At 56.0% G+C, this 59130-nt stretch overlaps 1 protein-coding gene across 1 annotated transcript; it reads right to left on the bottom strand.

Annotated features, from left to right (window-relative positions):
* Nucleotides 1-17497: 17497 nt before the first annotated feature.
* Nucleotides 17498-47622, bottom strand: EPHA8 (EPH receptor A8). The gene is made up of 16 exons (XM_004741580.2): nt 47542-47622; nt 41136-41799; nt 33407-33562; nt 30909-31244; nt 26749-26873; nt 26509-26671; nt 25284-25377; nt 24036-24103; nt 23016-23180; nt 22639-22824; nt 22276-22337; nt 21523-21732; nt 20660-20809; nt 20363-20553; nt 19682-19855; nt 17498-19517 (listed from the first exon to the last, which is right to left on the bottom strand). The coding sequence occupies exons 2-16, from the start codon at nt 41731-41733 to the stop codon at nt 19403-19405; spliced, it is 2793 nt and encodes a 930-aa protein (XP_004741637.2). The 5' UTR covers nt 41734-41799; nt 47542-47622; the 3' UTR covers nt 17498-19402.
* Nucleotides 47623-59130: the final 11508 nt, after the last annotated feature.

Raw genomic sequence — 59130 nt, 5'->3', positions numbered from 1 at the left:
CATGCTTCCTGTCTCCCCCTCGGGAAGCAGCAGCCTCCTGGAGAAGGGGTCCCCTGAGACCCCAGGCTCAGGGGCCTTCTCTGACAGCCAGCACTTTCCTACCACCCCACCTCGAATGCAGCCTCTGCTCTATCCCTGCCTGGGTATCTGTGCCCTGGTGCCCCCTCACGCCCACCCCCCACCCGCCTCACTCACTCTTGCCTGTCCCCTCCTGTGTGCAGCCTAACCTGGTAGATTTTCTAGACTAAAACTTGGGCAGGATCTAGAAGAGTGGTTAGCTCTGGGGAAGATATGGCCTGGGAGACAGAACATTCTGGGATTCTGGGGATGCTGTACATTTTTATCTCTGGTGTTCTCAGGGGTGTATACATGTGTAATAAGCCCTTTTGCAGCACGCTTAAGATCAGCATCAGCTGTGACACACGAGCGTGCAGATACACACAAATGCTCCCTCCCATTCAGTAACAACAACTCGCTTTCATGTGCCAGTGTTAAGATAGGAGGATGATGAGGGACACAGGCAGCCGTGATGAACCCGCCGGCCCTGACACCATGGGTCTCTCCTAATCTTCCTCACAAGGCTAGGAGATAGGGAGTGTCATCGCCATGCTACAGATGGGGAAACAGAGGCACAGAGAGGGCTTGGAAGGAACTGAGAGAGGAGGAGCGAAGAGGTTGGAGGTTGGGAGGTGGGGGAGGGAAGGGCGTGGGGCCACCGGGGGCTCGTGTGCGCCAGTGTGGGCTTTACTTACCGCCGCTCTGTGCCAGCAGAGCCATGTGTCCCATGTCGCAGACAGAAAGCTGAGGCTGGGAGAGGCGGCGTCCCACGTCTGAGGTCGCAGGGCCTGGGAGTGATGGGCTGGGTCTGGAACCTGGGTGGTCTCTGAGGAGGGGGAGGGAGGACAGAGGGAAGTGAGGGGGACAGGAGCCCTGAAGCGGGGGGGGGGGAGCAAGCAAGATGTGACGGGAAGGATGTGGTGCTGAAGACCTCTGTGTGGGAGAGCATGAGTGCACCCGTAAACACACTCACACGCATGTGCACACACACGCACACACTTAACCCACACGCACGCTCAAGCACGCACCTGGGCACACACACATCCCAACCCTTCTAGCGGGGCTTCCTGCTGCCTGTCTGAGGCCGGTGAGCCCAGCTTCCCCTCATTTGCAAAGTGAGAGAAGAGTGGTGGGGTCTGGAGGTGGGCCGTGGCCAGCTGGCGGCCTGGCACCCGCGGTTAGGGGAGGCTTGGTCAGTGGGCTCATCCTCTCTGGCTCCTCCATCTCAGCCAGGCCGGGGCGTGCTGGGCTCCCAGCCGCCCACCCTCTGCCCGACACCCACAGCTCCGCACGTGAAGTTTGGCTCTGGGAGGGTCAGGTCCCCTTGTCCCAGACCCTGGGCCCCTGCTCTGCGCTCCCGCACCCCCCAGGCAGGCCCATCCACCCCCTGGAGCTCAGGGTTGACAAATATTGTAAGAGCATCCTCGCTGGTGGGGAGCGGTGTGCCTGTCCTTCTGTTGGCTGTTTCTCAGAGCCTCCCCGTCACGGCTGGTCGTCAGGGGAGGCCATCTCCTTGCTCCCACCTCCGCTGCCGCCTGTCATTGAGCCTTTGAAGTGGCGCCTGATTCTCCAGTCTGTCTGAAGTTGCTAGCTGCTTATGCAGCAGCTGGTCCAGAAAGTACCCCCGCCGGGCCTTTCCACGATGGTGCCGGCCGCCAGGGACTCCGGGAGACAGCCGCCGGGTCTCGGGGTGTGGGGGGGGGGCGCATGCAGAGGAAGCCCACATGCCATGTCTGTCTTCAGGGTCTCCTGGACTGAGTTTGCTTATTTTTTGTTTAAAAGGATGGGGGAGAAAAGAGTTTTCAAGAACCCCAATGTTTCATTCTCTTCAAAGAAAAAGGAATAAAGATTTTTAAAAAGAGAAAACTAAGAGCCAAAGGTAAAGCTTTTGATTTTCTTTGAACATTTTGACTGCTGTGGCGGCCGCGTGGGGGAAGGTGCTGGCTTGGGAATCCCATCCTGGATACTAATGGGCTGTGTGACCTTGGGCAAGTCACTCCTCTCTGGTCGTCAGATCCCTAATGAGGGTTTGACTGGTTCCGTTCCCCCCACCCCCACATTTGGGAACCTTCTCACAGGCTGTGCTGTTTGTTTTCCTTGAGACTCACTGTCACGGGTCCCCTCCTTCTTTTTGATATGAAAGTCTTCCTGAGCCCAGGAAATCAGAGAGACCGGTGGTGGGGCCTCTGGGGAACAGGTGAGCAAGAGGATCCCTCAGACGCAGGGCCATAAATCTCCATTTTGAGGATGTCACAGCTGGAGATTAGAAGGGTTAAGTGGCTTGCCCAAGGTCACACAGCAGGGGAGTCTGTGGCAGAAGCAGGAGGGAATCTGTGTTTTTTAACTCCCCAGTCTCATTAAGCTGCCGGAGGAGGTTTCCGGGTACGAGGGGCCATGTTCATGTGGCTTATGTTTTTCAGCTGAGGCTGTCGAGAGTGGAGTTTAAGGGCGAGAGCTTGGGGTCAAACAGAACTTGGTCTTACATCTGCTGCTCTGTTTGTGTGACCTTAGGCAATCCATTTCACATCCCTGAGTCTCGGTTTCCCTAACTGCAAAAGGGGGCTCTTCCTTAGGCCTCCTTTATCCATAGCTGTGAGAGCAAAGGAAAGGCTGCCCACGAAATGCTCGGTGCGGGGCCCGGCACACATGGACCCTAAGTGCCCACAACTATTCTTGCCAGCCTTTAGCGTGGGGCTGGAGATCTATCTGCTTTCTTTGTCAAGCACTTGGAGAAAGAGGGCGTACTGGGCCTGTCTCTGGGGCCTGGCTGTCTTGCCTGCCTTTCACGCCACACCCCCTCCCACTAGAGCCCTTTCCTGGGAGAGACAGGCAGTCCATGGCAGGCTGTGCAAGAAACGTCAACCGCATCTCACGGAGAGGCCTCTGCTGACACGGATGAGATCCCTGGCAGGCAGAGTGGGCAGGGAGCGGCCCAGGGTCTAGCCTCGCTCCCCTGGGGCCTGGCCTTTCGTGGTCTCCCTGTCACAGCTGTGGTTCCAGCCCCAGGAGGCCACCCCAAAGGTTGCCTGGGGCTGGGGAGCCGTCATTCCGGGGGTGAGCCGTAGCTGGAGCTGGTGGGTGGGCAGCTGGGCACGCTCAGCTTCAAGCAAGGGGTGCAGAGGGCAGGTGGCTCATGGGAATGGGCTCAGGGCTTGGATAGAGAATGCACTGGTTTGGAATCCTGATCCTGACTCTACCACTCACTGGCTGTGAGATCTGGGGCAAGCCAAGTCACCTCTCTAAACTCAGGTTCTTTGACGGAAAATTAGAACTGGATGGACACTGTCTCCACGGGACTGCTGGAAGACTGTAGAGCCGCCGGCACCTGACACATGCAGTAGGAGCAGCATGAGTGGGAGGTGCCAGGAAGGTTGTCATGCTCTTGCTGTCACAGTGGGCTTGGTGCTCTTTGTTCACTCAATAGGACTTTAGTGCACACTCCTGTAATATGCCTGCCCAGTCCCAGGCACCGGCGAGACATCAGTGAACACAGAAAAGACCCTGTCCTCACGGAGCTGTCATTCTAGTGGGAGAGGGCATGCGAAATCAGAGGCCCAGAGAGGACAAGGGATGGGGTTAGGGAACAGCAGGAAGCAGAGGAAAAAACACAGTACACCTGTGTTCAAATTCCAACTCAGCCACTGTCGTGCTGTGCGATTGGAAAAAGCACTTCCCCTCTCTGGGCTTTAGTTTCCATATTTGCAAAATGAGACTAACCACCCAGTCTTGCATCATCAAGAGATGAGTCTCCATCAAGATCAGTCTTGGGAAGGCACTGGAGAGACCAGTTTCCTCTCTCTGTGCAGCTTCCCCACCCTGAGAATCAGGGCTAGGCAACTATCAGAGAACAGGTGGGTACTCAGTCCAGATGCCCCAGCCCAGCAACCCCCAAAGCCATGAACCTGGAAATGGCTGTTCCATTTTCTCAAGTCTGGTCTTTAGGTGGGAACAGGAGCTCTGCATTTCTCCTCTAGCCCTGGGCTCTCCATACTGGGACCCCTCCTCAAACTCCCATTTCTTCTAGTCACCCTGAGGATGGGATTCTGGGGATCCAGACAATTATGCTACTGGAAAAGACCAGTGACATTCATTCATTCTTCATTCATTCATTCGTTATCAATCAGTTGGTCAGTCAACAAACACTCATCCAGCATTTACCATGTGACAAGCGTATATTAGGCACAGGAGATCAGGAATGTACCAATTCTTTAGCGAATATCAAACATCTCCTTTGTTTCAGGCTCTGGGCCTGGCACGGAGAACAACGTGATTAATTGATTGATGTAATGTTTAGAGATGACTGCCGTGTGCTCGAGGCTGAGTGCCAAACAAAGATTGAGGTCCTACTCTGTGCCAAGGACTCTGATGGGTACCGGGAACAAAGAGCCACTTGGTCCCTGAATACCAGCTCTGAACGGAGCACCACACGCCTGGGAGAACCGTGGCTGGCATTTTGTATGCGGACGTGAAACCCAGTATCTCCATGTGGCTAATGAATCGTCGGGCTCACAAGAGAAGCGCGAACAGACCCCCTTGTCCATGAATTTGCTAATTGAGCTCCTCAAACTCAGACATTAACCTGCATTACCATAAATACTGCAGAGAACAGCCATTCACAATTGATGCTCAGTGGTAATGGAGAAAATCAGTAGAGGAATAAAGCCGAAATGGAATCATAAAACCTTATTTTCACCATTAATTTGAACCTAGTCTTCCCCAAATACCTTCTGATAAATCTTTCTGTAAGACTTTAGGGCTGGAGAGAGGAGGGGGTTGCTGAACTAAGGGAGAGGCTGTGCCACGGAGGCTGAGGGGCTGAGCTGGGGCTGAACAGCTTGGGGGAGGGGGTCCTGGCTCACTGACCACCTGCTCTGCCTCACTGGGGGCAGCCAGTCCTAGTTCAGGGCCAAGCAAGGTGGCTTTTGGGGAAGAGTGAACCCAGCTCCATGCATGGAGACAAGGGGGGATGGAGAATAACAAGGTGGACAGACAAGCAGACAGACTGGGAGGCAGGACAGACGGACCACCAGGTAGACAGAGGAAAACACACAAACTCAAAGATAGATGGACAGCCAGGATGACCTGTAAAAGGGTAATTAACAAACAGACAGACTGACAGATAGTTGTGAAGACAGACAGCAGGTAGACTGAGAAATGGGAGGCCAGTCTGTCCATTGGGAGGACAGAGAGTCTTAATGGGAAAATGGAGAGGAAGACCAACAGAAAGACAGACTGACAACCAGTCTGACCCACAAGGAGCCTAACAACCGACAGACAGGTGGACAGAATCACAGGGAGATAGACATGTTTAGTGATAGTCCAGGAAGCAGATCAAAGGAGAGGCAGGCAGCCAGTCTACCCATTCAGCGGGTAAACAGATGGATGGACAGTGAACAGAGACTGGAATTGGGGCAGAGGCTGGGGTCACTGAGCTTCCCTGGGTGTGCTTAGGGGGAGGGGGAAAGAGTGAGGAAAAGGTCTGGTGGACACTTTCACATTGCATGTGAAGCCTTTTGCGTGAGGGAGTCTGGCAGGCGGGGTGCTCCCCTGGGCCCCAGTCTTCCCGGCTTCTTCCCCGCCTTCTCCTCATAGCCACAGGCATTGTCTAGCACGCAATGCAGGGAGGCTCAGAGCTGCTGCTGACGGCCGCTCCATGGTTGGGGGATGGGGGCAGCTGCTGGACCCCTCTGTGGGTCATCTGTGTCCAGGTATCTGTGGGGGGTTCAGACCCAGTGAAAGGTCTTGGCCCTGAGAACATGGGGACAGGAAGCCTAGGAGGCAGCCTCTGCCTGCCACTCCTCTGCCTCATTTGTACCCTGTAACCCCAGCCATGGCTCTATGTGGTGGGCTCTGTTCTAGTCCCCATTTCACAGAATAGCCTACAGAGGCTCAGAGAGGGACAGTCCTCAGGCCAAGGGCTCTCAGCTCGTGGGTGATGGGATCTTTCCTTCTGGGAGCCAGGCTGCCTACAGGAAGCCCACGTGTGCCCTGCTCCCCTGTGGTTGGCTGGTGGTCCCTGCACAGTGAGTCTGTCGGACCCTGGGACTCACCATGGGGACCCACTAGACCTTAGGTGCCAGCCCCATCATCCAGCATCAGCTTTTCCAGCGGCCGAGATGCCTGTGTCCTTCCGAGGGACTCCCACCTGTCTCGTTGGTGCAAAGTCAGGCCAGGCAAATTCCCAATAACTGGGGCCTGGTCCAGCAGAATCTCTTGTGTTTCTTGTGTGCCTCCCACCCCTGGGAAATGGCTGGTGGAGAGAAACTGGGGGCTTCCCTAAGGTGTGCCCTGCTTCTCCATGAAAGGGCCTCAACTCCAACCATCTTGATTTTCATCCATGTCTTTTTTTTTGGTCATTAGCACTCAGGATGGGAAATGCTTCCATTCATCAACACAATGATAGTAGTTACAGCACAGTAGGAATATCATTACTATGAGTACTACTAACAGCAGCAGTATTACTATGAGTACTACAAGCAGCAGTGTTACTATGACTAGAAGTAGCAGCAGTAGCATTACTACTAGCAATAGTATTGCTATGACTACTAGTAGCAAGCAGTAGCATTATTACCAGTACTACTATCAGCAACAATATTACTACTATTACTAGCAGCAGTATTGCTACTAACACTACTAGCAGCAGTGGTATAGCAGCAGTAGCATTGCCATGAGTACTACAAGCCGCAGTATTTCTATGACAGCAGCAGTATTACTACTAGTGCTACTAGCAAGAGCATTGCTACTAGTAGTATTAGCAGCAATAGTATTACTACAACTATTAGTAGTAGCAGCATTACTATTACTAGCAGCAGCATTACTACCAGCACTACTAGCAATAGTAGCATTACCAAGTACTATAAGCAGCAGTATTACTATGACAGCAGCAGTATTACTACTAGCACTACTAGCAGCGCAGTATTGCCACCAGTACTATTAGCAGCAGCAGTATTGCTACTAGTACTAGTAACATTGCTATGGCTAGCAGTAGTGGCGGGAGCAGTTACTACTATCGCCTCTCCAGCAGCAGTAATAACAGTAATGACCATTTGTTGGGTGTTAACCAAGAGAAGATAAACGATGCAGCAAGCCCTTGATACATGACCTCACCTCCCAATTGCTCTGGGAGGCAAGCATCTCCCTCATTGTGCTGGAGGAGAAACCAAAGCTTATGCAGCTTCTCTAAGGTCTCAGGGAAAGAGGCAGAGCCAGGATCTAGACTCTGGTCTGATCCAAAGTCTGGCCTTGTTTTGCTGCCCCAGGCTGTCTGGGAGATGCAGCTGGAGGTCGCTGGAGCTTCCGAGAGCTGTGGCTGGGCCGTGGGGAGCACAGGAGGAGGGGGAGGTGATGGCAGATGGTGGGGCAGGGCGGGTCGGAGAACCTGCAGAGCTGGGAGGCCTTGGTGACTTGCAGGCAGCTTCCTCCATGGCCCTGGTTTGCTGCGGGTGAGAAATACTGTCCCATCCCTCATGAAAGAAACATCAGTGTTAATCGGATCAGGCCCCACACTCTGGGCTGGGTGCCTCATCCATTTTTAATTTATTTCTTCCTTAAAACTCAACCCAAGGGGAGGAGGAGGGGAAGGAGCTGAGAGAAGACTGTGGGGAGATATGAGGGAGAAGGTAGGAACTCTGCGCCTTCTGGATTGGTCAGGTTAACAGCACATGGAATCACATGCCTGGATATCTTTTCAGTCCAATTACTTGCCAGCCACGTGACCATGAACAAGTTGCCTCCCCTCTTGAGGCCTCAGTTTCCTTATCTGTAACATGGGGCTAATGATATATATGCCCCTGCATTGTGGCAGGCGTGTGATAGAGATTCAATAAAGAGTAACCATTGTGGCTAAAAGCTGGTCTGTTGTCATGAAGTACCTAGAAAAATGGAATATTTCTCACTTTTGGGAAGCTCCTCTCTTCCTGAAGTCTCCAGTGTTTGGTTCCGGGAAGAGCTAGCCTGAGTCTCTTTCCCAGACAGTCCTTCCAGGATCTGAAGACAGTGACTGGTGACACTCCTCTTGCTCTGACTCCTAGATCACCTCCACCATGGTATACTCTCATGGACACACTCAAGGTCTTGTTTGTTTGTTTGTTTTCCTTCAGCTCAGTCCAGCAAATATTACTGAACCAGGGCCTGGGCTGCATCAGCTATACCCAGCCTTCGAGAAGCTCCAAGAGTAGCATTCAGGCAAGAAAAGAGGCAAGACTCTAGACAGGGCAGACCAGCATGGTGCATGGCAGGAAAATCACCTCCCCTGACCATGACTCTATGCTTCCAAAAATTCAGCTTCGGGCCCTCCCAAAGTTCAGAGGTGGTCCCATATCAGGCCTTGGAGGCAGATGCCCCCCTGTGAAGTTTCAGCACCAAGGACAGCGCCACACCAGGAGGGGGCAATACTTTCTCCCTGGATTTGAGGCTCAAGGAAGTCTGTACAACAGGACTACTTGTCCTTGAAGAGTTGGTTATACACTGACAGTGTCACAGTGTCACAGGGTGGAAGTGTTGAACGATTGTTGGATGAAAAATTGGTTGTCTTCATTTCAGACAGGACAAGGGGTGAAATAATGAAACAAAACCTCAGAACATTAGGGGACCTTGGGGGAAAGAAATTTGGACCTGAAGTTGAAGGCAAGAGTCTTGTCTGAACCTCAGTTTCTCCAGCTGTGAAAGGATGGGAAGAAGAATGAACACACACACACACACACACACACACACACACACACAAATCCTTCTGAGGCTGAGCCTTTTTATTTAAAATTTTATTTATTTATTTGACAGATAAAGAGAGAGAGAGAGTGAGCACACACATAAACAGCAGGCAAAGTGAGAGGGAGAAGCAGGTTCCCTGCTCCACGGAAGAGGGAGCCCGAAGTGGGGCTTGATCCCAGAACTCTGGGATCATGACCTCAACCAAAGGCAGATGCTTAACCCACTGAGCCACCCAGGCACCCCAAGTCTTGACCTTTCTTAAGGATAGAGCTAGAGTGTCTGCCTGGCCTGGGAGGGATGCTGGGTGGCTCTCAGGGTTAAGCAGGACTCTGGGGCTTTGCTCTGCACCTGCACCTGAATATTGAAAGTTCCATATTCAGAATGTCGCCTTGAGGATCCTTACACTGAGGCAAAATGACTCCTATTTTGAGCATCTTGACAGACATTCAGTTCTGTCACTGGGAGAGAGACGGGAGGAGGGAGGAAATCAGAGGTGACCATCTGGGCTTGGCACACACACACATACACACACATGCTCCTACCTGCCTCTACGCACAGGCGCACCATTCATATACTCAGTCACATTCTGGCTCATGTTGCAGTTATGGAAATGTTTATGCACTTAACCCACACAAGTACAATCGTAGATACAATAATATACCTACACCAATCACACATTTTTTAAAAATATTTTATTTATTTATTTGACAGAGGGAGAGATCACAAATAGGCAGAGAGACAGACAGAGAGAGAGATGAGGAGAAGCAGGCTCCCTGCTGAGCAGAGAGCCCTATGCGGGACTCGATCCCAGGCCCCTGGGAACATGACCTGCGCCGAAGGTAGAGGCTTAACCCACTGAGCCACCCAGGCGCCCCCCAATCACAACATTTTTGTGTTTTATGCATGTTAGTCACTGAACTCTACATAGAAAAACACATCCAGTAATGTCAGTCACCCTCACCTTCATGGCATAAGCTTACCCATCACACAGACACATGCACATAAAGATCAGACACCAACAGTCATGCACACACTTGGAGATAACGTCACATGTCCCCTTTTGTATAGTCTCAAGCCACCAAATGCAGAAAAATGTCCACACAACCGCTTGTGGTCATCCACTTACATTGAAGCCCAAATCTGCAATAACGGGCCCTACCCTACTACTCCATTACTTATCCCTTCTGGCAAGTGAGTCTTGGATGCTTTTCCCTAGAAGCAACTGTCCAGAAGACAGATACAGGTGTGAACTGCTGGGTGATTCTTGAATTTCGGAGAGAGCCAACGTCCTTAACCACTGCCTTCAGGACACCCTAACATTAGTCCTCCCCAGGGAGTCAGGCTGACTTGCATTCAAATCCTGATCCACCACTCACAAGCTGTGCAACATGGAACATGTACATAAGTGCCTCTGTTTCCTTACTAATGAAAAGGAGGTAGTAATAGTAACACTCTCATAAGGTTGCTGTGAGGACTGGAAATTGTAATGCATGGAGAGCACTTGTCACTGTGTCTGGTAAATGACAAAAGTGCAGCAAATAGTGATTTGTTATTATTAATAACAGCCACCTACATAGGTTCTCATTACATGCCACAGAGACAGAATTTTCTTCACAATCTCTTTTACAGGAGTATGTTTGTGTTGGGGGGAGTGGTAATTACATTCAGCATCCAAAAAGAATGTCAGCATAGGGAAAGAGGGGGCTGCATCTGGACTCCTCTCCCCTCACTGCCCTGTTCTCAGCCCTTGGGTCACCTTGGTCATACTTCCTCTTGATCTTTTTTCCTGATTGTTCCAGATGACTTCCCCCACGTCTTTACATTTACCCAAGGTCCCCATGCCCCCATCTCCTTCCCGTGGGTTCCTACCATATCAAAGCAGAAAGACAGCTTTCTGGTTTATTTTAGTTATTTTACATTTGATACTGGACCCCTCACTTTTGGTATTCAGAGAGAAGCTCTTGCACTAATCTCTCCACTCAAAATGCTCATCACATTTCTCTTAAAGCCACAGGAGCTCCCCCTGTTCCCATCTTTTATTCATCACCTTCCACCATCCCCAACACAGGAGACATGGAAATGCAAACTCTCCAAGGACTGCGAATTTCATACCAGTAGCTGACCCTTCCCCACCAGCCTAGGGCTGGAGAGATTGAGATGTTCCTAACGAGGCACCTGGGCAATGGGAATGGAATGTGAGAGGTGGTGACCCATGGACCCAGGTCATCATCCCCTGGGTGAAGTGAGAGATAGAGGAACCACACTGAGGGGACTGTCCTGGATTCTGGGGCTCTCCACTTCTAAAACCTCACCCATAGTCATCAACAACCTTGCCCTTACACCATCCCAGAAACACCTGGCAACCTTCCTTCTATCCCTCTGTCTTGTCTTCATATAATCCTCTATACCTCAGGACAAGCCTGCGCAGTGCGTGTAAGTACTGACCTCATGTTATAGGTGATGAGTGATGAAATGAGGTTCAAAGAAGCAACTGACATGCTGTGTTCAAAGTCACATGGAGGAGAAGGAGGAAGAAATGGACTCCACAACGGGGTAGATATCCAGGGACCCAGGAAGGATTATTTGCCTGTTCCTTTATTAGTCACTGAATCCTTACCACAAACCAGACCTGGGCTGGGCATTGAGGTTCTTGTGCTAAATAGGGACAGTTTTGACTTTAATCAGTGCACAGTGAAGGTAGGAGATCTATCACAGTGCAATATAAGTGCTTTAATGAGGAAACCTGGTCTGTGGGACCTCAAAGAAGGGAGAAACCCAAACCTAAATGAGCGAGAGGCCCCAGAGAAAGAGAGCTGAAGCATGAGTAGGAACTACACAGGTGGGAAGGGAGAGGAGGAACATTCCTTCAGTGAAAAAGGCCCATGACTCAGTCACAGGAGAGGGCCAAGAGTATTTATGGGTCTGTAGGTACTTCTTTCAGGCTGGAAGTTCCTCTGTGGGTTTGCTGAGGAGTAAGAGCAGGGGATGAGGTTAGAGACACAGGTGGCACCAGGTTAGAAAGTTTCACTTGGTATCTTGGACTACCCCTTTCCATGCTTCCTCCAACCCCCAACCATATTATCTATTCTCCTCTCCCAGGGAGCCTCCTCATAGGCGTGGGAAGGTTTGGCTGGTTTTGCCCACACCAGGGGCTCAGAGAATTGTTCTTCCAGGGGCTTTTGTATTTTCTCAGGGAAGTCCAAAGACAGGAAGTCTTGCTTCAAAGAGATGAGATCCTAATGGTGAAAATCTAGGCATTGTGTTTGATTGAAAGCTAAGGCATCCATCTGCCTGAGGATTTCCTGTTGCTCCTCAAATCACTCCTCTGGGAATTTGTTTTCTTTCTGCAGGTGGTGCCTAGAGGGGCATTCAAGAGCCAGGTGGTAGAAGAGCGTGGTGGAAGAGCTGCCTTGTGGGGTGGGGTAGGGTGGGTGCTTTCTTTAAATACTAACTATAGGAAATTAGGTGGAGAATTTCATACTCAGACTATGCCTCTGATGCTCTGTGAAACTGGGTGAGCCCTTTTTCCGTCTCTGGGTAAGGCCGGATTTCTTTATTTAAGAAAAATGAAGCATGTGGAGAACAACCAATCTGATTTCCCTTAAAGTCCTCTAATTCTTTAATAAAAGCAAAAGAGGTACTCCTGAGTGGCTCAGTCATTTGGACATTTGACTTTGATTTGGGCTCAGGTCACAGTCTCAGGGTTGTGGGAATGAGCCTGGTGTTGGGCTCCATGTGAGCACAGAGTCCACTCAGGATTCTCTCTCTCCGTCTCTCTGTGCCCCTCACACCTCTCTCTCTAATAAATTAACGAATTAATTAATTTAAAATTTCTTTAAAACAACAACAACAACAACAACAAGGGACTTATTCCAGCATTTTATGATCTTGTGATTTGGCTTTCTCTGTTTGTTTTTTTTTTCCTAGTCCATGAGCATCTTGAGGACAAGAATTATCTTTATTTACTCTAGAATTCATATCTCTAGCTAAGCACAGGTCCTGTCACAGAACAGGTGCTCAGAAGATATACATTCATTCATTCCACAAATATTTGTTGCACACGAGTGAGGGCCACCACTGCATTGTGTGCTGCAGGTAGAGCATTGAGTAATTAGATGCAGTACCTGCTTTTTCAGCCATACTGAATTACAGGAGCAGAAAATAAACAAACAAATAAATGATAGATAAATCTATCTGGTTGTAAATACTACAAATACAATAATATTGGGTAACATGGTAGAGAGTGACTCAGATGGGAGGTGGTCACATTTGGGCTGAACCTTTTGCAGACATGAAAGAGCATCGCAGGCAGAGGGAAGAACTACTGCCAAGGCCTGGCACATTCAAGAAATAAAAGGACAGGCATGAGTGAGGGAGAGGATGGTTGGAGGCAGGTCAGAGAGTCCAGCAGGAGCTGATCATGTGGGATGTTGTAGGCCAGGTGAGGATTTTAGATGTTATTACAAACTTGATAGGACACTGTTGGAGGGTTATAATTAGGAAAGTGGCATGCTCTGGTTTTAAAAAGATCCTTCAGCCTCTTGCAGAGAATGCACTGGTGGGGGAAGTGAGAGAGGAAGCAGGGAGACCAGTGAGGAGGCTCCTGCAGATGGGGGCAGAGCAGGTGGAGATAAATGGTTACATTTGGGACATAGTTTGAAGAGAGAGCTGACAAGACCAGCTAATTTGTTGCAACACACCCACCAGCTCCCGCCATTGGGATTCAGCACCACGGACAGCGCAAGCCTCACCCATAGCAAGGCTGACCCTAGTTCAAAGGAGACACTGAGCTTCCTCAGGGCAGCTCTTGGAACTCCTTCCTCCCTTGTGGTTTTTGTTTGTTTGTTTGTTTGTTTGTTTTCTTTCTTTCTTTCTTTTTTTTTAAGATTCCATCCATTTATTTGTCAGACAGAGATCACAAGTAGGCAGAGAGGCAGGCAGAGAGAGAGAGAGAGAAGCAGGCTCCCCGCTGAGCAGAGAGCCCAACTTGGGGCCCAATTCCAGGACCCTGAGACCATGACCTGAGCCGAAGGCAGAGGCCTCAATCCACTGAGCCACCCAGGCGCCCCCTTCCCTGTGGCTTTCACACATCTTTATTTTTAATTATAAGACATTTCAATATATAGAAAACTCATAAAGTAACAGGCACGGATGCACCCCCCAAGATTAAATGTGTGTTAACATTTTCCCGTATTTGCCTCACAACCCTCTTTTTAAAAAGGAAAACAAATTAAAGAGTCAACCCAGCTCAATACGCCTTGCCCTTCTTCCTCAGAACTCACTGAGCTGAAGCTGGTGTTTTTCTGTCTCAGGCATATTTTTTTATTGTCATTATCGAGTTACGCATCCAAATCCTGTAATTCTATTGTGACATATATTTTTAAAGTTTACATAAATGGTATAATACTGTACATATTCTTTTGTCATTTATTTTTCACTCCACAGTATGTCATGGAGACTTATCCTTATTGCTACATGTTGATCTAGTGTGTTCATTTTAGCTGTGATAGATGATTTCTTTGGACTTATAAAGCAGCTTATTTTCCTGTTCCCCTGCTGAGAGCAGTTAGGCTGCTCCTCATTTTTCTATTACATACTAAGGTGCAGTGAATATCCTTAGACATGTATCCTTTTGCATGTGAGCATGAGTTTCCCTAAGATGGGTAGAAAACACTGCAGGTGACCTGCACAGATTCCTTTGACCTCCAGATGCACTCATCCTACAGCTGCCATAAGGGTTGGCTGTTAAGAGCCCATAGTTGTTCCCTTCCTGGGAACCTCCTCACCCAAGAAGGTACCCTATACACCATCACCCACCCACCCCCAATGGGGCAGGCTGCCTGTGGGCAATCAATGACTGACAAGGGTACAAGTCTGGCCCCCTTGCTTCAAGGCAGATCAACTCTGTGGTGCTATTAATACTCCAGAACTCCCCGTGGCATCAGATTGAAGCTGATCTCCAACAAGAACATATCGTTGCCTAGCATTCCCTCCCACCCTATCTGCCTTCCCCTCTCTCTTTCACCTGGGAGCTCTTCCTCAAGAAATCACCTGCATGAGAATCTCAGCCAGTACTAAGGGAACTTAATCTAAGACAAATACACACTAAGGTGGGGCTGCTTGGTCTTAGATTTGCTCATCTTAAAATTTACTAAGTGTTTCCAAATTGCTCTCCAAGGTAGTACACCAATTTACATTTCCACTCGTGCTTTATAAACATTTCTATTCCCCCAACACCTTCATCAATGCTGGCATTACAGACTACGTTTCCCAATCAAATTGGTGTAATACCTATCTCGTTATTGTTTTAATTTGCATTTCCATGTTTACTAGTGATGTTAAGAATCTCTTTTATAACTTTATTGGGCATTCAAATTTCTTCTCCTGTTATTTGTCTGCTTGCCTCTTTTGCCCGCTTTCCTATGCTTTGAAATGTTTGGGTAAATGGATTCTTTGAAATTAAAAAAAAAATTTATTTTGGAAACTAAATCTCTCTTGGTTGGTTATACAGTTTGCAAACACTCCCCCAGCTATGGTTCTAACAAATCTATTTCTTTTCTTTTCTTTTTTGCCATCCATAAGTTTTTAATTTGATTGAAATGAGGTTTATCATTGTTTTCCTTTACCATTTGTGCTTTTTTGTGTCTTGCTTATTTTCTGCTCTAAGGTCATAAAGTTATCTTCCAGTTTTCTTTTTAAAGTTCTATAGTCTGCTTTTTACATTTAAATCTTAATCAACCGGGAATTTATTTTGTGAGTGGTATAAGCTGGGATCCAATTTTATCTTTATCTATGGGGGTATTTACTTGTCCTAACATCACCCATTAACTAGACCACCCTCTGCCCTTTGTCATGTTTCAAACTCCCATATATATTTAGATCCATACCTAGGCATTATTATTCTGTTCTTTTTATGTTTCTGTATTCCCAGAACCAAATAAAACTATCTTAATTATTAGAGCTGTAGAGTAATTATGGGCATCAGGTAGGGTGAGGTTCCCTTCCTTTTCTTTTTTCTTCTTAAAAATTATCTTGGAGGGGCACCTGGGTGGCTCAGTTGGTTAAAGCCTCTGGCCTTCAGCTCAGGTCATGATCTCAGGATCCTGGGATCGAGCCCCACATCAGGCTCTCTGCTCAGCGGGGAGCCTGCTTCCCCCCCCCTCTCTGCCTGCTTCTCTGCCTACTTGTGATCCCTCGCTCTCTGTCAAATAAATAAATAAAAGTTATCTTGGCTATTCTAGGTTATTATTCCATAAACATTTTGGGATGACCTTGTCAAGTTACAGAGAAAACCCCACTACAAATTTTATAGGAAATACAATGTATAGATTAAATTGAAGGGGACTAGCTGACTTTATGATGGTGAGAGTTTCTAGACAGAACACCCATCTGTTTCTTCTCTGGTTGTTACTCTCCCTCTTCTCTGCATCCATCCTCACTTAAAGGAAACGAACCTCCAAATCCTTCTCCTTGTTCAGTGCCCAACTGAATGCTTCCTCTTTCAGAAAGTCCTTGGTGACAGTCCTGACCCTCCAGGCTTTTTCTCCTCTAATTTCCTTTAATCTTTCTGGGTGACCCATTTCCTGGACACTTAGCACCAGCCCCTTGGGTGCACTCTATACCTCCACCCAGCCTTGGCCTCTGGAGGGTCTGCCTTCACCTTTCTATCCCCCAGTGTCACCCAGCACACAGCAAGTGCCCCATAGGCTCTGATGATTCCTTCCCTTGGGGAAGGAAATGTGCAGTAGCAGGTTCTATCTCATAGGAAATGGCTAGTCCCATGCAGGGAGGTCTGGAGCAGAGTTTAGTTTTAGGAGAAACAGCTTGAAATCAGACACTTCCAGGTTTACACGGTCATTCTGCCAGTTGGGACACTGGTCTCTCTGAGTGTGCTTGTGCCCAGCAGTAAACTGGAGACAATATTACCAATCTCCTTGGGCTGCTGGGATTATTAGTGAGACAATGGAGGAAACACAGTAAAATGTTTTCTCCCTGGTCTAGATCTCCAATCTGGGGGACGTGCAGGAATGAAGATTCTTGGGGGGGTGGTGGCTGGAGATCATTTGCTTTCTCATCAACAGGATCCTCAGGGGCATCTTCTCCAAATGGACATAGTCAGGCTCTGCTCTGCCTCCAACACCACTGCCCTGGCTCCTGCTGCTCTCCCCTCTCCCTTGAAACAGAGATGGGTCCTCAGCCCCTGATGCCACAATTGCAGGTGCTTGCATCCCCTCCCTGCCCTCAGCACCCAGGTCTCTCAATGGATCTATTGGCCCCAAGGAAGTTGTTCCAATAAATGCTCCTTCCTCATGTGTTCCTCCTCTGGAGGATGTCTTTCTTCCACAAGAGCACTTGAGGCAAAGGCAGTGCCCACTTGCAAGCAATTGCCCTCCCATGTTAAGCACCAACTGCATGTCTTGAAAGACAAAATGTGGGACCTGCGGGCGTGCTTCCTAGCACAGCATGGGCTTTGAAGTTGGAAAAACCAGGGTTCTGGCTCAGCACCCCGCAAACATGACTTTAGGGAAGTTGACCTCTGTGAGACTCAGCATCTCCATATATAAAATGGGTGCATGAATCCTACATCCCGAGATAGATGAGAAAACCAGAGCAGAAAAAATGTATGGGATACATACAGTAGGTGCATAGCAGAAGGCTGTTCTTTCTTACCAGGTGATGTTGAGGTTGAAAAGATGGGGAAAAAAATGGGGGACACAGGCAAAGATGAGGCAGAATTTATTCTCATTGTGGGCAAGTTCAAGACTCAGGATGAAGACCACAGAGAAGCAGATCCCTGGGGCCCCAAGGGCACCTCACGCCCGGGGCAGGGGCCACACTTTGGCAAGTGCTGGGCCCACCGTGTCCACCCTGACTGTGAGGATCAGAGCCCAGGAACTGGGTGAGAGTGGGGTGGGGGTGGGAGGAAGACAGGGTCCTCCCCGGATCGTGTCCTGACCATGTTTCCGACTTCCATAGGAAGGAAGAACAGCTCGGCTATATAGTAATATAATATATAGAGGTGTAGAGAGCTGGCCGCGGCACCTAGGCGGGGCTGAGACTCCCCAAATTATTGCAGGAGGAGGGGGGGCTCAGTGCTGGCGTCTCTGCGGGACAGCTGTGCTGGCTCAGGGGAGGGGTGGGCTGGGTTGGGGGGGAGCTGGGCTTGCCCCTCCCTCTGGGGCCGGCAGGGGGCGCAAGGCATCCTGCCCAATGGTTCCTTGGGGCCCTGCCTGCCAAGCTTTCCCTGGGATGGTTCTTTCTCACCCTGGGTGCTTTTTATGTGCTTTGAAGACCATTTTTGCATTGTCAGGAGTGAGGAAAAAATATTCTGGCATGGTAGAAAAAAGATATTTACATACCCTGGTGGGCCGTAAAGGGGAGGGTCAGTCTCGGGGTGGGGGAGCTTCCAAAGCCCCCTCTCACCCACAGCTGTCAGTGTGGGATTGTGTGGGGAGAAAGAGCCCTGGGCTGGGAGGCAGGCAGCCTCAGCTCTGATACTTGGTTGCTGTGTGATCTTGGACAGGGCACATGCCCTCTCTGGGCCTTGGTCTCCCCAGGTGGTACAGGAGGTGAACGTGGGGCTGAAAAGCTGTGATCTTATGGTCCCTGATCTTAGGATTGAGGAGGGAGGGGTGCAGGCCAGGGCTGGGCAGTGAGAGGTTGGCAGAGGGTTTCCAAGGGAGGAGCCCTGGGCCACGGAGGGGCATGGGAACCAGAGGGAAGTTCAATGGCCTGGCCCCTGACCAGGCAGCCAAGTCCAGCTGAGGGCATCTTGTGTACTCTACAGCGATGTCTACACAGTAGGAGGCCAGAGGGGCTGGCCGGGAACCCTGTTTTCCTGTGGAAGCAGCGGTGGGAGCCTGGTGGAGGCCGCAGGTGGCCCCCCACCTGCTGGAGGGAGGGCGCAGACCTGAGATAGAGCCGGGGGAGGGCTCACCCTGGCGGAGACAAGGGCGGGCCTGGTGCTGGTGTGGTTCCGAAGTGGCCCCTGATTCCAGCCTCCAGGTGTCAGGGGAGGTGGGTATGTGCCTCTCCCTAGTCCCTGCGGGCGCTGGGGCCCCGGGCCCATCTGCAGTGGGCAGCGTCACACCAAGTTCTGTGGGCACAGGCCTGTGACACACGTCCTCAGTCACGACACACCAGCCATGGTCACACACATAGGCCCCCGCGCCCTAATGGAAAAGCATGCACACCCATAAGCATACGTCCGTGCTCGGACCTGATGGCTGGACACACACACGTGATCACAAATGTTCACCAAGGCTCCCACAACCTCATGAAAACACATCCCTACAGCATAGCAGCACACACGCACACGCACGCACGCACACGCGGAGGCAGGTGGGTGATGTCTCTGTCGGGCTCCGTGTCACTGAGGCCCCAGCCTCAGGGGAAGAGCAGCCCCTCTGCCCCGGGCACAGATGTCCCAGCCATCTGGGCGCCGAACGCCCCTCCCCAGGCAGCCTGAGCCCCAGTATGCCCAGGTCCTGCGGGGCAGCTCTTGGCCTCACTGGCACCTGAGAGGAGGGACAGAGGCTTGGGGGCATGCCTGACCCCCCCAGCCAACCCTGCAAGTCCTCTGATGGCCAACACGACCCGGGTCTGCTTTCGTTGCTGCCCAGGTCCCACTGGCCTTGGGTCAGAGGTGCCGGCGGGGCCCCTGGGTGTTCGTCAGCTGGGCCCTCATGGTCTGGATGCTGCCCAGGATCTTCTTCTGGTGGCCCATGAGGGTGATGCCCAGGGCACGCACATCCCTGTGAAGGAAGGGTTGGGCTGCTCTGGTCGGCCTGGGAGGCCGAGAACCACAGAGCCAGGGGGAAGACCCATCCCCTAAAGCTTCCCCCAACCCTGCCCCACCGCCTCGGTGGCCCTGCCTCCGGTCCCCACCCACACGGTCACCGCCGGACCCTTCACTCACTGAGCATCCATACGTAGCACCATTCCCAGCGAGGAGTAGCCGCCGGCGGCAAAGTGGTCCCGGTAGCGGCCCATGCGGATGGAATCCAGCCAGTCCCCCACGGTGAGGCCACCGCCACCACTCCCGCCACCGCGGAGGTCAAAGCAGCTCTGGGCAAAGGCAGGGGGCGGGCACCTGAGGCACAGGGGCCTTTGGTAAGTGACCTGCCAGGGTCTCTGCCTTCCTTGGGGACCCTGGCACCAGCCACCCTCGGCCTCCATGCAGGCTCACTAGTGAGCAAAGGGTCTGACAAGGTAGCCCCCAGGCCTGAAAGGAGAGGGCGGAGGAAAGCTCAGGCAGGACCGGGGTCTGGGGTCCAGGCAGGACAGCTGTCAGGGGCCCAGGTAAGGCAGGGATGAGGGGCCCAGGAAGCTCAGGGCTCAGGGGCCCAGACAGGACACGGGTGGGGAGCCCAGGTAGGACAGCAGTCAGGGGCCCAGGTAAGCCAGAGGTTGGGGGTCCAGACTTGACAGGGGTCAGGGGCCCAGGAAGCTCAGGGGTCAGGGGCCTAGGCAGGTGAGGGGTTCAGGAGTCATTTCGGTGTGGTCTGGACATCAGGGCTGACCCTAAGTCTGGGCCTTATCTGGGGGAATACCGGGAGGGCAGCTGGGTTTGGGCAGAGCTGGGGTGGGCGCCAGGCACCTGTTGACAGTGGCAGTAGCCCTGAGACTCTCAGGGCTCCGGATGAGGGCATCGAGGACACTGACAATCTGGGAGAAGCGAGGCCGCTGGGCCCTGTCCTTGTGCCAGCAGTCTAGCATGAGCTGGTGCAGGGCGCGGGGGCAGCCCATGGGTGCGGGCAGGCGGTACCCCTCCTCCACGGAGCTGATGACCTGGGGTGGGGGGAGGGGACAAGCACAGTGCTGGGCTGGAGGCCGCCCCCCTCCCTTCCGCCCAACGCGCCCCGTGGCCTCTGCCCAGCCAGGGTCCTGGACTCACATCACGGTTTGTCATGTTCCAGTAGGGCCTCTCCCCATAGGCCAGCACCTCCCACATGACCACACCGAAGCTCCACACGTCGCTGGCCGAGGAGAAGGTCCGGAAAGCGATGGCCTCCGGGGCTGTCCAGCGGATCGGGATCTTGCCTCCCTGCAAGACATGCCCAAGTGCCGAGGCCTTCTCCCTGGCCCGAGGCAGGGAGCCGAGCGCTGGGGCAGGGCCAGGAACGTGGCAGTGCAGGCGCGGAGGCCCAGCCTCCCCCTGCCTGGAGCCCCCATTCCGCTCAGGGGACCTGCACTCCCAGCTGATTTGCAGACTGAGCGGAGGACCCTTGTGGTGTGGCTGGAACACAGCAGGTACTCAGCAAACACGCGTCAACAGGCTGACAAGGGACGCAGCCTGCGGGACTCATTATCTTGCTGCCCTGCCTTCCTTTCTTTCTCGTTTCTTTCTGTTTTTGTCACAAAATCCTTTCTCTAAGTGAAACCTTATCCGGATGCTCGGTAGGGGAGACCCCAAGGGAAGGTTCTCACTGAGGCAGGGTTGGGGGGCCCGAGCCCCAGCCCACCCAGCCTCATGCCTCGAAGGTGGACCCCAAGGCTTCTTCTCGAAATTCAGAGAGACACAGACCCTCCCAAAACCTCCCAGAGAGTGAGTGACCACGGGCCAAACCCTGGTGTCTCTCCAGGCCACCCGGTATATAGGAAAGGTGGGAACGGGAGCTCCCATTTCCCAGAGGGGGAACCTGAGGTGCGGAGAAGAAGTAGGACTTGCCCCGGCTGAAGGCAGCCCCAACATTTCCAACTTCACTGTGTGTGTGGGAGCCCTCCCTGGTCTCACTGGAAAGCGGGGGGCCCACGCACCGTGGTGGTGTAGGCCGCGCCAGGGTCATCCTCCAGCACCCGGGAGAGCCCGAAGTCGGACACCTTGCACACCAGGTTGCTGTCAACCAGGACGTTGCGGGCAGCCAGGTCTCGGTGGACGTAGCCCAGGTCCGAGAGGTAGCACATGCCGGCGCCCACGCCTCTGAGCATGCCCACCAGCTGCGCGATGGTGAACTGCCCGTCGTGAGTCTGTAGGGGGACACGGCTGGGCTTCAGCAAGGCTCCGCGCCGCGTGCCAAGTGTCTTCACTGCTTATGAAGCACGTTCCTGTCTCAGCTCCTTCTCATGGTCTCATTTACGCTCTTAGTGACCCTGAGAGGGAGGTGGGGCTGTGATGATGTCTCACCCATCCTGAGAAGGAGAAACGGAGGCCCAGAGAGGGGAAGCCTGGCGCGGGGGAGGCTCAGCAGATAAACGGCTCGGGGGAGGGGGCTGGAGGCTAGCTATTTCCGCACCATGCCTCCCGGCAGGCAGGACCCTGGTCTCTACGGAGGCACCCCTCCCAGCCTGCGTGCAGGGCAGAGGACCCTGTGCGGGGAGGGCCTTTCCCATTAAGGGGGGCTGCAAGGCAATTTGATCGGCTGACCCTTAAGGGTCCTCCCTGTACCCCACTCCCCTTCCCCAGGTCCACTGGGTCCAAGCTCCCGTGGGTGTCTGGAGGTCTGTCCTTATCTCCCAACACCCAGACTGAACTCCCCTCCCCCCACGGGGAAGGCAGCGAGGGACACGCACCCGCAGGAAGGCGTCCAGAGAGCCGTTCTCCATGTACTCGGTCACGATCATTGCCAGGCGGCCTGGGGAGGGGTAGAGGCACGGGGTAGCTCTTGATCGAGTCTATCGATCAGAGACCCCAGGAACACGGTCCCTCTGTGACCTGCCAAGAGCTGGGCCGGCACTGAGGGCTCCAGGGAGACTAGGGTTCCCACTGGGGTCCTGGACTCTGGGTCCCCTCCCCACCCAAGTTACCCAGGGACCTGAACTGGGGAGATGGGGGCAGGGTAGGGGCAGAGCACCGTGGTCCAGGGGTGGACCCAGACTTCCATGCTGGGGCAGGAGGGGCCCTGCAGGGTGAGGCTGCCCCCGCCCGGGACCTACCACGGGTGACGACACCTTCTAGGCGGATGATATTGGGGTGGTCAAACTGACCCATGATGGACGCCTCACTCAGAAAGTCCTGCCGCTGCCTCTCTGTGTAGCCAGCTTTGAGGGCCTTGATGGCCACGGGCACATCCCGCTGTCCCGGCACCCGCAGCCGCCCATAGCAGACCTCACCGGACTCCCCTGTGGACCCCGAGTGGGGCAGGGAGAGGAGGCTGTGGGACCCTCCCCTCCACACCTGGACCCCAGTACCCCCCTCCCCCACCCTGCCCCACAAAGTGTGTTCTCCAGGACTCCCCTCTTTCCCTGCCCTGGGTGCCCCTCCCCCGGGCACCCTCTGTGCTGTCCCCACCTTCACAACCCCCAAGGCTCACCAGAGCCGATAATTTTCTCGATGTGGATCCTGGAGGCTTCAATCTCTCGGGTGAAACTGCGGCCCGCCCGCCCAGGCTCCTCGTAATTGTGGGGTTCTGCATAGAACTGGGGCTCCGGGATCTTCCCTGGGGGGTGGTGCAGGGGCAGGAAGACAGGTGGGGGTGCTGAAGGGCCAGGAAAGAAATGCCATGAGTGGGGCACAGAAGGCTTGTTCTCGCAGCATCCCCTGGGCCTGGGGTAGATCTGGGATGGATGCAGAGGGTAAGGAGTGGCCCCGGGAAGCCCCGGGAAGCTCAGGTTGTGGCGGCAAACAGTAGGTGCCCAGTACACGCTTACCGAATGAAAATGGGGTCTCTATGGAGGAGCTATGGGATCTCTAGGGGACTTCGGGGGGGTTTCCAGTGGGTTCTGAGCACATATGCTGTTTTGGGGGGGGGTCACTTCTAGAAACTTTAAGGTCTATCTAAGTTGCTCTAGGGTAGAAATGTAGCAAAAAAATGTTCATCCCAAATGCCAATTTTGATTGAAAGTAGCTCCCTAGAAAACCGTGGTGAGAAGGACTCCGAGCTGTGCTCAGCTGAGAATCGGTACCAGAACTGATACTAACGTCTACCACCGGCACAGGTGTGAGGTACGGAGGTAGGCTTTCTCCTATGTGCCCCATCTTGTGGGGTCCCTGCAGGGTCCTGGGAAAGCTGTTTGCACCATGGGTTCTTATCCAACGGTATATGACACACCCCCTCCGAAACTACACAAAATTGTGTGTGAGTGCAGATGCGTGCATTTCCTGGGGAGGAGAGTTTCCAGCATCCCGGGTAGGGCCCGCCGACCTGATACAGGTGAACAGCGCGCCGCCTCTGAGGTCTGGGGTGTCTGACATCCTACTATCTCTGGGGCTCTCCTCTTTTCTGCGGGCTGCTCTGCTCCTCCCCACCTGTCCCCTCCCCAGACCAGCATTGTCCCCACCCCCCTGGCTGGACCTCCTCTCTGCCCCCATGAGCCTGGGCCCCTGCACTCACCCTGCCCATTCTGATACTGCATCTTCTCCTCGTCCGAGTCCTGGAAGGCCTTGCTGTAGCCACAGTGCCTGCGGAGGACAGCCCTAGTCTCAGCCCTGACCCGGTTCGGGGACAGAGCAGAACTCCTCCCTTCTAGCTCCTTCCCTTTCTGGTCAGTTCCTGCCCCTACAGAGCAGAGTCCCCACCCTCAGGCTCTCAACCCAGCTGGATGGTGACACCTTTGACAGTTACGATTTACAAAATCAAGTGCAGCTGGTCTGCACAGCAGTCTACACAGCCTAAGCCCCATTTTACACGAAACCACCCTTGGGGGTGGGGACAGGGGCTTCCGGTATATATAACACTGTGTAACCTTGGCCAGCCACCTCCCTTCCCTGGGCCCGTGTCTCCACGTGTAAGACGATGCTTCCAGGCCTCGCTGTCTGGGCTCCTAAGCCCACACAAGGCACAGTGTCCTATCTCCAACGCCCTCTGGGATGCCGTGGGAGACCACGGCAACTTCGGTTTTGACAGATCTTGGTTCCTGTCCCAGTTCTGACATCTACTTGGCAGAAGAGGCCTAACCTCTCTGATCCCCAACTAGTTCACCTGCAACGCGACGCCAGGATGTCTCCATTACAGCATTAACTGAGGCGGAGACGGTCCCCTGGAGGGAGGCCTGGTGGGCCTGGCAGGTGGGTGGGCGTGGTACGGAGACACGGAGGGAGAGTCCGGATGACAACGGGCTCTGGGGCTTGAGCGATCCCATGAACAGTGGTGCCGTGTTCTGGGAGTGGGGGGCTGCGTGCTGTGTGGCTAAAACACATCTGAGCGGGGGCAGGAGTGGGCACATGGTCCTCAGGGGAGAGGCCTGTGCTGGTGACAAAATGTCAGCATGACAGCGGGGTTCCTAGCCATGGGTCCTGATCCGGTCACTCAGGGAAGATGGCCCCGGGTGAAGAGGGAAGAGAGGAGGGTCCGGGACAAGCATGGGGTCCTCCAGCCTTCTGAGGCTGTTTCTAGAAGAGGGGCTGGCAGAGATGGAGGAGGGCAGGCCAGGCAGGTGGACAGGAAACGGCGGGGGTGGGGGTAGGAGGGACGTGGGGGCGAGACAGAAGCGTTCCCCAAGGGGGGAAAGAAGAGCACGTATGCAGGAAGCAAAGCCAGCCCCCAGCAGCTTGGTGGAGCCTGGACCAGGCTGGTGGGGGAAGGGTTTGGGTGGTGGTGCGGTGGCGGGGGGTCGGGGGTGGCACGGCCAGGACCACCCACCTCTTTTTGCAGATGAGCAAGAGCAGAAGCACGACCAGGCCCGTGATGAGGGTCAGGCAGATCCACACAATGGTCCGGGTGTCGTAGCGGGGCCCTGGGGGGTGGGGAACAGCAGGGTGAGGGAGTCTGCAGGCTCCCCGGGGCGGACACACGGGGTGAGCAGCATCCTGGCTGTGAGTCAGCCCTGGGTTGGGGTCACAGCGGCCACCTCCTCTGCCCAGACCCTCCCCTCTACTAAGCCGTCCCTTCCAAACCCTGCTAACCCAGGCTTCCCAGCTTCCCGGCTTCCCACTCTGGTGCCAGCCCTTTCTGACACAGTGTGAGCTCCGGAGAAGCACTAGACTTCTCTGAGCCCCTGTCTTCCCCCTGTAACCTGCCTGTCCCGCCTATTGTTCAAACAGTAGCAAAACCAAATGTGCTGAGACGTGCGGGTTCCCGTCCCAGTTACAGAAGAACCCACTATTCTCTTCAGCTTTCAGACCAGAACCCTGAGGCTCAGAGATGCAGGGAACTTCCTCCAGGCCACACAGTAAACGGGAGGGAGCGGGGCAGTCTCAGTGCCCTGTCAGACCTCAGAGCACCTGAGACACTCCATGGGCTGGGGCTCGAACCTTTCTCTGCCAACACCGCCCCCCAGAGGGCACCCCAGCATAGAGCACAGAGAGGACCCCAAGCAGTTGGAGAGGGGGGCAGGGCATCCGCAAGCTTGAATGTGCCTCAGGATCACCCTGACGGTCTGAATTGCTGGGGCGCCTGGGGGCTCAGTCGGTTGACTCTTGATTTTGGCTCAGGTCATGATCCCAGGGTCACGAGATCAAGCCCTGTGCCAGGCTTTGTGATTCGCAAGGAGTCTGCTTGAGATTCTCTCTCCCTCCTTTGCCCCTCCCCCTGCGCACATTCTCACTCTCTCTCTAAAATAAGTAAGTAGGTAAATAAAATAAAATCTTAAAAAAAAAAAAAAAAAACCCAAACCTGAATTGTTGGACAACTACCTAGAGGGTCTCTGGGGCAAGTATAAGGGGTCTTGTCCGCGATGCGCACCATGACACCGGCTAGACACCCTGGTGACTCGGTGACAGCCAGTGTTTGGTGGGATGTCACCGGCTCCGTCACCTTGGGCAAGTCGCTTCCATTCTCGGAGCCTCGCGTTCCCTTCCTCTGGCCACCGGGGCCCCAGCACCCAGCCTGGCCCAGCTCTCTTGGCCTCCCCGCTCCCCGCACTCACGGGGTTTCCCGGTCTCCACCTCCATGGCCTGGCTGAAGCGGCCGCAGCCTGCGGACGTGCGGGCTCGGACCTGGAACATGTAGCGGGTGCCCGGCTTGAGGCCCGAGACGGTGGCCCTGGTGGTGACAGCCTTGAGCGTAGAGTAGCTCTGCATCTCCTTGTCCTGGGCACAAGAGGGGTGGTGAGCCCAGGCTCCTCCCGCCGGCTTCCGCTGCCCCTCTCTCCCTTCCCGGCTGGTACCTTCTCGTAGTACTTGATCTCGTACTCCAGGATGATGCCGTTGGGCTGCTCTGGCTCCTGCCACAGCAGGGACACGCTCGTCTGCCCGGCCCGCTCCTGGCGGATCACCACCACCTGGGACGGGGCTAGGGGACGGAGGCCAGCCTCGGTCAGATGGCTGGATGGGGGATGACGGAGACTGGCCTCTGTCCCAGGGAGGCTGGCTTGGGGCGTGCTCACCCTGCGAACTATCCTGCCCCCCAGCACCCATCCCAGGAGAGCCAGCGGCCTCCAACACTCCCAGCAAATCACCCACTGCCACTCTAGCCGGCCCCCCGGGGTCAGCACAGCCTGGCTCTGGGCCTGGATGCTGGGGCTGGCTTGACCCAGACGTGGCCCAGCTTTCACTGCTTCCTCCTCATCTCTGGCCAGGCCCATCCTCTGGAAGCCTGCTGGACACCACGAACCCCATCCAGCAGACCCTTGATGCCCTGGGGCCCCACCACCGGATGTCTCTATCTCCAAGGGTCTGGGGTAGGACAGGCTCTCAGGAGTGCCTGAGGAGGAGGAAGGAGAGGGGAAAAGCAGACGGACCCCGTGTCCTCACTGCCTAGGTTTGGAGGGTAGGACCGCAGCAGCTCTGATACTCGGGGAAAGGTAATGAGCTGAATACCCCTGAGCCCCAAGATTCCCGTGTCACACCAGGTCACCTGTTCAACAGGTCACACAGTGACTGAGTCACCATTCCCTCCCTCCCTGTCTCCTGCTTTCAGGGCACCTACCCCCAAGGTGAGTCTGCTGGAAGGTGCCAGAGTCCGCCAGCCACAGCCAGGCTGACTCTCTGGCCCACAGCTCCCCCGTCCCACTATCAGGGTATCCTGTCCCCCACTCCCCCCGCACATCCGGAGCTCCTCGAAAGCAGGGGCTACACAGGGTAGGTACCCAACAAACATTGCTAGGCGACTTTGACATGAAAAATAAACTCCCAGAGTTAAGTGGGGGGGCGTGGCACAGGACCCCCCATCAGCCCCAGAATCGGGCCTGGGTCACAACCTGTCCTCTTCTTGGTGGCTGGGGCCATTATTCCCTGGGATGGCAGTTTTCCCATCCAGAAAGGGAAGCTAGCATTACCACCTGCCAGGACGAGGTGAGGATGGGGTAAGACCGTTGTTTGGGAGGAACACACACCAGTGCCAGCAATACGTAGGTGCCCCTTAAAAAGGGCTTCCAAGGCAAGAGGTGCTGTATGAGGGGAGCAGACACAGAGGGGGACCAGGAGCACAGAGGAGGAAGGGAAACAGGGTGGGGGCACCAGAGAGGCTCCTAGGAGGAGATTGCTGTAGAGAAGAGGGACAGAGAAGAGGAGAGGGGAGGGGAGGGAGAGAGGAGGGCCATTGGAAGCCAGACCTCCCCAATTTGCTCCGGGCTGTTACCTGCCCCAGGGCCACCCCCCACCGCCCCAGGATTTTCTGAATGCCTTCCACATGCCTTGTGGTCTACTAGGACCTGGAGATCTACAGTGACCCAAGCAGCTTTCAAGGAGCTCAGAATCCATACAGAGAAAGTAAATAAAAAAAACAAATCGATGTATAATCACAGGCTGGTTAAGTACCCCGAGGGACAGGAAGAAGGCTGGGTGTGTGATGGAGCCGACTTTGTATGCACAGGGGGCGGGAGTGGGGAGTGGAACCAGGCCATGTTAGCTGGCGCAGGGAGGTGGTCAGGGTGGGTCTCCCCAAGGCAGGGATGACAGAGGAACCAAGGACTGAAGGAATCAGCCACCCAGCATCACAGGGACGAGCCTGTCATTCCGAAGGACTTCCCAACGGTGAGGCCAGGGCACCCACTCGAGAGACTCTGATCCGACCAGCGCTCTCCGGAGAAGTAAGGCCGAGGCAGGAAGCGCTTGGTGTGCTCCAAGAGCTGGACAGATGCATGGGAGGCCAGTGTGGTTGCAAGGGAGGGAGCCAGGTGAGAGTAAGTGGGTGAGGCTGGAGGGGTGTGTGGGGTGGGTGGCTGGGAGTGCCCCCCATCCCGGCCCTGGGAGCGTCTCAGTGGGATCTGAGCTCAGGCTGAAGCTGGTAAAGGACTCAGGTGTGACCAGAACTCACTTATGCTTTTAAAAAATTCAATCAGGATGTGGAGTGAGAAGGTATCCTGGGGCGAGGGGGAGCGGGCTCCGGGGTCATCCAGACAACGCAGGGTGGGGATGGGAATATGCTATGGATTGAACTGGGTCCCCCTCCCCAAATTCATATATCAAAGCCCTAATTTGATAGTGTTTGTAGGCGGGGCCTGGGGACGCGGTTAGGTGTCCGTGGGGTCGTGCAGGTGAGGCCCTCAGGATGGGATTAGACTTCTCTCTTTCTCTGCCTTGCGAGAACACAGCGAGCAGGCAGCTATCCACGAGCCAGGAAGCAGGTTCTCACTAGAAACCAAACAGCCCAGCACCTTGATCTTGGACCTCCAGCCTCAAGGACGGTCATCAGTGCATTTCTGTGGTTTAAGCCCCCGACCTATGGTATTTTATCACGGTAGCCTGAGCTCAGGGAAATAGATCAGAAGGGGTCTGAGGTGGAGACGGTCCCCTGGAGGGAGGCCCGGTGGGCCTGGCAGGTGGGTGGACGTGATACGGAGACAGGGAGGGAGAGTCCGGATGACAACAGGCTCTGGGGCTTGAGCAACCCCATGAACAGTGGTGCCGTGTTCTGGGAGTGGGGGGCTGCGTGCTGTGTGGCTAAAACACATCCGAGCGGGGGGCAAGAGTGGGCACATGGTCCTCAGGGGAGAGGCCTGTGCTGGTGACAAAATGTCAGTGGGGTTCCTAGCCATGGGCCCTGATCCGGTCACTCAGGGAAGATGGACCCAGGTGAACAGGGAAGAGAGGAGGGTCTGGGACAAGCATGGGGTCCTCTAGCCTTCTGAGGCTGTTTCTAGAAGAGGGGCTGGCAGAGATGGAGGGCAGGGCAGACAGGTAGACAAGAAATGGGGGGCGTAGGAAGGGTTTGGGGGCGAGACAGAAGCGTTCCACGAGGGAAGAAAGAAGAGGGAGAGAAACCCCCACTGCGTGTGGCCAGGTGGGGAACCTGAACTTCAGTGGACAGCTGGGGAGACAGACCTGGCCAGGGCTGCCTGAAGAGGACGCAGACAGAGTCACACAGACTGCTCTTTCGGAAAGGTTCCCTGGGAAGAGAACTGGTCGGTGGCGGAAGGGAGTGTGCCTTCAAGGGAGGCTTTTTCTTTTCATGATGGAGCATACGGCTGGCGTCAGGAGCACTGTTGGGCTCTGAAGACCCATGGGCAAGGTCAGGGCCACAAGCACCAGACCCATAGGCCTATTCCCCACCATGTCACCAGCCCTGAGGACAGAGCCGGGCATTCTGGGGGTGCCTCGCATGTGCTGGTCTGATGAGAGTCTCTCGAGTGGATGTCTATCTCTGGCATCAGAGAGGGGGTGCTCTGGGCTCACAGTTGGGAGGTCCGTTTCCCTTGGGGGCAAAACAGACCTGGGTTCGAATTCCGACTCTGCCATTTCCTACGCGGTGACTCAGACCCTTGCTGTCCTCCCTGGTGACATGGTGAGAAGGCTCAGGGCCAGGGACGGGGTGGGAGCCACAGCAATCCTAGGCGTGTGCTGGGGTGGCTGTGGATGGCGAGGCTGCCGTGGTGGGCTCTTGGGTTGAGCTGTCACTGGACAGGCAGGACCCACCCGAATTTGGGAAGAGAGAGGCTCCAGGGGCAGAACCCAGCCCAACAGCTGGCTAGGACCCGAGATAAATGGCTGTTGTCCAAACCAGTGCAACTAAGTCCATCCCTGGAGCAGCAGTGGCAGGTGTTCTGGAAAATGATAATCAGAGTGATTTTACCTTTTAATGACATTTATGGGGCACGGACCTTGGGCCAGGTCGGGGGCTAAGCATTTTTATCTCTCTCACTTAAGCCTCATAGTACCCGAGGCAGACACCATTACTCCCATTGTACTAGGGAAGAAACAGAGGCAGAAAGAAGGTTCTGGAACCTATGAAATGCCGTGCCCACCTGTCTCTGCTTTGTTGGCTTCCTCCCACCTACAGGACAGGTTCTACTCTCCTAACAGCCCGGAGAGCCCAGAGCTCTGAGTCCTGGGGAGGAAGGCAGGGCCAGGGGCCAGGGAAGCTGCCAGCCCGAACCACTCCGCCTACCTGCCTGGTTCGTGGTGATATTGACGACAGCTGCCCGGCGGGGCTCAGGGCTCAGGTCAGACACGCCGTTGACGGCCTCGATCCAGAAGGAGTAGTTCATGTGGGCCAGCAGATTGGCCACCATCAGACTGGCCCGCACCAGGCTTGTCTGCTGAGGCACGAAGCGGGGGCCGCTCCCACAGGTCTCGCAGTGGCCCAGTGCCCAAGGGCAGCGGCGGCACACGGCGTTGTAGGTGATGTCATTGCGGCCGCCCAGATCCAGGGGAGGGGCCCATTCCAGGGTCACGGAGGTCCCGTTCACGCTGGAGATCAGATTCACGGGCGCCGAGGGTGGCCCTGGGGAGAGGAGAGTGACTGGTGGCAGCGGAGGGCATTTACCTGGGCTGGCCCAGCTGCCCTCCATCAGACCAGAGAAGGGCTGGGACTCCCCTATGATATTCGGGGGTCCCCGAGGAAAAGGACATGGCCTCGTCCAGCCTCTGGGAGCCCCCTAAGAGCAGACACAGCATCAGACTGGACCACAGTGTCAGGTCTGTGTCCAGAAAGCTAAGCCCCATCCCTTACCATCCCACTGCTAGACCACAGAGAGCCCAGGTTTGTGCTTCCTGAAGTTTCCATCGGGAGCAGGGTGAGAGACGGACAATCCTCAGGGGTGCCCACAGCAGCCACCCTGGGTGTAAAAGGCCCCTGCTGTCTGTGTCCCACACTCTGTTCCTACCCTCTGTGCTTGGTTTACTGCGCAGATCCCGGAGCCCTGCTGCGGGGTGCGGGGGAGGCGCCGGGAAGCCCAGTGGGGTCTCTGTGGCAGTGTAACCCCCCACTCCCACCCCCCACCCCCAAGGGAGCCCAATCTGGGCAGTGCAGAGATTCTGGAAAGCTGGGGATGGGGGGTGGGGGCTGGGGTAGGTTCCCAGGGTGGGTGGGGATTTGAGTCTGGAGGGCATGGGGGGGGGATGTGGGGACCCCTGGGGCTTAGAATTCCAGTTCTCAGCACCCCAGGCAGGGACTCTTAGATCTTAAGAAAATAGAAGAATCTCGGAATCATAGGGAATCATAGAATCCGAAGGGCACAGAATACTAAAAGCCTCGTCTTTTACAGTCTTAAGATTTCTAGAACCTGAGGGCCCTGAATTGTGGATCTGGAGGGAAACTGGAGTCTGGCTCACCGAATACAAGTGTCCCTGATCTAGAGCTGAGCTCCCCTTGCCTGCAAACCCTATGGTAGTTACCATGTCACTCAGCCATCCTTTTTGCCAGGGCCGGTCCCACATGGGGTAAACACACAGGTCTGGGCAGAAGGAGGGAGGGAGGGAAACAATGTGTGTGTGTGTGTGTGTGTGTGTGTGTGTGTGTACACTCTCAGCTGCCACATACAGGGACCGGGGGGCTTGGCGTGAAGGATGTGGGGGGAGAGGGAGATTGGGGACTGAGGCTGGGTTGGACTGGGGGGCACAACCAGACAGAACCTTAGGAAGCCCCTGCCACCCCACCACAAGAGACCAGGGTTGGGAAACGGGACGGGCTAAGCTGGCTGCTGCCTCTCCCAGCTGGGATGGGGGTGTGAGAGGTCCCTTCAGGCCAGGAGAGGAAGTAAGGAAGGAGAACCATCAGAACGCTGGGACAGTCGCGCAGCCCTGCAGGCACGGTGCCAGAGTCCCTTGGCATCCCCTCGGGTACACAGGGCATAAGCACACACAACCACACTTCTCCAGGCACACGCACGTCCTCTGCAAAGCGAGGTGTGCACACGCTGAACCCCCAAGGCACATTCATGCAATCTCTGCGGGGACTTGGGGGTCCCCTTTAGGGACCCGGATGTGCACACACAGCCGTAGCAATCCTTTACACACATGGCCATGAAACCCCGACGCTCACGCTCGAGCGTACACACACTACGCAGGCGTCTTCCATAGGAGCAGCTGCCGACACAGACGCACACGGTGTCACCATCGCGGCAGGTGTTCCAGAGCCACATGCAGAATCAGACCCGCACATGGCAGCATCTGCGCAGGCAGCCACACGCACTCCTGCACACACTCGTGCACTCACCGCACACACATGGAGGCAGCTCTGACCATCAGGGATGACAGGGATCGGGGGCTGCTCTGAGACTCCTCTGCTCCCTGGGAACCTGCTGGCTTGCCCACCCCAGCTCCCAGGACATCAGCCTCACTGCTGGGTCAGGAAATGACCAAAGCCACCTCTCATCGGTCCTCTGAAGCAGAGAGGAAAGATGGAGGGAAGGAAGGAAAGATTCCCCTGAGGGGAGGTGGCAGGTGACGTATGACAGGAAGTGGGGACCCCGAGAGAGGTCAAGGTAGGGACCCCCACCATGGAGGCAGAGTTAGAGTCACCCCCCAGCCCTAGACTGGCCCCTGATCCAAGAAAGCCACCTGTCCCTGTGTCACCTCCAGAGTCCTGGCTCCCTGGAGTCTGGGAACAGGAGGTCCTGGCCTGCTCTTGGTCTCCAGGATTCCGGGGTGCAGGGCGGTACTCACGGGTGCAGGCTGCAGACGGCGGGTCTAGGGATGCGCGGTAATAGCTGAGGTCACAGTGGCAGGCCTGGGCAGCGGGGGCTGCAGAGTGGCTGTGGAGGGGGCAGCGGGCGCAGAGCTGGTCCCCGGGGGCCGACTTGTAGAAGCCCAGCTCACAGGCTGCGGAGGATAAGGCGGCTTCAGAGGAGCCCACCAGGCTGCCCTGGCCGGCCCTGGGATCGCCCTCACTCTGACCCAGGGCTTCCGGCCAGATCTCCCAGGGGACACCGGTGCAGGCCTTCAGCATGCCCCAGTCCTACCCTCGCTGGCAGATGGAAAGACTGAAGCACAGAGAGGGCTTGTGACTTACACGGGGTTGCACAGCTAGGCGGGGGCAGAGCTGAGGCCGGGACCCTGACACCAGAGTCCCAGCCTGAAGTCGGCCCAGGAAAGAGCCTCCTCACACTGGAGAAACATCTCCTCCTGCGGCCCTTCCTGGCCAGGCCTGTCTCCAGCCCGAATCTGTCCCTCACAGGAACCCGGTCCCTGAGTGAGACGCTGCCTCGGAGTATCAGGAGGCTAGGCATCCAAGGGCTGTGACTTGGGGAGGAAAAAACACTGGAAGGGAATGGGGTGGGCGGCAGTGTGACCGTGATAAGAGACACAAGTGGTAAGACCCCACTCAGCACAGATTCCAGACGCCACCACAGCCACCTGGTGTGGAAGGGCCAGGCGTGGGGCCCGGGGCTCCGTTTCCCAAGCTCCCAAGCAACGACTCCCCAGGACATCGCCGGCTCCCACCCCTCCCAGAGCCTGCATCCCTGTCACCGTGCCCCGCCCCTGGCCTCCACCACACCTGCATCATCTCTGACGTGGAGGCCCCAGCCTCCAGCCTGGCCTCCCCCGCCCCGGCCGCCAGCCTGACTGCTGCTCGTTCCAGCAGAGTTCACGAGCGCCTACTCTGTGCCAGGCACGGATCCGGGCACCAGAGACCCAGCCATGAGCGAGACTCTCAAGGAGGGTCGCTGCCCTCACGGAGCCAGTCTCTTCGAGTGGGAGACATGCAGTAAACGAGGCTGAAACCGTTTCCAGGAAGGAAATCCAACGGGGTAGCTACGGCAAAGGGTGACTGGTGGGAGAAGCTAGCTTCCTGGAGAAGGAAATGATATTTGAACCTTGCCTAAAAAAATAAGAACCAATAGAGACATTCTAGGTTGAGGAACTCCCTAAAGCAATGCCCAGTGCAACAGTGCCCAGCGTTCAAAGCCCTGCTGCAGCCTCCTCCCTTCCCACCCGCAGGCTAAACTAAGGAGCTGGCAATTCCCCACATCTGGCAGTTTGCTTCCTGCCTCAGGGCCTTTGCATGGACTGTGCCTTCTTCCTGGGGTGTCTTTTGCACCCTTGGTCAACCTGTGAAACTCTTTCAAGATTCATTTTAACTGTCCCTTCGAATGAAGCCTTTCTCCATACCTACACACACACACACACACACACACGCAGGTGCACAGAAGCCATCACTCCCCGCCCCACTTCTGCAGCCCCTGCTCAGGACCACCACCTCTCACACACCCTACGGCTGTGCTGTTTAATCTGTAGGTCTGGCTCACCTCCTAAACCAGCAGGTGCTTGCAGCCAGCTCCTTGTGGATAAGGACATCTCAACCTTCCTAGTGTCTGGCTCCGAGCAGAAATTGTCAGCACCCGTAGAAGGTTTCAAAGTGAGCTAATCCTGCCATTGTCTGCTCTGGGCAGAAAGCGAACCCGGGAGTTCAAGAGCACCGAATGCCACCCAGCCAGGCGGCTCCCGGCTGCACCATGGACCTGACATCCTTTGCCACAGAGACCACCGGGAAGTTTATGGGATTTCTATCCACAAAGTCCCATTCTGGAAAACTCCGTGCTTGACAGAAGCTTCACTTGAAAAGACATCATGGGGGTGCCTGGGTGGCTCAGTGGGTTAAGCCTCTGCCTTCGGCTCAGGTCATGATCTCAGGGTCCTGGGATGGAGCCCTGCATCGGGCTCTCTGCTCTGTGGGGAGCCTGCTTCCTCCTCTCTCTCTGCCTGCCTCTTTGCCTACTTGTGATCTCTGTCTGTCAAATAAACAAATAAAATCTTTAAAAAAATAGAAAAGAAAAGAAATGCATTAAAAAAAAGAGAGAGAAAAGACATCATGTCATAAATAAATAAATAAAATGAAGTCGTATCTCTTTATTCTAATAGCTAAAATCAAGCTAATTTGTAAAATTCTCCCAGGTCAAGAGAAAAACTGAAGCTGGGAAGAATGACTCTGTCCTCACATTTGCTTTATGGATTCAGAGGCCGCAAAGCAGGATGGGGCCTACAGGCTGGAGAGTGGGGAAACATGCCTCCGCTCTGACACTTCTTCCCTCCTGCCTGGACAGACCCCAAGGGTTCTCAGGCCTGCCAGGGTGCTGGGCCTCAGCGTTGTGGGCCTCCTAGCTGACGCACTGTGATCTCACCTCCTCCTCCCAGAAGTCCCCCAGTTGACAAAGTCCTGGGGCAAGCCAAAGAGGCCTCCTCGGGGCCCAGGACTCAGGCAGAGGAAGATGGCTTTGCCCTTCGTCAGCAAATATGTGGTTCAACCCGTCATTGAGCTGAGTGACAGTCGTCCTCACTGCTGTGATCAGACCTGTGTCGGTTAGGGGTTCAGGGACCGCTTGCCCAAGCTGCCCTGCATTTGTTCCTTTATCCAAATTTATTGAGCTGCTACTATGGGGGCCAAGCTAAGCAAGAGCTGGCCCTGCTTTCCAGGAGCTGTCTGGGCTGTGACAGGCACGGGGAAGGTGTGGGCGACACCCTCGTGTGATTTGTGGCAGGAAGGACGCACGGAAAGACGGCCCACAGTTCCTGAGTCTCTGACTGCCCCAGAGATCATCTTGTTCTCATCCGTTAAGAGCAGAAACTCGTTGGTGCCTGGGTGACTCAGTTGGTTAAGCCACTGCCTCTGGCTCAGCTCATGATCCGGAGTCCTGGGATAGAGTCCCATATCGGGCTTCACCTGCTCTGCGGGGAGCCTGCTTCTGCCTCTCCTTCTGCTTGTGCGCGTGCTCTCTCTCTCTAATAAAGAAAGTCTTTAGGAAAAAAAAAAAAAAGAGCACAAACTCGGGAGTAGGCTGCCTGGGTTCCTCTTCTGCTCTAACCCCTTCACCTAGGCTAAGGGATGCTGGGCAGGTGACCAGGCCTCAGTTTCTTCATCTGTAAAATGGGACAGTAATAGGCTGCATCTCCTAGGGCTGTCGTGAGGGTGACATGAGTAAGTACACGTGAACTCACGCCAGGACCCTGCCTGGCACTTATCCCAGTGCTATGTGGTGGGGACAATGCGCTTGGCAGAGAGGAAACAGGCGGGGTACCTCGCCCCAGGCTCCCCGCCGGGCCAGAACACAAACCCAGCTTGGAGAACCTCTGGGGCCCAGGCCTGTCCCCCATCAGCCTCTCAACACGCGTCCGGGGCTTAGAGATGGCCCAGCCTTTCTGCCGCTCGCCAGTGGGCGGTTCTCACCCGCTCTGCTAATACCCATATGGCTCTAACGTGTCAAAGCCAGATTAATCCGCGCAATGAAAATAAAATAATCTTTAATAAGAATACTAATCACCAGGCCTCGGGGAGCCCGGAGACCTGGAGGCAGAGCCTGGGATGAATGGCTGAGACAGATGGAGCGGCTCTGGGCTGGGGCCCGGGCCCGGCCACCGACCCAGGGCGCTTCCGGAGCCCTTGTGCCTGGCGAGTCGGCCGAGCGCCAGGTGGGGCCGCTGCCCCTGCCGAGGGCACCTTGCCCAGGCCGCCCGCCCGGCCGGCAGCTGCCTGCGGCCCCGCCACCTCTCCCCGCTCCCCCACCAAGAGCCCGAGATTTGACAAATAAGGTGTCTGCCGGTGGATGACCAGAGGAAATTAATTCTAAATCAGATTTTAAACACAGTCAGGAAGGCAAAAGAGCTCGGCGCTCGTGCTGCCCCTCCGAAGCGAGACTCTCTGATATTTATAGAAAAATGATTAGGGCCTCCAAGGGTGGTTTGCATTCTGTGTCCAGGTGACGGGAAGGACAGCAACCAGGGCTTCAGCGTCAGGGCTGCTGCTCCCTTGGGTGGTGTTCCGAGAGGCCTCTCCCCTGCCTGGACTGAGGGGGGGGCACTGTAGCCAGCTGTGGGGACAGGTCACTGGGCCTGGCACTGTGTATTGAGAGGGGCGCTCTGGCTGGGAGATCTGGGGTCCAATCGACCGCCGCTAGCAGTGTGCCCTTGGACCAGTCACTTTGGCTCTCTGGACCCCCACCTGCCCACTGGGAAACTAGACCAGCTCCCACCTTGGCTCTGATGCTCTCCTGTGGGTGTCTGAGGCCTGAGGGCCTGAGGGCTTCTCAGGAAGCCTTCATGGAACCCGTGACCGGCCTGGTCCCTCCTCCTGGGCTCCACTGTCTTCTCTGTGGAATCAGGTGCTCCCTGGCCACCTCTGTGGAGAGCCATGAAGGTGAAAGCAGGGGGGAGGGGCCTGCAGGCTGGGAGGGTGGCCGTGGCCACCTGGGCTGGCCCCTGCCACAGGCCTCAGGCTCTGGATCCCCTTTTGCTAGAAGGAAGGCGGTGGCATCAGCCTGGACAAGGCAGGACCCCAGAGCCCAGCCTTCCTCCTCAATTGTTTGATCAGAGACAACTGCCTGAGGGAGGTGGCCAGGGGACCCACGGTCCTCAGGGTGTCCCTCTCAGGTTGGTTGGTGGCAGAGGTGAGCTACAGCTTTGAGAGGACAACTCAGGAAGCCCGGAAAGTCACCCCTACTCTGTTTCCGCCTCCTGCTTGGTCTCCAGCCTCCCCACTCTCAGGTTACCTGCCCAAGGAGGGCTGGGGACAGGGGCCCCCCCAGCAGGGCCGCATGCCAGGACCTCCCATGTGTGGAGGAGCTCTGTGTCAGAGCCATGCTGCTTCTTCCAAGGAGGTTTCCCAGATAATCCCGGAAACCCACTCACAGGAGTGAGAAAAGTCTCTCCTCGTGTGACTTGCCACTGGCATTTTGTCCCCAAACCTCTCTGCCTGCAGTGCATTAGGAATTAATATTTTTTTATAAAACCTATAATTATCTTGCAACTGGCATAATTATGTGGTATTGTGATTTAAATGTAAAATTCAAAATATGCTGCAATTTCCTAAGTCCGCTTTGGCATTTATTATTTTTTATTAATGAGCCAACAGTGCCAGGCAGTGGGCATGACTCCAGCCTCTCCCAGCCCTGGGAAGGTCCTGCTGCTCCAGACCTAGGAGCTTCTACCCAGAGTCCTGCCCTTGACTTGCTGTGGGGCCTGGGGCAAGACACATCCCTCACTGGGCTCCACTTCCCAACCCTGTCAAACATGGAGGCCAGTGCAGGACTCGAGACCTTGGACCCAAAAGTCCGGAAGATCAGTCTCCCTCCCAAGGGCAGAGGTGTCCTGTTGCATACTGGACAGACAAGTGGCTTACTTGTGCTTACAGACTAAACCCAGGGTTGGGGTCTGCAGCTGACCTTGACCAGGTGTCCACTGACCAGCTGGCCTCTTATTATGGCCTATGCTGTACCAGTTAGAGCTGTTGTGCTGTTCCCCCAGGGAGGAGGGAAGCCGGGTTTGACAGAGGGATCTGTGGAAAAGGGGCTCTGGAGGGAGCCAGCCTGAGATCAGAGACCTACTCTGCGGTTTACGTCAAAGGACTCAGTTTCTCGCATCTGTAAGATGGGGATATGCTACTCGCTTAGAGGACTTTTGTAAGCATGAGAACGTGTGTGAACTCCCTAAATCTCCATGCCTGAGACGCAACAGATGCTCAACAGAATGAGAAACTGCCCCGACGAGGAAGAAGTACTTACTAATGTGACCTGTTCATGGAAAACACTTGAAAATTGTTGCTAAGGGACTTTATTGTCCCCATCAGAAGAAAGGGATACTGGAAGCCAGCTCTGGCAGGGAGAGCAGTCAGGCTGGGCCAGGGGTAGGTTAAATACCTACACGTGGCTTCCAGCAAGACAGACCCGACTCAGGTCCCAGGTCCACCTCTCACCAGCTGTGAGGCCCGTGCAGGGACGCTCCCTCTCGAGCCTCAGTTTCCCCATTGGTAAAATGGATCTGTAACACCTGCCTTGCTGCAGTGAGCAAATGAGCTGATGTGTGAGCCTCCCTATGTAAGCTGCAAAGGCACGGGGATGCTGGTTATCACGCAGCGGGGCGTCGAGAAGCACAGGGATGACTGTGACAGGAACCAGGAGAGGCTGGAAGCCTGGGAACCTGATAATTGAGGCATGAACACTGGCAGAACCAGTCCACAAACAGGTGAATGTCACAGATGATGCTTCGGGGGTTAGGGTCCCTAAGAGGTGAAGACTCATAGCAGTTAAGAAGAACAGCTTAAGGAAACCAGAAAGCCCCAGAGAGGGTCTGGAAGGGGCCTGGTGGCTGGATACAGGATCTTGATCCCAGAGAACTGCCTTGAACACTACCTGAAATTCTTGGCCTGTGCCCTGCTCTCTCTTGTGAGCACCAAGGGGTCCTTCCTGCCTGCTTGGGGCCGAGGAGAAGGGCCCCAAATAGGGCCGAGGCCCCAGCCTCTCTGATCTCTGCATAGGAACAGCCTCCTCCCCCAGGAGCACCCGTGGTCCCAACAGCAGGCTTCATTCTGCTCTGAATGGGCGAGCAGCCATGTGTCCAGCCCCCCCAGGGGAGGCCAGGGAAGGGCAGAGGGCAAGCCGGCCGAGACCAGTACCAGCTGAGGCACCAGCTGTCTGTCCAACCAACTTGTGCAGTGTCCCCGGTGCCTGGGATGGCTGGCTACACCGCCTCCACACGGGCACAGTACAAGTGTCACACACACACACACGCACACACACACGCAGCTTGGGGTCCCGGCCCTGCTCCTGGGCTCTGGCGTGGGAACCCGAGCAGCACACTCATGGGAACAGATGCCATGCTGTCCCATCCTCCGCCTTCCCTTTCTCAAGGACCTTGGCTGTCCTCTCCCACAGGTCCCTGGGGAAGACGCCCCCCAGACACGGGCCACTTACACAGGACTCCCTGGGGGCCCCTGCCTGCACAGCTTCCCAGTAGCCCCTGCTGCACCCCTGCATCTGGGGTCTGCCGCCACTTCCCTCCTCTCCACATAAGTTTAGTGGGTTTGAGCATGAACACTGGAACCAGACCTCCGGGCTCCAATCGCAGCTCTGCTGCTTCCGAGCTGTGTACCCCTGGGCAAGTTGCTTTGCCGCTCTGTGCTTCAGTCTAATCTATAAAGTCAGGATAACCGTAGCTTCTATGTCATAGGGTAGCTCTGGAGACTAAACGAGTTAATACATGAAAAGTGCCTAAAACGATGCCTGACACAAGTGAGCTCATAGTATTGTCCCCTCCCACAGGCATATACGCAGCTGGATGCCCAGGCCTGCGGGTATCCTCAGAGGTGTATCTCCACACTGCCCACAGAGAGTAGCATCTGGTTGTAGTGTGTCTCCCTCTCTTCTCCCTTCCCCTTGCTCCATGTGCACGTACGCGCACGCACACACACACACACACACACACTCACACGAGCACATATGCATGCACCGCCTGCTGTATTTGCTGACCCAGAAATGCTGGAAGGTCACCCATCTTCCCAGATGCTGTTTGCGCCCCCATCCCGATGCCTGCCACCTGCGATTGCCCCCACCCAGACCCTGGCAGCCCCCTCCCGGACCCGAGCCTGCACGCCGGCCGCCCGCCCATCCACGCATGGCGCGCTCACCCACACAGGCATCCCGCCGCTCCTCGTAGCCAGCGCTGCACACGCACTTGCCGATGGGCACCAGCCACTCGCCCTCGGCGCTGCAGTACATCTTGGGCGTGTCCCGCTCCTCGGAGTGCCGCACGCACTGGCCCCGCACCTCCACCAGCGAGGACGAGTCGGCCCCCGTTACCGCCTCCGAGAAGGCGGCCAGGTTGCGCACCATGGTGGGGCACTTCTTGTAGTAGATGCGGAGAGACAGGATGGCAAGGCACGCGCCGATGTCCTGGAAGGCCAGGTAGAAGCCACGTTTGCTGAGGGGGCCCACGCCGCGCACCTCCGTGTTGAGCTTGAGGCGTCGCACGCCCAGGTCGGCTCCTGTGAAGCTCTCATCCGCTGCAATGGTGTCGATTTTGAGGAACTGGCTTTCTTGGGTGCTGGCACCCAGATCGCGGTCCGACTCCAGGTAGTAGAGGTTGAAGGTCTCCTTACAGGTGCCCAGCACACCGGGCATGCTGTTGCAGTCGCGCAGGGTGAACTTGATCTCGGCGTAGACGCGCCGGGCGCCGTCGCGGGGCACCCAGCTGGTGCGCAGCCAGTTGTTCTGGTTGGGGCTCATGACGTTGCACACCTGGTACGTGTGGATGGGCTGGAAGGACTCGTCCACCTCGTTGATGGAGTCCCACTGCGGGCACAGAGAGTACAGCACTGAAGTGAGCGTGAGCACCCCTCCCCGGCCAGTCACTTCTGCCCCGCGTGCACGGGGTCAGGACCTCCCCAGGAAGAAGACCAAATGTTCTCTGCCCTTGGGTTGCCGACCTTCCCTCTACTGGACCTCGAGATGTGAGCCCTCAGAGTGCCACATCATTCCGAGATAGTGCTATTTGCGGCACTTTACTGGTGACGAAATAGCTCTGAGCCCCGTGTCTGAAGTCACCCAGCTAGTAAGGGGTAGAACCGGGACTGGAATTGATGCCAAAGGTATAAAACCCGAACTCGTGTCTTCATGGCAGCTCCAAACACTCCCAGGGTGGGAGTCTGGGGCTGGGGGTGTGTTTGGCTAAGTCAGGGGGCCCACGGGCCCAGTTTCTGTATCAGTTGCCAGAGGGATCTTTTTAATGCAGAGACCTGACTATGCCCCAAATCCTTCAGCAAGGGAGTGCCAGGATGTGGGGAAGTTGAATGTGGTGGCTTCTGTGCCACCTGCTGGTGAGGCGTCAGTGATTCAGAAATAAATCAGACACGATTCACAGAGTGTAAGAAAACCCACCCACAGAATGGGAGGGACATACCTGCAAATCATGTGTCTAATATGGGATTAATAGCCAGAATATATAAAGAACTCCTATAACTCAACAACAAAAAACCAAACAGCCCAACTGAAGAGCAGGTAAAAGACTTGAATAGACCTTTCTCTAAAGATATACAGATGGTCAAATAATCCATAGGAAAATGGTCACAGTCACTCAGCATTAGCGAAATACAAATCAAAACCACCATGAGAGACGCTTCTCACTCACAAGGATAGCAATTATCTGAACGACAGGACATAACAAATGTTGGAGGATTTGGAGGACCTGGAACGCGTGTGACCTCTGGTGGGAGTGTAAGATGAGCAGCTGCTCTGGGAACCAGTGTGGAGCTTCCTCAGAAAGTTGAAAAGAGACCTAGCCTGTGACCCAGCAATTCTACTTCTGGGTATACACGCAGGACAACGGGAAGCAGGGTCTCCAACAGATAACACACACTCAAGTTCACAGCAGCATTATTCGCGGTAGCCTCAAGGTAGAAGACCAAAATGTGCCCATCATTGGATGACTAGATAAACAAAATGCAGCGTATCCAAACAATGGGACAGTTTTCAACCTTAAAAAGGAAGGACATTCAGATGCCTGCCACAACACGGCTGAGCCTTGAGGGCATGATGCTAAGTGAAATAAGCCAGCTGAGAAAGAACATTGTATGATCCCGCTTAAATGAGGTCCTGAGAGCCACAGAAACAGAGAACGGAATGGTGGTTGCCAGGCACTGCGGGACAGGGGAAGGGTGAGCTGGTGTCTCGCGGACACAGAGCTTCCGTTTGGGAAGATGAAAAGGGTTCTGGAGATGGATGGTGGTAACGGTCATACGACATGGGGAAGGTACTTAATGCCACTGAATTGTGGACTTAAAAGGCCCCGTGATGGTAAATGTTATGTGTATTTTACCACTACTAAGAAAGGAACATTCCAGAAACACTCCCTCCCCTTGGGCGTCTCACAGTCCATCAGACAAGGTGGTGGAGGGCTCCATGCCAAAGTGGGTGGGCATCCAGGGGGTGGTGAAAACTTCCTGCAGGCTGAAGCAGGAAGCTCTTGCAGGGATGGGAGGGAAGAGCCCACCGAGAGGCCGGGAAGAATAAGCACTGTTCAGCAAGCACCAGATAGCCCAGCTCGGCCACAGAAGATTCACATGCAAGACCCACTGCTAAGAAATGAGCCAGGAGTTGAGAGGTCAAGACCCCTCGGTCTCTAACTGCTGTGTGACCTTGGGCAAGTCCCGGCTCCTCTCTGGGCCCTGGCTTCCTCAACTGCAGAAAGCTGGCTGGCTGGGAGCAGTCACGAGGGGCTGAGTTCCGTGGACTCCTGAGAGCCCTGAGTAGGGGCTGGAGGCTGAGTGCAGATGGAGGGGATGGGCTCTGGGTCCCTGCCTTGGGTTGGCCAGCGGTACAATGCCTTGCTCTTTTCTCTTGGGCCTCTATGCGCAATTGTCCTTGAACTAAAGATCCTATTGCTTATGGGGGATGGGGGAGGTACAAATCAGTCCTCGTGATGTTCTGAGAATCTTGGGGGTTCTGAGTGACCTACGAGTGCAGGAGTGGGGACCACGGGGGCCTCGAGTCTTTCCTGACGAAAGCCCCTCCCTCTCACCTTATCTTGGCCAGCATGTGGTCTCAACCCTCGGTGCCCACATCTGTAAAATGGGGCTCAGACAGGCACACTGCGGCGAGGCTTGAGAGAATGAAAGAAGGCTGCCAAGCGCTTGGCTGGGGCCTGGCACAGCAGGGCACCAGAGGAACGGGCCTGCTATGGTGCCAGCCTGGCAACACCTTCCCAGCCCACCTGTGCCTGCCTCCAGGGGCCCCTGGGGGAAGAGGTCCAGGGTGTGCCGGCCTCACCTGAAAGCTTACGCCTCCTACATCCTGTATCCCAGAAGGACCCCCTTGGACCCCACACTGCAGCCAAGGCCTTTGGGCAGTGCTGTGTCACATCTGGGGTTAAAGTCATTGTCACAATTAATGGAGCCCTGAAGAGCCAGCCAGCTGCTCCCTGTCTGTTTCCTGCCAGGGACCTGGATAAATTAATCGGCCTCATCTGAGTCTGCTCCAGCCGCTCTACCAATGCCAATGCCCTGGCCTTGTCCTGTCAGCCCCAGGGGCCGCTGCAGACGCCCAGAATGGCGAGAATTCCCGGAGGCTGCTGCAAGGATGGAATGAGCCGTGCTCCCCACCTGGGCACCCCCGTCCCCGCTCCCCGAGGCCTGGGGCCCTCCTCCTCCACCCCCACCCCCTCCGACTGCTCTGCAGCTCTGTGCTCTGTCTGGAACAGAATGCACTGACCCAGCTGTGCAGCCCTGGGGGCCTCCCGTCCCCTCTCTGAAGCCTGTGCTTCTCGTATGTGAAGTGGGCTGGCGGAGGCCTGCCCCTTCCACCAACTCCAGGGGATGCTGAGGTTTGGTGGGGGACAACTGAATGTGTCTGTCATCTAAGGCAGCGCTGGTTTCTGCCTGCTAATTCACCAGATGTGCTGGAACCATGGAATGGGTCCCAGCCTGTGCAGGGAGGGGCATGGCCTGATGAAGAGCCTGGATCCTGGGGCCAGATATCCCCTGACCTCAGCAGAGGGGCTTAACCTCCCAGAGCTTCGGGTTTCTCACAGGGAAAATGTCCCTTTCGTGCATTCTCATTGATAACCACTGCACAGAGCAGGTTCTGTGATCATTCCCGTGTGATAAATGGGGAGGTGGCGGCCAGGTAAGTGACCTGCCTGGGTCACAGTGATTAGAGGCCGCAGAGTACAGGCTCGTCCAGACCCAGCAGCACCCTCGGCCTTTAGGCTGTGCAGCCGTGGCTGACAACCCAGTCACTCTGCTGATGCCGGAGACAGCCATGGATGGCCCTTGCTCCCAGGCTGTTTAATAGCCTTCAGAATCCGAGGAACCTCCTGGAGCCTTAAGGGCCATGACCACAGGCTCCCTAGCCAGCTAAGCAGGAGAATCACCTGGAAAGCTTATGAAACAAAAGACTGCCAGGCAACCTCCCGGGATCCCCTGCATGTAGGATCCTGTAGCCTCACTTGCTAGCCTGGAACAGGTTAAGGTCTAGAGTTTGGGGAGCAGGGATTTCACCCAGGCTTCTTTCCACTCCGGGCAAGCCCAGATGGTCCCTGCTCAGCATACAATGCTGGGGGCCTCTCACCTTCTCGCATAGGTGGACATAGGAGGACATAGACTAAAGAGAGGACAAGGGACTCAACCAAGGCTCTGGGCCCAAGCAACTGGAGTCTGAGTCCATCCTCTGGAAACTGATAGCAGGAAAGTTATTCCTGGCTGCTCTGACCTCAGCTTCCTCATCTGTGAAATGGGATGGCTGTACCTACTCACAGGATTGGCTATGCGGATTAAATGAGATCATGTCTCTGAACCATTCAGAGCTATGTGAATATACATTATTTGTTCTAATTCCCCAACAGGATAAGATAACTCTGAGCCACGCTTTGCGGCACTCTGCAAACAAAAGAATCTTAGATTTCTAGCACAATCAGCGAAAACACAAGTCTGGCCATACTCCACCTGCGTAAAACCCTTACAATTCCTCTAAACACCAAGTCCTGAGCTCTGAGAAGGACAGAGGGACAGAGACACCCAGAGCCAACCTGGGGCCGGGCTCAGTCCTTTCTAGCTGCTGGGTCTCAGGGGAAAAGATGACCCAATCATCGGCCCGGCGGTCACCTACTCAAGGGTCAGTTCCAGAGCTGGGTCACTTTCTCAAGCCCTTTCCTACCCTGCTCACCCCTGGAAGGCAGCCACCTGGGGCACACAAAGGGGCATTTCACCGGGAGAAACTGAGGCCCAGGGAGGTAAAGAGACACCTCAAGGACCCAGCCTTTGCCCGGAGTCAAGGCTGAGCTTCTCAGGCAGAAAGGAGTTCCCTCCTGGTTCTTGGGTCCATGGGGTCTGCTGTGAAACTCTCCGAAGCCTGGAGCACGGGACCTCATGGACGTGCACTTGGCCTCCCGCCGCCCAGAGATGAGAGCTCCAAAGGGAGAGGAGGGGGGCTCCAGCCTGCCCCCAGCCACAGGCCACAAACGGCCCAGATGAAAAGTGAAGAAACACTCCCACTCCCTTCACAAGTTGAAGTCACTGTCACCATCATTATTAACATTATTAGCCTTGTCTCCAGAACCATGGAAGCCAGCGTTCACGAAAGAAGTCACATGCACGTGACACGCCTGCATCTGGCGGGGATGGGGATGTATGTGTGTGTGTGTTTCTGAGCGTGCTGCAGGAGGAAATGTCTGTGACACAGAACCGTCACACACACTAATGACAATGACAGTGACAGCACATTCGGCGAGGGCTCCCCAGGTGCCAGGCATGGCGCCAGGACCAGGTGTCACCTCCTCTCAACCTGACAGCAAAGCCCACGAGGTTGTCACAAGCTTATCCCTTGCCACAGACGGGGAACTGAGCCTCGGGGAGTGAGGTGGTGACCCCCAGGGCCGCCCCGCTTGTCAGTGGCAGAATCGGGGCTCGCCAGGCTCACGGAGGGAGGGTCTGGATAGGAAAGGTGGAGGGTCGGGCCGAGGATGCCGTGGGGTTACCACACCCACTCCCCAGGAGGATGGCAGGGGTACCGCCTGAGAGTCCGGAACCCCCCGAAGACCTGACGGGCTCAGCCCAAGGGTCACCGTGGAGGTCAGAGGGGCCTGGCGGCTTTGGCTGCAGTGGGTGTTGGCAGGTGCCGTCCAGATGATTCTGATGGAAGAGAATAACAGGGGCCCGGTGGCTCCTGGTGAAGGCAGGGCAGGACGGAGGGGCCAATCCCGAAGGGGTGACATGCCTGGCTGGGGCCCATATGAATCTGGAGGCCCAGAACACAGATGTACGGATTCCACACCTAGTGGCCTTAGGCTTAAGAACTGGGAGCTCTGTAGCAGGGTTGGTTCTATAATCCCAAAGGTCTGCATAAAGAAAGGAAGGAAGGCACAACGGGAGGGAGGAAGGGAGAGAAGGAATCAGCAGCTCTATTTCTAACTGCTGTGTGGCCTTGGGTAAGTCACTACACCTCTCTGGGCATCTGCTTCCTTTTGATCTGATGATAAGACCCTGAGTCACAGCATTTCTCTGCTCACAGAGGGTGATGCGGGCCCCGCTGCGGGTCACCTACCCCGTGAGCTGGATATGTGAGCCAGCCCCAGTCTCCGTGGATGGTGGACGTGTCCAGCAAGTTCACTGTAAAACAGGAGAGGAGAGAACATCAGGCCCTAGGATACCATTCCCCAGTCCCACAGTGCAGCCCAACCTGGACATGCTGGTCTGCTCTCGCTCCTGAACACGCCAGCTTCACGCCTCACTTCCCTTCTCCTTCCGGGTCTGGTTCAAGTTGTCCCTCTTACCTGAAGCCATCTCCCACCACCTTGGCCCAAATGTGACTTTCCAAACCCCCACAACATAAGGTGCCCCAAGAGCCGGGCTTGCCTGGTTGGCGATGCAGTGGAATGGCTAAGAGATGGGCTCAGGAATCCGGGAGGCCTGGGCCAGATTCCCAGCCCTGCCACGTACAGCTGTGTGTCCCTGCACAAGTCCCCACCCTCCAGCCTCAGTTTCCTCCTGTGAAAAATGAGCGTGACGGTGGGTCCTGTCTCACAGGGTGTCTTTAAGACAGCCTCATGCTGGTCTCACTCATGGGACACGACGGCATTCAAAAGCACCCAGCAAGCTTCGCCTCTCAAGGTCATACCTCCCACAGGAGGACCAGCCCAGCTCTGCAATCACCAGTGTCCCTCGGGAGATGCCTGGCACCTACTCCATCCTCTGAGCACATCTGATGTGGGGGTGGGGGCACCTAGAGCGGGAAATGCTGCCTCTCAGCCTCTACTGTACACTGAGCTCTGCGAGGGGCGCTCTAGAAGCCTCCCATCCGTTCCCTGCACCACAACGGTTGCCGCGAGGTGGTGACTCCTGTCTCTGTTTCACCAGTGAAGACACTGGGCGTTGGGGACATTCAGGAACGTGCTCGGAGCCCCACCGGGGTAGCCAGACGGGCTGGCATCCACAACACCCGCAGAAGCCTCCGCAGATGCCAGTTCCAGCAGCCTGAGCCCAGGAAATAGCACCTGAGCGCAAACCGCTGCGGCCGCGAAGGAGCGCTGGCCTGAAAGGCAAGCCTACTTTAAGCCTGACCCCCAAAGGGGACCCCACGAAGTCTCAGTGACACAACAGAGAAGACCTTGCCTTTGGAGACAGACACTCCCGGGCTCAGATCACGGACCAGCTACATAGTAGCAGGTGACCTTGGCTTCTCTGCCCCTGTTGCTTCACGTGTAAAATGGGGATAACAACACCTAGAGAGTAAACCGGAAAGCCAGGAGTCACTGCCTTATTAAAGCTAATCCCCTTTCCCAAAGTCCTGTCCCTCCTGCCTCTCTCCTTGTCCCTCAGACCTACCCACTCACTGTACGGTGATGAAGGCGCGCTAAACTGTTAAGAAACTGGGGTTTGAATCTCCACTGCTGTGTGTCCTCTGGTGAGTCCCCTCACCTCTCTGAGCCCCTGCCCCGTTTGCTCTGTCTGGTGATGGGCGTACAAGAGGGCTCTTGGCTCCATGGTCCCGATGGTTGCCGTTTCACGCTCCCTTCCCCGGACCCCCTCTCCCTGCCTACAACCATGGGCTTCCGCTTAGGCCAGCTGGGGCATGTTCCAGAGGGTTAACCCCACGGGGGCCCTCTTGGAACTTTTCTGCAGGGAGGCCTGGTGTCCTTCTGCCTGGAATTTGCACAGCTCGGCGCCTGCCCCTCAAAGATGGAGACAAGCGTCTTCAGGAAATGCTGGAGTGAGGATGCTCTTATTTGCTGATTTTCTCCCTCCTCTTACCCTCCTACCCCATTGTCAGGGGCCCCAGAGGAGAGGCCAGCTGGAGAGAGCTTGCAGAACCAGGGGAGGGGCCTCTGTCCTCCTCCCTGGGTCCCCAGGGGTCAGGTGGGATCAGGGGGATAGAGCCAGTGTCCGCAGAAGGATCTCCCCTCCCCAGCCGGCCCCATGCCAGGGGCGCAGGCAGAGAAGCCTTCCCGCCTCCCTCCCTCCCTCTCAGGCAATGGAGAGAAAACTGGGTCAGGCAAGCTCTCTCCTCCTGCTGGCTGGTGGGAGGGGGAAGGGGCCACACTGCAGTTTCCCCCAGACCAGCAGAGCCTAGTCCGGGGGAGAGGATGGGGACAGGGGACTAGGGGGCTCCCCCATCCCAACCCACATTCCAGATGGGGTCTCGGAGCTGCATGCTCTCCACGCAGCCGCGACCTGCCCCTACCGCAGGAGGGTCGGCGTAAATGCCCACCACTCAGACTCCTCTCCGTTGGGGCACCGTGACTGGAGGGGCAGCGGCCAGCGGACCCCACCTTCCAGGTCCTTCCCGCCCTGGGAAACCTCACCACATTTGCATCGGATTCTTGATCAGCCAGCCAGGGGGCCCGGAGCATCCTAAGATAAGTCAAAAGTCGATGCTATCGGATTCGGGAAAAGCTATAGGATTCTAGGGCTGCCTGTTCCAACTCCTTCCAGATGCTTCCCCGTCCCTGCCCTCCTCTCCTCTCCCTTTGTCCCTCTTCTTCCCCACCTCCCATGCCCTCTCCTGGGGGCTGGGGAGGAGACACAGCATATGCCGGTATATGCCGGTCACGGGAAGCTCCGGGCCCACAGGAGATTGCTTCAGGCCTAGAGACGAGTCCAGCGTGAAGCCCACTCCCCCCGAGTGCCCTTGGAAATGCAGAACCTTCTGGTCACCCAGCCCAGGCTCTCTCCTGCTCTTCTGCACTCCTGGCCTGTAGGTCTGTGTGCCTTCCGTGAAGTCAGTTCTCTCTGGGTCCATCTCCCCATTTACCAGTGCGAGGAGAGGACTCATGGCCTCTCCGGGCCTTCAGTGAAGCAAACCTCTTGGCCCCTCGGTGTTCAGTTTCCTCATCTGCAAGATGTCCGTAGGCCTCCCTCTTGGGCCTACCCTCCTAGGCTGTTCTAGGAGATCAAACGGATCCCTCTCCTGCTCTGAGAAGCACAGATAATTCCCAAGCCTTTCCTGTTCCACTGTGGAAAGCATTATGCGATTTCTTTTTTTCTCCAGCACCGTCACCTTCCCCCATTCCATTTCGCTGAGACTAATACTTAAATTGATTTACATTCCCTGAGGACGCAGTGCGTGATGGTGAGGCTGGAGAATCCGGGTGGCCAGGGGACGTCGGCCAGGATGTGAATGCCTCAGCGATCACCCCAATGTGGTAGAGAATCCACACCAGAGAGTGATAAGCAGCTGTGGGCCTGATCGGGCTTGGGGGGGGGCACGGCTGCAGGTGTAGGGTCCTCTCCTGCCCCGTGAGGGACCTGGCATGGGGGCACCTGGCCAGGCTGGAGCACTGCTACTTTTCAGGAGCCCAGCTGGGAGCAGATAACCCCTCTCTGAGTGCCCACAGTCTCCCTGGCCAATCCTGGCACTGCACCAGCCCAGGACTGATACTGGGAGGGACTCCTTCCGGAGGGAGGGCTGGCCTTTGCGGAACCTCTGCCCCGGGCGGTCCAGCCCGCATGGCCTAGCCCTGACCCCCTGTGGGTACTCTGCCGCACTGGCTGGACAGGTGAGGACTGGCCCTTGGACGATGCCTCCCTCTGCCCAGGACAAAGACATCCCGCCTGCCTCCTTTTGTGGACCTTGCCTCTTCCCCAGCTGCTGCCCCCTCCCTGGACAAGTCCTCTCTCTTTCTCAGGCCAGTGGCCTGCCTTCTGCAGGAGAGTCTGCTCCAAGTCACCTCCCCAGGGGACTCTGGGGGGTGCCAGTCTGCCATTCTGGAAGGTGCTGCATCCTTCCTGGAGAAGATAACTGAAGCAAGCAGTTGAGGGTGTGTGGTCCACAACCCAGAGCCTCAATGTGGACCCCACAGCATCCTGCTGGTAAGAAAGTGTCCCCCTCCCCCAGGCCCCTCTACCCCCATCCTACCCTCTTCCCAATTCACCTGGCTCCCACCTCAATTCTCTTCTGGTGGCCCAGGAACCTGTCCCCGGTCCCCAGCCACCCCAGCTAGCCCAGCTCCGCCTGCCGCCTTACCTCACCTCTCAGCTTCCCTGCCACAGTCCCTCTCCCCCTGGAGACTGAGTTCCTCTACGTGTGCATTTATCACATGCACGTGTGTTTCCGCGGGCGTAAATGCAAGCTGGATGGTCTTCTTATATATGGAGTAACCGCCCATGGTGCGCCTATTTTCCTGGGCATGCTTCTGGACATGTATGCGTGTGCACAGGCATGTCTACGCACATGTGTCCTGGCTGCACTTCTGGGTCTGACTGTGGGCGATGCTGGAGGTGGGGAGCCGTCCATGAATGTGAGTCTCTACAGGCTTGGGTGTATGTGTGTAAATCCTGATGTGAGTCCATGTGTGCACGTGTGCGTTTCTGAGCTGTTCATGCGTGAGGGGGTGGATCTTCGGTGTAGCCGAGTGGGGATGAGGGAAACTGGCTCTGGAGCTCCCTCGCAGGTGCAAGAAGTTCATCCTGCCGGGGTGGGCACACAGCTCAGCCCCCAGGACCCCAGCCCCCGGATCCTGCCCAGAGCACACGTCGGGCCTCCTCTGGGCCGAGCTGCAGGAGCAGAGGAGATCCTGGGGGATGGGAGGCGGGGTGCAGAACAGAACCCGGGGCGGCATCCGGGCTGGACCTGGACGTCAGTGGGGCTAATTGTATGCGTGTGCGGGTGCGCTCACGTGTGTGCATGCGTGCAGATGTGAGGCCCGGGATGTTGGGGGACCCTGATGGGTGTCTCTTCCCAGCTTTCCTTGCTCTCTCCCACCGCCAGGAGGTCACCTCCCAGACGTTTTTTGTCCTGACTGCTCAGCCCACACTCCTGCTCTTACCCCCCACCCCTGGGTTCCCCTTGTGACTGGATGGCCCCCGGCCTTGCCCCTGGACAAGACCCTGCTCTCAAGGACCTTGTCTGCCTCAGCCCCTGGGCCTGCTCCTCACTGTCCCCTCCTCCCACGGCCACCCTCCTGCCCCTCCCCTCCAGCCATGACTTCCCCAGCCATGTAGCCCGGCCACCTGAGACTCATGCCCTGTCCCTCCGCCCCTCTCACCGGCTTCCGGCAACCTGGTCCTGCTCTCTGCTCCTTAGTTGTTGGTCCTCCTTCTCAATGCCACCCCTGCCCTCTTCTGCAGCCTTCTGAACCTCTGCTCGCATCCCTGTGTCCCTCTGTTCTCTGTCCCTGCCAGGTCCCCTGGTCCTTTCCCCTGCTCTGTCCCCTCTCTCCTCTTGTCTTCTGTGCCCCGTCCTGTTCCCTCATCCCCAGTGTCCAACCCTCAGTTCTCCTCCGGGCTCGGACCCCTCAGTGCTATCCTCCCTTCCTCTCCCCCAGACCCTGGGGGCCTCTGTCCCCCATCCTCAAGCCCTCCGCTCCCTATCCCCCAAGCCCTGTTCCCATCTCCATCGCACGGTCCCCTGACCTCGGGTCTCTCCCGCTGAGCCATTCCTGCCCCCCCCAACCCCGCCCCCAACCCGGGAATCCCAGCCCCTTTGGTGGAGGGGAAGGAAGTTGAGCCTCGGGCAGCCGGCACCGCGCCCCGGCCCCTCGGCCGCCCCCGCCCCGCCGCCGCCGCCGCCGCTCACCTTCGCCGCGCGCCGCGGACACGCAGGTGGCCGCCGCCGCCGCGGCCGTGACGACCCAGAGCGCGGGGGGCAGGCGGCCCCGGGCGGGGGCCACGGCCATGGCCCGGCCGGGCGGGCGGGGGCGCCGCGCACCCTCCAGCTCGGCCGCAGCGGCCGGCGCGTCGGCGCGCTCCCTCGCTCTCCCGCACACCCGGCGGCCGGGCGCACACCCCGGCGCACACGCCGGCACACAGCGCACACGCGGGCACCCGCGCCCGCCGCCGCCGCCGCCGCCGCCGCCCCGGGCGGGGGCCGACCCGTCACGGCGCCGAGCCAATCAGCACCGAGGCGGGGGTGGGGGTGGGGGACACGGAGCCGCACGGCGGACACCGGCCCGCGGACCCCGCCGCCGCACGTGCGCACGCTCGCCCTCACCCGCCCGCACCTTCGGGGGGCGGCGCGCGCCCCGCGCCCCACGTCCGCACGTGGACTCGGAGCCACCGCGCGCCGAGCCGCGGGCAGGGCAGGACGCTCCCCGCGACACCGGGACGCGCGGGCCAGACGGGGGAGTCCCCGCGTGGACACTCACGCAGAGGCGAGGCGTCCTCCCGCACACTCACGCTCACACGTATGACCCTCAGACACACGCGCCCAAAGTGCCTCGCGCGGTGACACATTTGGATGCCCCCTAACTAGTGCGCGGACACAGAGGCTCGAAGGGCAATTCAGAAGCACGCTGGGGTAAAAACTCCTCGCCCCTTCCACAGCCTAATGGCTGGGCGCGAGGAAGGTACCTCGAGTTTAGGAAGCGGTAGAGTGCAGTGGTCGGGAGTGCAGACATACAAGATTTTCAATCCTGGCTGTGTGGCCTTGGGCATGTTTCTTAGCCTCTCTGAGCCTCAATTTCCAGATCTGTAAAACAGGAATAACTGTTTCTGTGTCCTAGGGTTGTTATGAGAATCCTATTCAAGGACTCAGGTAAGGGTCCAGCATACTGCCAGGCATACTGCCAGGTGCCCAGTAACGGCAGCTGTTCCTAGATGATGGTGATCACCATTCCCTGCTTTTCCCTCCCCTGACTTCCCCACCTCCAGTTCCATTCTCGGGAGTAGGGATCCCGTCCTGGGAAGGCTGCGGTCTGTGTGCCGATCGTGGGGATGTGGGGGCTCCCTCCCTGGGCCCTGCTTGCCACCTGAGCACCTGGAGGGTCAAGCTGTCTAGGAGGCAGATAAGAGACCTGCAGCTCCTGGGGGACTGGCCCTCAAGTGTTGGTACCCCCAGGACAAGTTGGGACTCTGCCTGTGACTTAGCTGGCATAGACCTTTCCTTAGCTCTCCAACTGCACTCCCAGCCTCCAAGTTCACCGGGAAGAGCTGGTTGGACCCCTGGCTGGAGGTTGCATAGAATGATCAAGACCATTGGGGGAGGACGTGCCAGACCCTGCTTTAGGCGCTTTATAAATTTGCTCTGCTTTGAGTCTCACAGTCCTGCAGCAGCCATGCAGCTAAGGAAACCGAAGTGAAGAAAGAGCATTGCTCGCTTGCACCACACAGCTGGTTACATGCTAGAGAGGAGCTCAGATCCAGATCCACTGGATTCTAACACCCACTTCTTTCCCGTGCATCTTTCTTAGTGACACAAAGGGGGAAGGTAGCTCAGATTAGGTGCTTTCCTAGCACCAACTGCTCAGACCAACTGCCTCAAAGATGTAGTAAGCCCCCTGTTACCAGAGGCATTCAAGCAGACACTAGCAAAAGGCTGTTCGGGGATGCTGTGAAGGGGGTGGGGGTTAGAGGGAGCAGATTGGACCAGACCCGGAGAGGCAAACTCAAATGCCCACATGAGACAGGCAGGCATCCTGATGAAACCCACTGTGGCGGGAGGGGGGGGGGTCTCCCCAGCTCCAGTTCACATCGCTTTAGGGAGGGGGATCCGATTTTCTGTGCTTCCAAGAGAGATTTTATAGCTGGAATTTTTATGTGCTCTCTGCTAATATTTAAAGTTGGCAGCTAATGCAAACGTTTTCATAACAACGCAGTGTGGGCAAGCCCGTGGTGGAGCGGCCACAGCTCCTAGGACTCCAGACCTCCCTGCAGGCTCCTCAGATGGAAGAGTTCGTGGCTGGCACCTCGCTTGTGGGGCACTGGGCGCGTGGGCACCACGGGGCAGAAAATTGCACGGAGAGTGCAGGATGCAGTCACCAGTACTCATGGGCACTGCCTATCCCAGCCGGGGCTCCCAGAAATATTTACTCATGGGAGGAGGCTTTGCTGGGGGCTGGGGTTCTGCATTTCCAGGTCCAGGTGGAGCCTGCTGAACCTGGGTTCTACCCGTACTGCAGTCTTTTGGAGCTGGGGACTCCTTGAAGCATGGGGGGACGTTCTCTGTCACGGGTCTGCTCCATATTCTGAATCTTCTTTAGCGAAATTAGAACTGCATTTCACCGGAATTCTGCGGGGTAAGAGCTGCTTGCTTTCAGTCCTCTCCTCGCTCTCCAAAACTCCCAGGATGCCCCAGCCCCCGTGTGCCCTATCCGGGTCTCTCCCTCCCACCCTTTCCACTCTGCCTGTCTTGTGTGGCAAAGATGCAACTTGCCCACCCGCCAGTGGGAAGAAAGAAGCCATCAGAGCCATCAGACCCTTCTCCTAAAGAAATGGGTGTCTCACCAGAGCCTTTGGGAATAAGATGCCTTCTCTCCTCTCCTGAGTGGTCAGGCAGGCAGGGCAGCTGGGGAGCGGGGGAGCTTCCCTAGCGCCTCTGTCACCACCAGCCCATCTCCCAGGCTGGACTCTGCATCCCTTCTCTCCTCTGATCCCTGCTTTTTCCCCATTTCAAAGGCAAGGGAAGTGAGATTCTTGGGGACACATACAACTATGTGAGGTGCACGGGTGGGAACTGGGATGGTTGTGATTAGCTTGCCTCCCCTCCCCGACTGGGTTCTGAGCCTCTCGAGGGCAGTTGGCCATGAAGGGTCCTGGCTGGGTGCCGTGGAAACTTTTGCTGAGTGAGTGAATGAGTGAGAAACCCTCCAAGGAGCCCATGCCTCTCTGGCCAAGTGCTTGAGGCCGCCATTGCTAAAGCCGTTTCTGGGCTGCAGGACAGTTTGCCTTCTGAACACCGTGCAGGTGTGCTAGCCAGCCCTGCTAAATGGGCTTGACCTTCACTCTCCACGGGGTGAAACTGAACAGTGCTCACGTCACCTTCTCCCACCAGCATGTGGGGTCCCTTGGGATCTCGCTCCAGCGGAGCAGGCAAGGTGGGGGTAGGGTGGGGACAGCTGAACTTGGCCAAGCAGGACAGCCTCTGACTCCCTCTCCCACTTCACGGTTCCTCCCCCAACCCCCGGCCTTTGGACTTCTCTGTCCTGAGTGGGAAGGGAGGTTGAAGGGAACATGATGCAAGCCCCATGAGACTCTCCATTTCCTGGGAGAAATACCCTCTCCGGAGTAGTTCTTCTCACTTCACCTTTCTGAGCCTCAGTTTCTCCGACCAGAGGGGTGTAATGAGGGTGTGCACCAGCTCAAAGGCTTGCTATGAGGCTCACGTGAGTTCACAGGTGCACATGTGCTTGGCAACCCATCATGAGATCTGGGTTGGGAAGGCGCTCCTGTATTTGAGAGGACGGGACTGGCTCTGGGCAGTCCCACACCCCAAGGGAAGCACTCCACAGGGCGCCCCTTCAGGAACAAGTACAAGAGATGCTCTGGCAGGAGGTGGGTGGGTGTGGGTGCTCCCAGTGGGGACAGTGGTTCGTGGTTCACCCACCCTAACCCCTGCGCAGGATATCCTGTTGCCCCAGGCTGTCTCACCCAGACTCCTGCAGAGAAGCCCGCCCCACGGCCCCTCTCATCCTCTACTGTCAGGGGACTGGAGGGGGGCCCATTCCTCACCTGTGCATATAGAAATGTTGTCTTGTCTCCAGGCTGGAGGATGGAAATCTGGGAGGTCTTGGGAAGAGCCAGATTCCTAGCATGAGGCTCATGTTACTTCTCCCTTAGGGCCTCAGTGTTCCAATCTGTAATGTGCCCACTGCGCCTGTTTTCCCAAGTTGTAACGGGCATGGAGGGAACGCGGTGCTGGCACTCCACTGGACACGGGACCCCACCCAGGAACGTGCTTGCAGGCTGGAGAGGAGGCAGACCCCCAAAACACGAGGGAGGAAGTAGCTCATGGGACATAGGAAAGATTCACCCGAAGACGGGGAATGTGTTTACTTTTTGTATGTTGCCTCTAGAGCCAGAGCAGGAAAGCCCAAGACAAACCTGTCAGATCGAAATAGATCTGACGCGCCACATTTGTAATTTGTTTTTTTTCTAGTAGCCGTATTACAAAAGTAACAAGAAATAGGCCATATCGAACATCATAATGTATTTGTTGAGTGACTGTTGCCCGGTATACAATGTTAATTTACTAATCAATTTGCTAATTTAACAACTCTGTGCTGAACCCCTCCCAGGGCACCGTGCCAGGTGCTGGGGTGAACACTTTGGGGCCACACGGACATGGTCCTCGTGCTCGCAGAACTTCGGCCTAGCGGGGAGGCAGATAATTAACTAGGCAATTACAAAATCCCTTTCCACATAAGGGAATATTTCAGAAACTGTAGGAAAACTTAAAATAAAATTTACAATTTAAAATATTTCCAAAAAAAAAAAAAAAGTCCTCTTTAAGCAGAAAATACTGAATGTAATTTAGCCCTTGCTCAGTGGCCCAGAATCATCCCTATGAATAAAGAATCCTCGACTATTGATGTGGGAAAGGACTTTAAGATGAGTTCGTCCATCCAGCCGCTCATGGCAGGACAGTGGGGGGCAGAGGCACCTCCAGCACCACGGTGGCGGGCTGAATGGCCTCCTGGACCACAGCATGACCCCAGGGCTTCTCTGCCTCCCTAGTGTGACCCCATCTTCCCAGGACCCCCTGGCTATCTGCTACCTTCTCTCTGCTGCTAGGCTCCTGCCTCTACCAGTTTCCAGCCTCCTGAACTGCTGCTTCTGGCGTGGACTGAGAAAACGGAACGCTATTAGAATTGTCCGTAGAGTAAGACTCCGTGGGCTCTAAGCGAGGGTCTCCCTTGTGAGCGGAGCCCAAGCTTAGTGTCAGGGATGTGGTGGCTAGAGTTCTCTTTAGGTAGCTCTGGCTGCTCTCAGGATGTTTGTTCTGGGGTTGGAGGGTAAATGAGGTGTTGTTATAAATACCTAAGAGGCTTATTAATGGCCAGGCATGCACAGACTAATTGCTTCCTCCTGTTTACATATAATCAATCACTTCCACAGTTTGGAGCCACCAGAGACAGCAGAAAATGGGGGAGAGGGGGGGTGGACCCCACTGGGATGGGCCTCCGAGCCCTGGGCTGCTTACTGCTGGTGTGCAAGTCTTTCCTGCCCCGAGAAACCAAACCATCTCTTTGTCCCTCACTCGCCTGGCCCATGCTGTCTCACTCTCTCCTACCCTCACCCAGGAAACTTCTGGAAGGAATGGTGTATTCCACAGACTCTCCTGCTCTTCTCTCTCCGTCCCTCCTCTATTCTTTTCACCTTCCCCGCCCCTCACACACCACCTGCCCCAGACCCACGCCGCACGGTTCTCTGGCCCGTGCCTGGTCTCAGCCGCCATCCTCGTCGGTAGACAGCCGCACAAGTCAGAAGACGGAACTTTCTCTCCGGTACCTCCTTCTCCATCAGCCGAGTATCCTGGACACCCCAAATCCTTTGATTTTTACCACCAAAACATACCTCGAATTCATCTGCTCCTCACCATAGCCACCCGTCACCTGGGGGACTGACATCGTGCACCCTCCCTGGGTCCCTCCAGTCACGGCCCACACTGCAGCCAGAAAGCCATTCAGTGCCAAAGATCATGGTCAGCTGCTGCCCCACACCTTCCCCTCCCCTGAGGGGAGACTTTCCAGACCCTTCCACCCTTCTCTCTGGAAAAAGACCCAAATCCTTATCATACCTGCAAAGCCCAGTCCAGGTGACGTGGACCCCGGCATCTCTCCAGGCACCTGCTCTTCCCCTTCTGTGTTCTTTTGAATGTACCATGCCCCCTCTTGCATACAGACGTTGTCCTCAAGTCTCTCTTCTGGAACATTCTCCTACCTCTGTACCCCCTGTCCATCCTCAGAGAGCCACGCCTGAG

Source organism: Mustela putorius, unplaced genomic scaffold (genome assembly GCF_011764305.1).
Source record: "Mustela putorius furo isolate JIRA1106 unplaced genomic scaffold, ASM1176430v1.1 tig00003853_pilon_pilon_pilon, whole genome shotgun sequence".
Lineage (NCBI taxonomy): Eukaryota > Metazoa > Chordata > Mammalia > Carnivora > Mustelidae > Mustela > Mustela putorius.
The sequence above is the reverse complement of the archived record's forward strand: the minus strand, read 5'-3'. Positions and strand labels throughout refer to the sequence as shown.

Coding starts and splice junctions, on each gene's coding strand:
- EPHA8 (XM_004741580.2), bottom strand. CDS start 41,733: ATGAGCCCCAACCAGAACAACTGGCTGCGCACCAGCTGGGTGCCCCGC. Junction 20,810..21,522: donor GCGCGGCCTACACCACCACG/GTGCGTGGGCCC, acceptor CATGTCTTGCAG/GGAGGCAAGATCCCGATCCG. Junction 19,856..20,362: donor GCTACTGCCACTGTCAACAG/GTGCCTGGCGCC, acceptor CCTGTGCCTCAG/GTGCCCGCCCCCTGCCTTTG.